Here is a 71,185-nt window from a genome sequence, read left to right on the forward strand (position 1 = left end):
GACCAGGCTGGCCTCGAACTCACAGAGATTCACCTGCCTCTGCCTCCCAAGTGCTGGGATTACAGGCATGAGCCACTGTGTCTGGCTTTACAGACAGATCTTATGGAGGCATTTTCTCAACTGAAGTTTCCACCTTTCAGATGACTCTAGCTTGTGCCGAGTTGACATAAGACTAGCCAGCACACCTATTTTGTCTCGGTACTTTCTTTACATCCAGACAATCTTCCTACAGGGTCTTGCAGGTCCCCAACCTTTCCCAGCACCATTTGCCTGCCTCTCATCTGGAAAATGTCTAGCTGCCCTTCAATACCCAGCTCAAATATTTCCTGAGAAGGTCATGGAAGTGAGTTCATAACCATAACCCTAAAACCTATACAGGGCCTCCTGACAAGGCAGGAGAAGGCATGAGCCATCCTGCCTATGGGCTAGCTCTGGAAGCCATATTTCTGCCAGGTCATGCCATCCTCCTGAAGGGTGACTATATTCTCTTTCCTACAGCAGGATAAAGGGTCTGAGAGAAGCCAGACTGGCCTGTGTATACTGAGCTACCATGATGGCAGCCTGTCAGTGTAGACTGTCTGTACCGAGAAAACATTAATTGAAAGGCTGGTTGTGGGTATGGTCTGGCTACCGCGTTACCAGGCCTCCAGGGCTCAACTGCTGCTGCTGGGGAACCTGGGCCCATCTGCTGCAGACTCTGACTGACTCCTGGCCCTTCCAGATGGCCCTTGCATCAATGGGTGGATTCTCAGATCCTCATTTCCACAGATTCCGTGAGGTACCTGGGAGGGAGCTCCTGCCTCAGGAAGAAAGACACAGAGTGTTCTGGCGACAGGAAGCTTTTCTTCTTCTCCTTCTCCTTCTCCCCCTCCCCCTCCTCCTTCTCCTTCTTTTTCTCTGAAGAGCTGCAGATGTGTGAGTTCGCCTTGGAGGAGCCTGCCTGTGGCCAGCCCTCCCCTTCACTACCCTAGCCTGTCTCCTGCAAAGGCAGCCACCTGGAGCTTCCCCAGGCCCATCCACATCCACCCGGAATGTGCCTATCCTGTCAGCACCTCCAGCCAAGCTGGCAGCAGCCTTTCCTCCTGGCTTCCGGTTCGCACCACAGCCCACCATCCTCACTGGACCCTCTTGGGCCCTTGCTCTGAAGCAACTTTAGAGCTGTGTCTATCTCATGTGGGAAGGCTCCATCCATGTCTGCTCATCCACAGTTTGGCCAGTCCCCACACTGTACTGTGAGATGCAAAAACCACAGCTCTCATCTCAAAGGGAATAACGGATTTTATTCTGAGCCAAATGTGAGTGGCCGCAGCTCAGGAACACAGGTTCAGGTTCCCCCAAAACACCATAGTCCAAGGTAGAGACAGTTTCATGGAGTTTTTATGGTAACATAAAATTGAGAAACTATTAAAAGAAACCCACTGGTGGAAACATCAGGATGTGGGTTGCAGAGAAGTTACAACATCTACTATAGACAGACGCTGTCTGATGACGACATTCTTAGGCTTCCGGTTTGCAAAAGCTAAGGCTCTGTTTTGCGTTTTAAAAAGGACTTTACCTGATACAGGGCATCAAGTCACACACAGAGGTGGCCAATATATAGCTATTAAAGAAAGCTAAAGATAGCCCAAGAGAATTTGGCTCCAGATCTGCAACAATTACGGACATTCTGTTATTCAACCAGCCTTAGAGACTCTTTGACACAAGTGTTTCTTTCATGACTCTTTGACACAGTGTTTCTTCCTTTTGTGAATCTTTGACACAAGTGTTTCTTTCTTTTGTTTTTGGTTCCCTCTAGGAAATTTAGTGTTACACTGCACGGGAAGGTGTTACTATCCTCTTCTCACCTCCCTCATCACTAACCTCCTTGCACTTTCAGGGTGGGAGACCAACGGGATATGAATCTGCAGCTAAAGCTAGAGGTCAGTAAGAGGCCAGAAGCACAAAACTAGCTACTACATAGTACATACTGCAGGTGCATGAGGGGGAGGGAAGGAGAGAGGGGGAGGGAGGGAGGGAGGAAGGGAGGAAAGGAGAGAGAGAGAGAAAAAGAGAGAGAGAGAGAGGGAGGGAGGACAAATTTGCCACCTGCTTGACTTACAACACAGTGTAGCATCTTGAGAGAGTGCCTTGCAGCTACTTGCTGGCGCCATCTGCTGCCCAGGTGAAGGTGGAGGCACCAGCATACTCCTTGAGAGCACACCCCTCCCCCCACCACACACACACACACACACACACACACACACACACACACACACACACAGAGTCAGCTGGGGAGGAGGATGTTACAGTTTTCAGAGCTGACAACAGCCCAATGACAAACCTGGAAACACTCAAACACTTGTTCAGTCTCCCAGTAAAAGCTCAAACACCAAGAGCCCTCCACAGCAGGCAGGTCAAGGGCGGAGCAGTATGCCTGAGTTGGCATACAGTGCAGAGGTACTCGGATGTAAGGCGCGCCCGCACCCAGTAATGGCGACAGCGGCAACCATAACTCCCGCACAAGCGCGGACATAAGCTCTCCCAATTTGCCCCTCCCGAACAGGGGTATGCAAATGAAGTATTCTGGAGCTGCCCTCTCAGCCACAGGCATACTAATGAGGCATGCTAATGAGGCATCCAGACACGACCTATGAGATATTGACACGTCACATACACAGAGCTATTTAAGTGATGCGCTCGCGGGCATTCGGGGTCTTTCGCTTCAGCTTCAAGGGTGCTCCCAATAAAGCGCGATTGAGAAGAATCCTGGTGTCTGCAACACTCGGACATGCTCACATTCAGAGGCTAGCAGAATGGATTCAGCTTGGCATGCCTCAAACGTAAATGCATGGGCCCACCCACAGACACAGGGCCCAGACAGACACATAGCTGTGGGCCTCCCATCTAACCAAGCCATCAGGACAACCAAGCCATCGTTCTTGCTGCAGCAAATTTCTCTGAGTTGAAACATTGGACCCAGGAGGGAAGCTCCTGAGACTTAGGAGCCTCTAACAGGAGAATATTAAAACTCAGGAACTAAACAACCTGTGTTTCTTAGGAAGTCCCTGAAACTGACCCGATGCAGAGGCCACTTCCTCTACAAGTTTATATAAACCAGTAAGGCTTCCTGAGGTGACTTCCTGACCTGTAGAGCTGCCTGTAAGGCACACAGAGTTCTAAGGTTCCATTTTGTGAGTTGTCACTCATACTGGAGTTAGCTTCAGTCATTCATCTGCCTTGAGTCAACATTTTCCTGAATTAACCTTTCACTCATACACACCCATAACCCCAATAAGCCCATTGGTTCAAAGTTGGACTTTGGTGGTATCATAACTTTGGTCAGTTGTTGCTTCCCGTCTGGGGTTTGTGGATGTTTGTTCATATCTCCACAGGAGAAGTGTCACACATTTCTTCAGTTGAAAGGAAGAGAGCTCAACTGGTTTGACATGGTGACAAATTTTCCACAACAATACTACTTCACTTCCTTTGTTATCACCCAACGTTCCTTGAGACCATCTGGATGGACCAGCCTAGCTCTCTCTCTCCCTTGGGCTCTTTGTCTGGGACTAGGGGTCTTGGGAGATGGTTCAAGGTTAAAAGTCAGCTCTCCATGACATGCTGGAGCTCAGAGCCCTTGACAACAGAAGGTGGTGGGTAGGGAAAGCCTCGGCTGAGACAGCCTACCTTGTGTCCCTTCCACCAATGGGTACTACGCATCTCAGTCCCAAGGGCATCCTTGCCTCTGGCCACCAGGCAGCTTCAAGGCCAGCCTTAGGCTGGGGTTCCAAGCTCACATCAGGGTTTGAAGGCTCTGATTCATTTCCCTGGGCACCCATGGGTGCCAAGTGCACAGAGCCGGCTTTGTATACCTGAGCATACCCATCACAGACAACCCCAGGTGCTGTCTGTGTAAGAAGAGAGGGCCCTGTGTACCCAGCGGTGTGTGTGGTTAGGCTGAGGGAAAGGGCCAAATCTGGACCCCAGATTAGGGCTGGGAAAGTAGGGTCAGCTTCCTGTCACTCCAGCTATATTTCCCAATCTTTCCATTCCCATCTGCCTCCTCTCACCCTGGCCCCGTTTACTGCCCTGCCTGGCACTCTCCTCCTCCTCCAAATTATCTGGGTGCCACATCTCTTCCTCAGAAAGGCCCAACCCAGAGGACAGCAGCTAAGGAGCAAGCTGTACCCTGTTTCCAGATCTGCCTTTTCTCATAGGCTCTATTACTATAGAACACAGCCGAGGCCTATACATTTTCCACCTGTCCCGCTGGACTTCCAGCTTCTTGAGTCCAGGGACTGTAGACCGCTAAACCCTAGGCCTCCAGGTGTGCACAGCAGGCACACACTAGATGTGCTTAACTAGACGCACAAAGACATGCCCAGGCCATGGCCACAAACCCTGAATGACGAGCATGGGCACAAACACACACGCGACAACATGCCTACACATGCATTTGGGAGTGGAGGCATGCCTGTTCATAGATCTTCCTGGCTTGCTCCCCACCCCCACCCCTCAGACCCTCCCCACTCCACCCCCCACCCCTCAGTCCCAGCGTCCAGTGGGAGTGTTATCACCCATGGCTCTCCATCCAGGCAGCTGGCCTCCACTCAGTGTCCTGGTGCTAACTCGGCCTGACATTCTAGCTGCACATGGGGGCCTCCTGTGGAAACTGTGGCAAGCCCACTACTGTGGTGGTGACTGCTAATTGGCTCTGTGTTGGGCCCTGGGTCACAGCTCGGTCAGCCATGGCTGATACTTTCTTCCCACTTGTCCCAGGAAAGGCACTGCTGTCCCTTCTGCTTAGGCCTCAGCCAGCCACTGAACCGCACATGCCTGGCCGCGTGGGACAGACTGGGCAATCCAGTCTTTGATGGTTGTGCCCCCACCCTCTGCCCCCACCACAAACACTCCATCTTGAGAGGCAAAAGAGAAAACTCAGCACACAGTACTGGCTCTGGATGGGCACTGCCAGAATGGGCACTGCCAGGATGGCACTGCCATCACACTGGGAAGGGCCCTGCCATCACACTGGGAAGGGCCCAAACCCAGGTACCTGTGCATACGCTGACCCAGGGCCTGGAAAACCACCATTAGAAGGACAATTCTCATGAGTTCTGGCTTCTCTTCTGTGTTTTTCTAAAGAGTACATCCTGTCCAGGGAGAGGGAAGAGAGGGCAGGGACCTGGAATATCAGAAGAGGAAACGTAAGTGCATCTATGCTTAGATTCAGTGACCAGGTCTCTAAACCTGATGCTGTGATCCCTCTGTCCTGTGTCCCGGGACTTTCAGTGGACCGACTTCAGAGGAGAAACAGCTGTGTCCCATCTCCTCCCCTCTCTGAGATCTCAATGCCCCTGGGAAAGGAAGTGGCTTCTCCTCAGCCAGCTGGGATCCTCTGTGGGTGCCGACTAAGTGACTTCCAGGTGGACACTGCCTAAGCCACAGAAGATAGCAAGGTCCGAGAGTGTGTGGTGTGAGGCTCCCTATGCCCACTTTTCAAACCCCAAGAGCCCAATGTGTACCCTTTCAAGGCTTGTCAGAGCCAAGTCTTGTTTTCTTTTTCTTTTTTACGGCTTTGTTTTGTGGGGTGTCTTTACGGTTATTGGTATTTGTCTTTTGTATTGGGGCAGGACCTCATTATGTAGTCCTGGCTGGTCTGCCCCACTCTGCCTCTTTAGTGTTGGGACTAACACATGTGCTAACAAGGCTGGCTTCTCTACGGGTGTTTTGAAACCAGGTCTCACTATGTAGCCCAGGTTAGCCTCAGACTCTCCATACTTCTGCCTCTCTCCCTGGAAGGCTCGGATTACAGACAACCATGGCCATCAGAGTCCAGACCTTTTAAGTGTATGAATCGCTTTCTAGTTTGGGATTTGAATAAACAACAATCAGTCTTTGAGACAGTCTCAAAGCCTGCCTCCTCTAGGAAGCCTTCAGTCTTGCAGCCCATACTGTTCCTGCCACATCTGCTCTCACAAGGAGCCTACAGAGTCAGGGCAGATGTGGGCTACAGCCTCTCCTGTCTTTCTTTCCCTAGTATCCTAGCCAGGAATATGGGTAAGTGGGTCTTAAGAACAAGCATCCACATCCACATCAACAACAACAACAAATCACGCTGGGCCAAGCCCAAGTGACTTCCCTTTATATTTTCTGGGAACGTATACAAGAGGCAGACCAAGGCTGGGGGTGTGGCTCAATTGTCAGAATGCTTGCCTCCAGTGCATGAATCTGTGGGTTCCTAGCCCCATGTGAACAAGGTATAGTGACGGACCTTGTAATCCCAGCACTTGGGGAGATAGGAGAGTCAGGAGTCAGAGGCCAGTCTCAGCTATATGGCCAGCCTAGACCCTGTCCCCCTCCCCCCAAAAAAAGTTCAGGTAATGCCTCTCTGGGTCTGGTCTGGCCCATCCTCGGGGTCTGGAGAGCTGAAAGCTACTGTGGGGACTACAATAGGCTGAGGCAGGCTAGAGTCTTTCCTAAACAGAATCTAGAGGCAGGCATGGAAGGAAGGGTGCTATCCATTTTCCTCAGGTCTTGGGTCGCCATCAACAATCATTGTCTCCACAGCTCCCTTGGCAGCTGATGGTTCAGCCAAAATCAAACAGAAAGAAGAAAACAAAATGGTCCTGACCTGGGGCCTCAGGGTGAGGTATCTGGGTGGTTGGAAATGCACTGCCTTCTGGCTCTTCTTTACAATAGCGATGAAATGTGATCGGCTACCTCACACTCCAGCCCACGCCATGAGGCACCACACTCTTGAACTGTGAGCCAAGCTAGGCCTGTCCTTCCTTATGTGTGCCTGTCTGTCCTGTCCACCAGGGGTCAGCACTACCTTCCCTTATTGTCCAGTTCCCAGCTATGCCCCTCCCGCCAGGGCTCCCCACCTCTTTGACTATGGTCATGGAAGGCCTGCCCTCCGGGCCTTCTTTCCCATAGTCCCAACAGCAAAGAGATAGCACGGGCCTGACCTGGAGCTCTTCCTGTAGCTCCTGTTCTCAGCTCCTCCTCATAATTTCCCTTACTTATCTTTTGCCTTCTAAGCGGCTCCCCGCTTCACGCTCCTCCCTCCCATTTGCCCTGCGGTCTGGAACCTGAGAGACTTTTCTAAAGTACAGAGCTAGGCTCCCACTCATACTGGAACCCTTGGCAGTGAAACTCTAATGAGACCTCCTGGGCCCCGTGTCCAGCTCTGCTTCCTCGGCTCACAGTTTTGCCTCTTGTTCCCCCCCCCCCCAGCCCCCGCTCACATCTTTCATTAGTCTGTGTTAAACCCATCTTTGCTGTGGAACTCGCTTGCTCCCTCTTTTAGCATTTACTGTGGCTCTTGTCACGGTACTATCTCACAGTCTCTTGGCACTTTCAAAGCAATTACAGTGTCCAGTGGCGAGGTCAACACTGAGAACAGCGCTGCCTAATAACAGATAGGACTGTAATCTGCTAAGGAAGGACCTTGGGCAACGGGTCCCTCTGCTGCTCTCCCGTTGTGAGTGATTTTGGCCTGGAAGGTATTTTCCATTGTCCCTCTTCCCTCCCTCATCCTGCCTCTTCTGCAGCAAAGGCCTCCCTGGCGTACCAGGGACAGCAGAGAGAAGACAACAGCTGTGGCTTGTAGTTTCGTTCCAGAACATTACCAATCTTGTGAGCATCACGGGAACAGCTGCTGGGATGTTGCAAGCTGAGGGCAGAAGGGCACAGACCTTTACGGAGCCACTTAAAGAGCAAGCAAACCCCATGCGCTGCAGCATCTTTATTGCCTCAGCCTTGCAACCGCTCACATCTGTGGCAAGCATCGTTTTGTGTGAGCTGAGGCTGGTTGTCTAGCTTTCACAGCTCCAGTTCCCCCTTGTAATATGGTTAGAGTCTCTCGTAATTTCCTGTAGGGTTTTTGTTTGTTTGTTTTCTATAGCAGGATAAACAAAGGGACAAAAGGGGCATTAAAGAATTGTGAACATGGGCTGGGGATGTAGCTTAGTGGTACAGCATTTGCCTAGCATATGTAAAGTCATAGGTTCAAATCCCAGTACCATCAACCAAAACAAAGCAAAACCACAAAAAGAATTATGTGCAATGGCCAATGTTCTTATCAATCTCTTATTCAATGTACTGTTTTGAGTTGATACGGCTAGCATATGTTTCATAAAAATGGGTAACTCAGTGACTTTGAAATAATCTAGTCAGGATGGACTGAAGACAAAACCCAGAGGAGGTACTGGTAGGAACAATGTAAACCACAAACACGAGCCACGCGTTTGAGTTAGATTTTTCTAATTTAAAAGACTGGCAAAATCAATGTGAATGATACAAAAAAAATTAACTCACCACCTCCCAAATGTTATCCTTCCAATCTGGAATTCATATAAAAGTTAATATTTAATTTATGTTTTTATTACTAAGCCTGTGTGTGTCGTCAAGTGCTGAAAAGTGCATGTGGATATAAATAAAATTAGTTACTGGGCTGGGGATGTAGTTCAGTTGGTAGATAGGTTATCTACAGTACACAAAGCCCTGGGATCAATTATGAGCACTACATCAACCAGGCGTGATGGTGGTTCCCTGCAATCTCAGCATGTGGGAAGCTGAGGCAGGATAGTATGACAGTGGTTCTTGTCTATGGAGGGAGTTTGAGGTGAGCCTGGGCTACAGGAGAGCTATTTGACTGGCTCTCTGGAAGTTTGTAAGCTTTTTTTGTTTGTTTGTTTGGTTGGTTTTGGATTTTTTGTTTTGTTTTGTTTCTTGAGACAGGATTTCTCCGCATAGCCTTGGCCATTCTGGAACTCACTCTGTAGACCAGGCTGGCCTTGAATTTACAGAGATCCACCTGCCTCTGCCTCCCAAATGGCTGGGAATAAAGGTGTGTATCACCACCACCCAGCTGTGATCTTTTTTAATATTTAATATTTTATTTCGTGCAGTACCCAAGGAGCCCAAAGGACAGAGTTGAATACTTTGGGGATGGAGTTACAGGGTGTTTGAGCCCACCTGGTGTAGGTGCTGGGAACTCACTTCCAGTCCTCTGCAGGGGCAGCAAATGCTATTAACTTCTGAGCCATCTCTCTGGCCCTGAGGTTTATCATTCTCACTCTAGAAGTGAGAACTGGCAGCGATTATATGCCACTCTCATGCAATATCAAATTTAGAATTCAATCTTATCTTCAAACTAAACTTTCTCTCTTGTATTCCTTTCTAAACAAGCAATACAGAGCTGGGAGGACAGTGTAGTCTTTTAATCCTAGCATTTGGGAAGCAGGAAGATTGAGGTTACTTCAAGAGTCTAGGACCAGCCTTGGTGATTTGAGACTTCATTTGAATAAAAACCCAAACAATACTACAAAAGCACACTTGAGTGCTGTCAAAAACAGGTCCTAGGACTCAATACATTAGCGCAAAAAAGGAAAGGTTCCTTCAAAATTCACCTGCAACTTCACATTTCTGCCAAAACTTGGACTTGCCTCGGCAGGCGTCTGCGCATGCGCACCCCACAACTAACGGCGCAGCTGCTAGCTGTTTCCGGCGCAGACCCTCTCACAGCCTCCCAGAGTCCTCAGCTGGGTTCGGCCTCCGCGTGGAAGCACAGCGCCGAAGAGCGGGCTGGAAGGAGCTGGAGAAGACGGCCAGGCACCTCGGCCTGGGCGAGAGCGGACCGCCCTCCCGCACCCTGCGCACGCGCGCTGCGATCACATGATGTGGGGCGGTGCCGCGGCGCGGGCTGGAGCGAAGCCACGGCAGCGGGCAAAGTAGCTACAGCGGGACCTGCGGTCGCGACGGTAGCATGGCGGCGCTTTACGGCGGTGTGGAAGGGTGAGCGCTGGACCGGCCTCAAGCTGTCTGTCCGGGAGCCGCTGGTCAGGGGGCGGTGGGCCATCATCCCACGCCTGGTGCCTTAGTGCTGCTCGGCGCGGCCACGCCCCTCCGGACCACTACCTTCGCGCCCCAGGGCACTTGTGTCAACACGAAGAGAGTTTTGCAGAGCTGGGGTCAAGTGGGAAGTTGCGGGACGCGGGTGGACATGGGAAAGTGGCGGAAGCCCAGACTGAGATTTATGCCCAAGGGAACCCTGGAGTTGAGCAGCTGTCACCAGAGCACTGTCTTGCCCTGGTGCCAGGGACCCTTCACTGCTATTGGCCTTTGGTTTCCACATTCTCCTCAGAAGCTAGTCTGTTGGACTTTGGGAAGTAGCTCTGCTGAGCATGGCTTTGGATGAGACATCTGCCTTCTCTGGGCTTCAATTGCCATATGTATAGCGCTAGGACAAGGGTGAGCAAGACGGTGGTTTACCCTGTCCCCTACGCATGACAAACATTTTGTGGATCAGGGTGTGTCAAATCAGGGCATGATAGGGGGATGTGGAATCATAGCAGCTTACTGCTGACTTACCCAGAAGTCTCTTCCCATGAATTGCTAACCTGGATGTTCAGGCTTTATTTATTTGTGACACTTTAAAAACAAAGAAAAGCCTTCAGCACAGTGTAGAAGTTTGCACTTAGTCTCATTATATTTATATGGAAGCTAGAAGTTATTTCCCCCAGTTGGTCAAGAAGTTATTTTGGATCTGTAGTCTGCTGTCTCATGAGTCAGTGTCCCCTCTGAATTTGATGCCCTCTTTGAGTTGGCTCATGACGTTTTCATTGTCTTTCTATTGCATTCCAGGAAGTACTAGTCAGTAGGATATTACTTCCTTGCACATTACTCTTCCTTTAAACCACGCCTTACCCCAGGGATTTAACTCAGGAGGGTTTAGTTGCCTAAGTCTGTAAATTCCTCCTTGTCTGGTGGTCATTTCTCACAGGTGTCCTGAAGACCTTGGTGGCGGGAGACAGGGTCTTGAAAGTGGCCCTTAGCTGTGGCGAGAAGAATATGGTGGTCTGCTTTTTCTCCTCTGGTGTATTTACCATAAGTTGCCTGGGCCAGGCTCTGGGCAGGTTAGGGGGCTAGGTAGTTAATTGCTCTGGAGCTTCACCCAGTGAGCTCACAGAGGCAAACAGGAAACAACTGGCTGCACTCCCGATTCAGAGCAGTCTCTGCTAACTAGGGGCTTACTGCTGTGCGGAGAAGCCCTCCAGCGCACACATTGTAAGGCCCAGGTGGTGAGTAAGTGGGATCTTGTAGAAATGGGACCTACCAGGGAAGAATGAGCAAGGCTGCCCACTCATTTCCCTTTCCAGAGTGTAGCAGACACTACACAGGCAGGTTTGGGAGTATGTGTTGGGCTTGCTGAAGCTTCTCCACCCTAGACTCTAGTAAGGGGCTACTATGCAAGCTTGGCTCCCCTGCCTGCAGTCTTACCAGGGCTGGGTGCCCTCTTGTGTTTTGTAGGGGAGGCACACAGTCCAAAGTCCTTTTACTTTCTGAGGATGGGCAGATCCTGGCAGAAGCTGATGGACTGAGCACAAACCACTGGGTAAAAAAGCCATCCTGAGGGGACCCGAGGGTTGGCTCTCATGTAATGTGCTGTGACTCCCCTTGAGGTGGTGGCCGGGCCTCTTGGCAGCTGGTAGGGGCAGCACAGATCTTGAAGCCTTTTTAAAAACTCCTCCTTCCCTGTTGGGGCCAGCTGATCGGCACAGACAAGTGTGTGGAAAGGATCAACGAGATGGTGAACAGGGCCAAGCTGAAGGCTGGAGCGGATCCTCTGGTACCCCTTCGTAGCCTGGTGAGTCAGCTGGAGCCTGGGCCATCAGCAGGCCTGAGGCAGGTGGCCAGTGGGACTAGACAAGCCTGGAAGAAGAGGTCTCTAGGGCCAGGGCCCTCCATCTTGCCCATTTTTGTGGTTTCAGTGATCATCTTTAGGCGAGAAAGCATTGTAAGAGCATGGTGCTCCAGAGACCCGTTTGTACCTTGATTTGATTCTCAGCTTTGCCACTCAACAGAAGGGCCTTTAAGTCAGTTGCCTTCTCTAAGCCTCAGTTTCCTTGTTTTGCAAATATAGATACTAAGAGTTGTTGGGAAAGTGAGGTGATGTGATACAGTCCGAAATGGTCAGCAGCCTCTAGCCTGGAGAGCTCTTAAAATGTTAGCTCTTCTTCTTCCAAGGTTGCTGTGCCTCTGGCTGCTTCCCAGATATGCGAGGGAGATAGATAGGCAGGCACAGGCAGACTGTCAAGCCAAGCTGCTTTCTCCATATTCCCTCACCTTGCTCCTTTACCTGTACCTTTCTTTCCTAAGCCAGGCTGTCCCTGCAGGCTTGATGGGTGTCAGGAGGGGAAGGATTAGGAAAGGAGCTGGTCCGGGACTGTACCTTCTCTTCCGTTGCTTAGCTTATTCCTCTCCCTTGTGCCTAGGGCCTGTCCCTGAGTGGTGGGGAGCAGGAGGATGCGGTGAGGCTCCTGATGGAGGAGTTGAGGGACCGATTTCCTTACCTGAGTGAAAGTTACCTAATCACCACTGATGCAGCCGGTTCCATCGCCACAGCTACACCGCATGGTAAGGATGTGAAAGGAGAAGTGGGGTTGAGAAGGAGCTTTCTTATGAGGAAAGCCTATAACCTATAAAAAAAAGATAGCTGGCAAAGTTTGTCTTATAAATATCTGGAAGGCAGCTATCATTATTCTCTCCCAGCTGTCCTTTCCTGGGCAAAATAATACCCTTGCTAGAGCAGGGATGAGGGGCAGAGGAGGAGGGAGGGCAGGAAAAGTGTCTGTGTGGGAAGTGAGGGATGGAATCTAACGGGGCAGAATGTAGGGCTACTGAGTGGAAAGAGTGGGGCTCTGTGACATCCTGTGTGCTGGCATATAACGGAGTCTCAACAGGCATGTCAGTGCACACCTTTAGCTTTCAGGAGACAGAGGCAGGCAGATTGCAGCAAGTTCAAGGCCAGCCAGGGCTACCTTATGAGACCATCTCAAAAATGAAACCGGCTTAGACTCTGGTTTGGCAGCTCTCCTCTCTTTGAGAAGTTGTGGGTTTTGCTTCCCTCGTGTAGAAGTGAGGGTCGCTATCTGTATGACTCAGTGGTGCTGATGGTCACAGGGTCTGTCAGTGTCTGGTATTAGGTACTCAATAAAGCTAAGATCATTTGAAGTCAGCCTGGCAGGGAGCCGTGTTCCCTTGAATTGATGCAGATTTGGGGTTTCCTCCATCCCCTGGGCAGGAAGCAAGTGGGCTATTTGTCCTGGGAGGTTGGGTGACAATCCCTCTGCTGTGAGGCTGAAACTGCTGCTCTCTGGGCCCTAGGCCACACCTAGCCCCCATGCCCTCTCCCCAGGTGGGATTGTGCTCATCTCTGGAACAGGCTCCAACTGTAGGCTTATCAACCCTGATGGCTCGGAGAGTGGCTGCGGTGGCTGGGGCCACATGATGGGGGATGAAGGCTCAGGTGAGCACACATAGGGCCGTGACATATCCTTTCCTATGGCTCCTCTCTGTTTTCCTGCCCTCTCGGTTCCTAAACCTAAACAGGGGTCCCTAAACAGCTCCTAAATCTGTTTTGGAGTACAGGGTAGTATTGGGAGAATCACAGTCACCATCTTGCTCCTTAGTAGCCAGGACCCGCTTCATGGTAGGGTGGTGTAGCCTCCCTCTGTTGACCTGGAGACCCAAGGGAAGGATTGAGACTGAAGGGTAAGGCCAGAGACTTCCTGCCAGTAGGAAAGGGGTCTGGAAACACTTCCCACTGACACTGCTTTTGAGACAGTATGTGTATGTGTGTGTGTGTGTGTGTGTGTGTGTGTGTGTGTGTGTGTGTGTGTGTGTGTGTGTGTGTGTGTATAGATGTCTTTTGGGTCCAACTCGTGCTGTGACTGCAGCTGTGTGACACAGCTCGCCTTCCTTGTCTTTGAATGGGAGCTGGTGTGACAAGTTCACTTACTCTTCCCACCAGCCTTCCCTTGTCTGGGTCTGTCAGATAGTTTGGTTAAAAGCTTCCCTCCTCTACTGGAAATGTGACTGACTGATCATTGACTTCTAACTGGTCTTGAGCTGAGAGCCCTTCTGCGTGAGGAGAGTGTCTCTGCGATTGGCTGTCTTTGCCCTCTGCTCTTGGCAGCCTACTGGATTGCACACCAAGCTGTGAAAATCGTGTTTGACTCCATCGACAACCTGGAGGCAGCTCCTCATGATATCAGCCATGTCAAGCAGGCCATGTTCAGCTATTTCCAGGTACTGCCTATCCCATAGTCATGAGCACCTAGTGTAGAACACTGGGGATTCTGATGGAGAGGCTGCAGAGAGGAGGATGCAGGTCTCTCCGGGTGGTCAGAACAGGATTCAGAGTAGTGTGCGCAGTGTGACTGCCACTTCCTCTTAGGAATTTTAGTCATTTTTTCCAAATATTTAAGCAAAGCCAAATGAGACAAGTATAAAAAAGCTACTGTTTCTGTAGATAATCACATTTACCCTACCCCCATTAAAATGTACTCAGGAGAATCTCTGTTTTCTTGGGACTCATATAGGTTGTATGTGTTAGACTGTTGGAGGAAAACAATTTGGGAGATAAATCTTTTAGTTATAGCACTTTTCAGAGCCTTTGCCATTGTGCGCAGGGACTGTAGGGGAGTGCTGCTCTTTAACTGAAGCAGTCTTTTCAAGAGTGATCTCAAGGAAAATGAGAAAGGTTTCTCTTTGTAGCCTTTGGCTGTCCCAGGACTCATTCAAACTCAAAGCGATCTGCCTGCCTCCGCCTCCCCAAGTGCTGAGATTACAGATGTGTGCCACCACCTCTGGTAAATTCCCATAATTTTTAAAGCTTAAAACCAGACAAACAGCTGGGTGTGGTGGTGCACGCCTTTAATCCCAGCACTCAGGAGGCAGAGGCATGTGGATCTCTGTGAGTTCGAGGCCATCCTGGTCTACAAAATGAGTCCAGGACAGCCAAGGCAACACAGAGAAACCTTGTCTCGAAAAACTAAAAAACAAAACAAAAAACCAGAAAAGGCCTAGTGGTGGTCACACACGCCAGGACTCGGGAGGCAGGGGCAGGGGATCTCTGTGAGTTTGAGGACAGCCTGGTCTACAGAGCAAGTTCTGGGACAGCCAAGGCTACACAGAGAAACCTTGTGAAAACAAAAACAAACAAAACCCCAAATACTTTGGTCATCCAATAGATACACTATGAAGGCCACTGTGAGTTACAGACCAGGGATTTCTGTATCAATTGACTGCTTGTGTCTCTGTGTTCCTCAGGTGCCAGATCGGCTAGGAATCCTCACCCACTTGTATAGGGAGTTTGATAAATCCAAGTTTGCTGGGTTTTGCCAGAAAATTGCAGAAGGTACTGTAGGTGCTGGTTTATATAGCTTGGTTCCACAAAAGCATGTCTTATGGGAGGGTGGTGAGTGGTTGAAGGCTAGCCTCTGTGCTGGTGCCTGTCTCACTAAGTAGCCTGGAGTCTGTAGCTCAACCTGGTGTGGTGACTAGGGTGAAGGTGGGACCAGACAACACTGGGTTGCCTGCTCCTCTCCCTGGTTGCCATATGGCTGGTACAGACTGTATGCCTGGTTTTGAGAACTTGAAGTAGTGTCCTTTGGACAAGTTCACAGAAGCCAGGGGTTGGAAAGCTCAGTCAGCTTGTGTTGGCTTTTTGAGGAGCCTGCATGTCTACATCTTTTTTCAGTAAGGCTTGCTCCTTTTTAACTTGGATTCCTTAGCCCCAGGGAGGTCTACATGTTTCTCTCGAGTCTGAGGCTCAGAACACTTGTCCTGCTGAGGCTGACACTAACAGGAAAATCAACAGTCTTCTTAGCAGGGCTGATAGATTCATGGGGACAGACACAGTAATGTGATTTAGTAGTTCATCAGTCTAGTCCTACTGCTCTAGTGAGCATCATGAGCTACTTCCAGTAGGGCACTGGAAAAGGAGGTGCCTGAAATGGTGGGAGGAGGCTTGTTTACCAATATGGGCATCCATCCTAACATTAACATGGCCTGAGCTTGCTGCTTTACCTCAGGGAGAGTGCCTAGAGTAGTGTAGGCTGCTTTCTGTATTCTCTAGCCCCCTTCTCCTCCGCCAGGTGCACAGCAGGGAGACCCTCTTTCCCGGCACATCTTCAAGAAGGCTGGGGAGATGCTGGGCAGACATGTCGTGGCAGTGTTGCCAGAGATTGACCCGGTAAGTTGAGGCAGTATACAAAGGTGGGTGAAGTCTGGGTCTTGGCCTAGGGTAGTGAGACTGTCCCATCAAACTCTATGCAATTCGATGCCTCTGTATCTGTAGACTGGGTTCATGTGGTGTTGTCTCCTTCCTCCTGTTTGACCATTCCTTTCTTCTCTGCCTCGCTTTTATGACTCCCATTTTCCTCCTTGCCTCCCCCCCACCCCCTTGAGTCCACCTTGTTTCTCACTAGCAAGGGCTAGGGTTAAGGTCAGCCTGCAGTGTCCCATTTTCTGCCCTTCTGCCAGGTTTTGTTCCAAGGGGAGCGTGGCCTCCCCATTCTGTGTGTGGGCTCAGTGTGGAAGAGCTGGGAGCTGCTGAAGGAAGGTGAGTCTTGGTGGCAGATGTGGGTGAAGACAAGAACACAGCAGGAAAGGAGGGTGAAGTGTGGGCCTTTATTCTAGCCCCTGTGACCTGCTGGAACATGTGCCTTGTTAAAAGCCTGTGTAAGCCTCTTGAGCTCCTGAAAGGACGGTCTATTCCAAATGACATATTAATCACTTTTTAAGATGTATTTACTTTTAAGCTGGGTGTGGTAGTACACACCTTTAATCCCAGCTCTCAAAGGGAGGCAGAGACTGGCAGATCTCTGTAAAAAATTCAAGGCCAGTCTGGTTTACAAAAGCTTGTCCAGGACAGCCAGGGTTCTGTTGTTTGGGTGTTTTTTGCCAGCATGTATGTCTGTGCATATGGGCATGGAGTGCCCAAGGACGCCAGAAAAGGGTGTCAGATCCTCTGGAACTGGCGTTTGTGTGCCATTGTGTCGGTGCTGAGTACTGAACCCAGGTCCTCTGAAGAACAGCAAATGCCCTTAACCACAGAGCCATCTCTCTAGCCCCTTAGAGCTCAGACCAGTGTGATAACTTGTGGTGGCACCCTTAGTCACCGTTCTGGTCAGAAGGAATTAGCCAGCTGTAGTATTTCCATTAGAATCTCTGAAACAGCTCAAAGGCCCCCCACTAGATTCTGGCACCAAAACATTGTGATTACATGCCCTGGAGCTGAAAAGCACTGGTTTTTTGGGGCTGCTGGTTCCAGGACCCACAGTACACTGGTGCCTCTGTGCTGGATGGTTGGCATATGGCCTCTAGCATCTGCGCTGAAGCTGCAGCTGCTGGTCTCCTCTCTGCATTCTTCCCTCCAGGCTTTCTCCTGGCGCTGACCCAGGGCCGAGAGCTGCAGGCACAGAACTCCTTCTCCAGCTTCACCCTGATGAAGCTGCGACACTCTTCTGCACTGGGGGGTGCCAGCCTGGGTGCCAGGCACATTGGACACCATCTTCCCATGGACTACACCATCAACGCCATTGCCTTCTATTCCCATACCTTCTAGGGTCTGCCCACCTCCCCATCCAGCTGACACTGAGTGTTAGAAGGGAGATTTAAAAAGGAAAAAAAAAAAAAAAAATATATATATATATATATATATATGGAAGAAAATAAATGCACTTTACTCCCTCCCCAGCAGGAGGTATCCTCAACATATTGCTGTGTATGTCCTCAGCACCTCCAGGTGCTTACTGTGGTTTGCATGCACTCACCAGGCTTTTAGGCACATAACCAAAGTTTTCTCTTAGCAGACTTACGGTTGCTCATGATGAAACTCGCCCCAACTCCTGGGGAATAACCCAAAATCTATCACACCCTCTCCTAAGGTTCCCAGTAGGACTCGGGGACAGTATAACCCTAGTCTCAATTTTGATTTAACTGGATTTGGTAGCTGTAGATACACAGGACATTTTATAGTTTCTTGTGTGAATGAATTCCAGAGGGCCAAGCAGACACTGTTTAACTCTTCTGACTGCTGCTCACCTGGCTCTGGTTACTCTTCTCTCTCTTAGACCTTTTTATCTGGGCTGCTGCCAGCCCTGGGGGAAGGGTCTTTCCTCTGGAGCTAAGGAAATACTCTCTTCTTGCCCGAAGGCAGGTTTCTTGTCATTCCCAGACCCAGATTAACCAGGTGTGGATATGCATCAATGCTAGTGTTTTAACCTCTGTGTTCTGTTTTCCCTGTCTCCATCTCCTGCACAGCACATGTGTCCATAAGGCTTAGCCAGGAAGGTGCCACCTCAGCAAGTGCATTATTTTCATTTACTGAATTTTTCACACAACTGCTATTTGATTGGTAGAGCAAAAATTTTAAGTAATCTTTTTTCCAGTTTACATGTTTTTAGGAAAACTATTTTTAGGTTTTTTTCTTTGTTCTTTTAAATTTTATTTGGGTGTTTTGCCTGCATGTATGTACAGTGTATGTGCATTGTCTGCAGGAACCAGGAAAAAAAAAATAGATCCTCTGTCTGGGACTGGAGTTTCAGATGGTTGTGAACCTAGATGGAGGTACTGGGAATTGAACTGGAAACCTATAGAAGAGCAGCCAGTTTAATTGCTGAGCCCTCTCTCCAAACTTTTAAAACTTAAAAAAAAAAAAAAAAAGGCAATTAAGAGCATTGGCTTTTAAATACTTACAACAGGGACAAGGGTCCAGAGTCTGGACTTAGGTTTACTGGAGGTGCTAGGCAGCTGCTGGGCTCCACTGGTGCCTACATCTTCCCTTTGGCCCTCCTTCCTCCTGTGTACACTTCTGCCATCAGCCCTCCTTCCTTCATGTATCTAGCAGTCTACAACTCTCGTACCCATGGGCATGACTGGAAAGTTCAGAAGTCTCGGCACTGATTCTGGATAGAACAGCAGTGCAGTTTCATACCCTGTCCAGTTATGCTCATTATTAAATGGGCCTCAGGTACTTTAGAAGTCCTGGCCTGTAGGAGATAGCACAAAGGTTCTTGAGAAGTTGAGGATCATAGGAATCTGCAGTGCCTGAGGCCTCTAAGAGGCACAGCAGCTCCCAAGTCCTGTGTGCAGACAACTTGCCAAAGTGGAGGTGGAGAGCCAAGCCTAAGGGGCTGACAAAATGCAGCATACTCATCAACAGGTAACTGGTCAGTAGTGGAAGAATGACTCAGAAAAACAAGACAGATTATGAGACCATGGCATGTTTAGCTCCATTGACATGAAACATCCAGGAAAAATGCATTAGCCACACCAGGGCCTGGGACCTGCATATGAAAGAGCTTTCTGGAGAGAAATAGGGTGGTTGTTACTCCAGCACTAAAAAAGGCCCTAAACTCTGACTTGGACACTTAAGTCCAGAATATGAACTATCCCAGCTGAAAGCTGTGGGTTTTTTTTTTTTGGGGGGGGGGGGTGTCTCCACTTTTAAAGTATTAGTTTATTTTATTAACTTATTATTTATAGACAGGGTCTTACTATGTAGACCTGGCCAGTCTGAACTCTATGTTGGCCTCAAAGTAGTGATCTGCTTATCTTTGTGTCTCTGCTTCCCAAGTCCTGGGATTAAGGGTGTATACTACCAATATCTGTCAGATATTTTTGAAGATTCACAATGGGCAGGATGGGATTTCTACATACACAACCCCAGACAGGGCTTCCCTGGGCAGCCTTGGCTGTCTTGGACTGGCTTTGTAGACCAGGCTGGCCTTGAACTCACAGAGATCCACCTGCCTCTGCCTCTTGAGTGCTGGGATCACAGGCATGCACTGCCTGGCTTGACAGAATTAAATGTATTTACAGAATGAGACATTTACTACTTTATGGGAAATACATTTTATAGTCAAGGGATGTAGTTTGCTTTTGGAATACTTTCTTGGCCATGCATGAAATCTTCCATTTAGCTCCCAGCACTAAAAAACAATCTAGTAACAGTACGGTATTAAAATATTCAGAACAAGCTGGGTGTGGTAGCACATGCCTTTAATCCCAGCGCTTGGGAGGCAGAGGCAGGTGGATCTTTTTGAGTTCGAAGCCAGCCTGGTCTACAAGTGAGTCCAGGACAGCCAAGGCTACACAGAGAAACCCTGTCTCAAAAACCCAAAAAATAAAAAATAAATAAAATAAAATATTCAGAATAACCTGGTGGTCTACATCTACAATGTAGAGGCTGAGGCAGGAGGTCTAGTCTGAACCACGGAGCAAGACTATGAATCAAAAAAACCATTTTGCTACCCTTACCCAGGGGTAGGGGTAGCTCTGTGGTAGAATACTTGCCTAGGTGTGAGGTCCTGCATTTGATCCTAAGAACTACCAGGGTTTTTTCTTGTTACCATTAAGTAACTTAGAATGTTTACTCATTTTAAAGGAAAAGTAGTAAGGTAAATTTGGGCTCAGTAAATCTTCCATTTAAATTAGAAGCAACAAAATGTAGAAAATGTTTTTACATTTAAAAAAAAAAAAAAAAGGTACGCCTGTCCATTGAATTCCCTCCTGTTCCCCAAGAACAGGAAGTCTGGCTCCTAAGGTTGACACCCTTAAGAAAGCAGTCCCCAAGTCCCCTAACTCCCAGGAAGTGGACTTCTGAGGTCCAGCAGTGGGTCAGGTATGAGGACAGAGTCCAGGTAGTATTCAGTCAACTATATTGTTCCCTGCTCTGTTCCTATCACCACCAGCAGCTTCTGCATGGGAGATTAAACAGGAAAAAGAAAGGTCCTCAAGTGCACAACAGGACTCACCTTCTTTCAGATTGTGACTATCTAGTCTGGTGACATCCTCTGCAGCATGATGGGATTTGGTAGGTGCTCACGTCCACTGCACTGAGTCATCCTAGGACTGACCGTCCCTGGGGCCAATGAGTCTCCTGGCAGTGGAGTCCCTGTTTCACATGTCAGCATCATTTCTATTTTCTCTACTTGGCAAACAGGAAGTGTGATGCCCCCTTACCCCTGTCCTCCCAGAGGAGAGTGGCTGGGATAAGCTTTTCCACCAGGTGGGTGGGCACTTTGTTAGACCTATTGGTGGCATCCTGTAAACAAAGACTAGTAGCAATACAGGACCTTTACTGAATAGGCCTGTCCCCTCTAGCAGTAGAGGACAAACTCAGGAAGTCAGGCAGTCACATGCTCATTTACCACACCCAAATCAAGAAGTATCCTCTGGCTGTCCCCCTTTCCTAGCTCCTCACAGAGGGTGCTAATTCACAGTGCTGTTTGCCTACATCTCAAATCTCTCTAAAGTAAAAAAATGAACCCTTGACATAACAATACCCTGGAAAATGCTTAGAGTTCACTAAAAACATTTATTTTTAAGCCATGGTTAACCTTACAATCTTAATGAAGCAATCATAGATCCTGTGACTTTGGAAATAGGGGTACTACCAAGACCTAACCTTTCACATGACTGGAATACCGCTTGGTATAGTGCTTGCATGGTACATGTGAGGTCCTGGGTTCAAGAAAAAAGACTCAGTCTTCTCATTAGAACATTTTCTAACTTGCTTATATGGCCAAAAGTCAACACATTACAGCTAGAAACTGGTCCCTGACCTTGAGCTATAGTGCCCAGGCTTTGGCTACCTCCTCAGATTTCTGATGCAGTCCAAAATGCCTACAGAGGCATTCCTTCACCACCACCACCCAAAGTTATAGGGACAAATAATCATAATTAGAGCTCAGCCATGAATAAATGAATACTGGGACTAGCCAGACAGCAACCATTAAGAACATTTCCAAAAAAGAAGAAAATTTTCTATTGCTGTATAAATTCTCAAAGGGGGAAAAAAACTAAAGTCTTAGCAGAACAGTTTTGCTAAGTTGCCAAACTAACTAAGGCCAAGTCTGCAGTCTGGAGGACAGTTGTGCTACCTCACCACATTGGGTGGTACAAGAGTTGGGCCACAGGAGTAAGTCATCCCACACGTTACCTAGGACCACCTCACTGGCTGCATCTCCCAAGCCTGGAGTCAGCACCCTGCCTCTAAGGTGAACCCAACACACCAGCCCTTGGTTTCCAGGTACACCCAACAGTAGTCTAGTAGTAGTAACCAAATGTACTCCCTGAAACCAGGCCAGAGACTGACATCCAAATAAAATGAACCAGTGATGGGCCTGTTGGACCGCTCCTAGCAGCTTGGCTTCCAAAGAGCAAAACCTCTCAGGCTTAAACACCATTCCCAGCTATTAACTCAGAGAAGGTTGCACTCTATGTTGATATGCTGATGGGATTCTCCAGGATCTTCCTGCAATCCTGATATGTTCTGAACTCCAACAGCCTTGAGACTGCAGCAGAGAGAATCTTTTTATACCCTCCCCGTACCCTCCCTCTCCTCATTAGAGGTGGCAAGCCAAGCTAAAAGGGGAAGCAGGAGTAAAATCCTCTCAGAAGGAGTTCCTAGTTTCATTCTCTTGAGGGAGAAGCTTTGGGAATTGGTGTGTGTCTGGCATACAAGTTCCCTGAGCTACTCTCTATGATGTGACCTGAGGGGGAAGGCCATTTTCACAAGATGCCACCATCCTATGGGACTCAAGGAAAAAGAGGGAAGTTTGTGTTTGACTGTTGGGCCTGTCTACAAGTGTTGAGAACAGCTCAAGGGTAGGGCTAACCTGACACCAAGACAAAATGAAAAGTCAGCAAACCAGCTCATATGAAAAAGGAAAAAAGTTCAATTTTCCAGATCCTAGTCCTTTCTTTCTAGTCTCTGCCCACATCCACATACTAAACTGACAACTACTGGAAGCTGCAAGATCTTTCCAGACCTACTACACAGCACAGTGACAGCTGTACAGAAGCCACAGCACTCTCGGGCCTTCTAAGTCTCTTGTCCTGGTAATATGCTCAGGACAGGACACTCACTCTTTGACCCATCAGACTGTACCACCTTCACCTCTACTTACAACAGCAGCTCCAGCAAGGAGTCAGTTCCACAGAGTATCAACAAAACACTAATAAGTTGCATGTAGAACTAGGAGTGCATCTAGACAGGGCCATGTGGAAACTAAAAAAAACTGGTTTGTGGGAGCGCAGTAACACCTGGTAAACAGCTTCATGTATACAGAAAGCCAAAAGCTCTGTTGTGCACTTGAGCAAGACCCCCTCAGGAGCTTAGTTTCTGGAAATCACTCTGTAAGGCAGAAGAAACACCCAAGCTGACCCAAGCAGCTTAAGGAAAGAAAATGTATTTCCTTTAAAAAACACAGAAATCTTTGAGGGAATTAAGATACCATAAGGGCCAAATATTCATGGGACTTAGGAAAAGAAAACTGTCTAAAAAGATTCAAGATGTAACTAACACAACTAAAGGCCTGTCTCAGACTTTGGCTAACAGTGTCTTTTAGACTGTGGGGGAAAGAAGCCTGGAGGAGCCCCCTCAAGATCATGACAGAGAGCCCTATGTAACCTTTCACTTGTAAATGATGAGTGAGAGCAGCTACACAGTGATGTTGGGACAACACTAACTAAATGACAGTCACCATCGAGCCCTGTTCTTCTGATATACAACTTACATCCATCCGAAGTTACATTCATCCAAGAACTTGCAGATCTGTTTTCTTGAGTAGAGTTCAGGACAGGAGACAAAAGCTTTGTGGGCCACTGGCACCCTAGTTCATCATGGAAATGCCAGGGGATGGGGAGCTGAGTGTTGCATCTGGTTTGTATCTCTTACCACCCAGCAGCTATCCAGGTGCCCTGTTCCTCATAGGTACACAGCAGGGAAAGTTATCTCTTAAATACTGTTTTCCTTGGTCTGCTTATTTTGCTTAAATGCAAACAACATTCTTTACAAGGGGAAAACAACTGCAGTTGCTTAACTCCGAAGAGTTCATCTAAAATAAAATAAAATAAAGTGGGAAAACTGCTCTGAAAAAGTTGGCAGAACAGAAGAGCCATTCTCAGAGGCTTGGAGAGTAGTACCTCACACATTAGTTACTCAGTCACAGTATCCAGTTAAACAACCTTCCCGACCCAACCCGCCTTGGCTGCACACCCTTACCACCCCCCTTCAGCTCTGCCTTTTTGTGCATTGCTGGCCCCAGGTACGGGGACAAAACAAGTCCTTCTGGAAGCTTCCAACAGCTCAGTACTTCACTCCTGGAATAAACTCCTTGGCATCTGGATTCAGGTTACTTTTGCTCTGAAATAAGAACCAAGAGAAAACATCTCAAAGCAAGCTGCATTTTTTTTTCATGATTAAAAATTTAATTTAGGCTGGGCATGGTGGCGCATGCCCTTAATCCCAGCACTTCTGAGGCAGAGGCAGGCAGATCACTGTGAGCCTGGTCTACAAAGTGGATCCAGGACAGCCAAAAAAATAAAATAAAATAAAATAAAATAAATAAAAATTAGCATACAAACCAATGTTTCATTTTAACATTTCTTTCTTTCTTTCTTTTTTTTTTTTTTTTGGTGTCCCCCACCCCCACCCCAAACGGTTTCTCTGTGTAGCCTTGGCTGTCCTGGACTCTTTTTGTGGACCAGGCTGGACTTGAACTCAGAGATCTGCCTGTCTCTGCCTCTTTTGAGCGCTGATATTAAAGGTGTGTGCCAGCCTCACTTCATTATAACGTTTTATACATAGGCATTACACTGACATTGCTGATATATGCCTCTTATCCCTCCCCATATCAATGGTCATCTTTCTGCTTTCATGTCCTATTGCACTTTAAAACTTACTCCAGGCTAGGGATGTAGCTCACTGGTAGTACTTTGGCTAGTGTACACAAGGCTCAAATCACCAGCCCTGCAGAGAGATGGAGGCACAGGGAGAAAGAGAGGAAGGAGGAGGACAGGGAGAAAACCCCAAATCATTTAAACTTTGTTTTTGCAGTGCTGACGATTGAACCCAGTGTCTGATATATGCTAAGCATGTCTTCCACAACGAAGCCACACCACAGCACCTTTCTGGGTAGCCCCAGGGAAAGAAGGATGATTCTTAACTCCCTAGGCTGTAACTGAATTGTTCTCAGAGGCTCTTCCCTTCCTGTTTCCATTCCATTCCAGGATATTCCCCAATGTAAAAAGATACTCATTCCAAACAGCATTTCAAGCTACTGAACAGATTAACATGGTGAGAAACAATATTCCTCAAAGCTAGCTTGCATATCAGAGCCTCTATTTTTCTCATCATTCTGTGCCCCTTGGTGCTCTTGTGAATAGCCCAAGTCTTGGCTCACTGAAGGCCATAGCCACCTACAAGCTATGAATCACTCAGAGAATTCCAGCCACATCAAAACAGAAAGCAAGGAACTCACTTTCTAGATTTAACTGAAGTGCAAAGTGGCCTGTTGAGTGTGTGTTCCTTCTAATAGGAACAGTTTTCCTAGCACATGAGAGAACATTAGATACAGAGAGTGAAAGAGAAAGGCACTATCAAGTGGTCTACCAAAGCCCTTTATCCCAGTGTGGAACATCAGAGTAAAGGAAGGCTGACGACTATAATTTCAGAGATGGGGGCCATTTAAGAGGTGAAGACATGGCAGCGCAGAGGCTCCAGAGACTTGACGTAGGGTGTAGGGCCACACAGAGCACCTGTGACTCCAAACGCCATATTCTGTTCAGGCTGTCAAATGCAGAGCTAGTGACGGCTCTTACCAGAATGTCTTCAGATTCCTGACTGTCGCTGACTGATAGTCCATTTAACTGTTGCTGTAAGTGTCCCACACCCTGAGGCAGGTCTCGTGATGGTATGAACCAGTCCTGGTCCTCTTCATCCAGCATCTCCTGAAAGCAGCGGTCCAAGAAGTCTTGCTCCTGCAGCTCTTCCTCTACCTGCCAACAAAGGTGTAAAGCTCAGCAGTATCCCAAATGAGCCCTCCAGGGTCCCCAGCCCTTCCCTTTAGGGGTCCTCAGCCTGCAACTCAGAACCACAGGCAGGAGAGCTAATGATGCTCCTGACTATTGTGGGTTAAATGAGAAATGTTCCCAATTGGCTCATGTTTCTGAATACTTGCTCCCTAGCTGGTAATGCTGTTTAGTTTGGGACATCACAGAACCTTTATGAGGTGGAGCCTTGATAGAGAAAGTGTGTCACTGGTGGAAGGCTCTGAGATTTATAGCCCTGCCCTATTTCTTTCTCTCCGCTTCCAATTTGCAGATAACATGTGATCAGCCAGCTCCTTGCTCCTGCTGCCAATGCTTGTCTGTTGCCATGCCTTCCAAGACATGATGGACTGACTATATCCTCCCAAACTATAAGCTAAAACAGTTGTTTTTGTTCTTGGTATTTTAACACAGAAACAGCAAAGTAACTAATAACCATAGAGAAAACATGGTTTTAGTTTTTCAAAATGGCAGGCCTTCACAGATCTTTCTTGGATACTTTTTATTATTATTCTGATTTTGAAGAGGAGGGGGGCGTGAGGATGGGACTGAGTGGAGAGGAGGGAATAAGCTGTGTACCATCATATACCATTATTTGCTGAGATCTAAAACAAATGGCATTTCCTTATTTAGAACATAAGTCTTTCTCTCCTCAAGATGGCATTTCAATCTGCTTCTAAAAGCCTCATATTGTTCACCATTTTTTTTTTTTTTTTTTTTTTTTTTTGAGACAGAGCCTTAAACTCCGGATCCCCCTTGCTTCTACCTTGCAAGTGCTGGGATTATAGGCATGCACCACCTTGACCATCTTTCAGAGATCATTTCCCCACAAAAAATCAATAGGGCTGGGGAAACGGCTCAGCAGGTAAAGTGCTTGTTGCACAAACATGAGGACCTGCATCTCACAGGCTCCATGAAATGTTTGATATATCATACATCATGAATTGAATCTTATGGTAATTAAACTGTGGCTTACTTGAAAACTTTATCAAAGTATCTTCTTGTCATCAATTTTAATATGATTTTCCAGAATGATAATACGCAAAAGCAGCAAGCACATGTCCTTAAAATGTTGTAGTAGACACCACCACCACTGACAATGGTAGCAGCAATGCCAGTGGAGGCAAGAGGGCAGGGAAGAACTCCACACAACCAGCAAAGACAATGAAGGCTGGTGGGGTGTAAGTACATGGAAGACAAGAGACCCACAGAGGGCAGAAGGGAAGAGGGAGGGATAGACTACAGACCCTTGAGGATTTAGGACCATTTAGACGGTCAGGCCTTTGGCTCAGAACCCAGAGCTATCAGCTAACTTGAGCTATAGGCAGGCCTCTGGCTACTAAGGCCTGGAACCCCTGATTCTCTGAGTATGTAGAGCCTTTATCAACATTAGAAAAGCCGTCTTGTTCCTACAAGTACAGAAACAGATTCCAACAGTTCACTGAGATAGAGACTGCCTTCTACCTTTGCCTACCTGTCTGTTAAAATCCTCTTCATTCTCCATCCACATGTATTCTGCAAATGGGTTTTCCTTTTCCTCGTGTCCATTTAGCCCTTGGTCCTCTTTGCATTTTACACTGGGTGGTGTACTTGCCACACTGGATCCATTCATTATGGGGATTCTAAATAGATAAAAGGAAGCAAAAAGTAAAGGACTGAGGAAATATGAATCTAAGATCCAGACCCTTCCAAGTTGTTGGCCAATGACTTCAATGAAAATGAACACAACTCTTTTGTTCGTAACTGCTATGACATCAATCCCAGATGTATAGTTCTTTAAGAACTGAGAGGAGTGGGGCATGGTGGCTCACAATTATCATCTCAGCACTCATAGAGGTCAAAGCAGGAAGACTGCCTCAAGTTTCAGGCTAGCCTAGGCCATTGTGAAACCTGTCCCAAACAAACAAAAAACAGTTGGGGCTGGAGAGGTGGCTTAGTGGTTAAGAGCACTGACTGTTCTTCCAAAGATCCTGAGTTCAGTTCCCAGCAACCACATGGTGGATTACAATCATCTAAAATGAGATCTGGTGCCTTCTTCTGATGTGCAGGTGTACATGCAGGTAGAACACTGTAAACACAGTAAATAAATAAAAACAAAACAAAGAAAAAAACCACTGGCTGTTCTTCCAGAGGACCTGAGTTCAATTCAAGGCAGCTCACAACTGTTTGTAACTCCAGTTCCAAGTGCCTAACATCCTCATACAGACATACATGCAGTCAAAACAACAATGCACATGAAATTAAAAAGAAAGAAACAGTCTAAGCTTACTCTTTCTAAACAAAAGCCAAAGGACATAGTAGGAGTAGAAACTTTATTATGCCAAATTCCTAAAGTCCTAGAACCTACTGCAGATCAGCTTCTTTACCATTTGGACAGGAAGAAGTGCATTCTTTAAAAAAAAATTATTCATGCCTATTTTCATTTATGCATGTGTGTCTATGAGTGTATGCTATGCATGAGGGTCACCTGGAGCTGGAGTTATACATAGTTGTAAACTGCCTGACATCTATGCTGGGAACTGAACTAAACTAGGGTCCTCTGCAAGAGCAAGTGCTCCTAACAGCTAAGCCATCTTTCCAGCCCCCTAGAAATACACTGTTAATGAATAGTATAAGCCCCTGTTCTTATTCTGAGCACTGAGTTCTCTCCTTCTCTCTCCCCCCTCCTTTTTTTTTTTTTTTTTTTAAATTGAGACAGGGTTTCTCTGTGTAGCCTTGACTGTTCTGGACTCTTTGTAGACCAGGCTGGCCTTGAATGCATAGGGATCAGCCTGCCTCTGCCTCCCGAGTGCTGGGATTAAAGGAGTGTGCAGCACCAGGCCCAACTCCAAGTTCCGTTTCTCTTTTAAAATGTATTTCAAAAGTAGCACAGTTCATGGGAAGTGAGGTTGGAGGGATTACCAAAAAGCAAAAACAAAAACAAACAAAACCCTCCACTGTATTGCTAAGCAAAAAAAATTTAAAAAAATAAAAAGTTGGCCAGCTGTCCAGTCATCTACAGTTAAGAACAATAAGCAGCAGAGTGCACACAGCCTTCCTACCCCTAAACTCCATACATACATTCCCAGTATCCCTCCTCACTAGCAGGATGACAGGACCATCTGACATGTCAGCATGCAACCCTGCCTTGGGAACTGCGTCCAGTGTTTCTATATGACACAGTCTGGAAGAGCCTCTGTCCATCTTACTGATTTCCTCTGACTATCTCTCAGAAACACAGCCACTGCATTACTGGCTATATTCACCTTTTAAAAAAATATTTACTTATTACTATGTATACAGTGCTCTGCCTGTATGTATACCTGCAGGCCAGAAGAGGGCACCAGATCACATTATAGATGGTTGTGAGCCACCATGTGGTTGCTGGGAATTGAACTCAGGACCTCTGGAAGAGTAGTCAGTGCTCTTAACCACTGAACCATCTCTCCAGCCCTATATTTACTTTTTTGAAGTTCTTGATTTGTTGCCACTCTGGTAAGATGGTTTAGAGCGTAAAAGCACTTGCTGCCAAGCCTGAGGACTGAGTTGTATTCCTGAGTCCCACATTGTAGAAAGAAGAGGAATGATTTTACATAGTTGTTCTCTGAACACACATGCATGCACACAACACACACACAGTGAAAAAAATTAAATTCTCACCAGCAGTGCCTATTTCCTTACTTTCATGAGCTTTTTTTTGTTTTGTTTTTTTGGGTTTTTTTTGTTTTTTGTTTTTCAAGACAGGGTTTCTCTGTGTAGCCTTGGCCATCCTGGACTCACTTTGTAGACCAGGCTGGCCTCGAACTCACAGAGATCCGCCTGCCTCTGCCTCCCGAGTGCTGGGATTAAAGGCATGCGCCACCACGCCCGGCTCTTCATGAACATTTTTAAAAAGTATTCCTATTCTCATACCTTAGTTATTTACAGCTTTTTGTTTACACTTGTATTTTGTTGAGGACATTGGCCATTTTTCTACAGACACACATAACTTGTCCCTGTCTTTCATAATTTCTAAAGTTATTTTGCGTAGCTTTTGGTGGCACTTTTACTATCCTTAATTTTGTCTGTCTTGTGTATGATTTTTTAAATAAAAATATTTGACATTTTTATACCTGTATAGATTATTTTTTGCTGGTGTTTTGCTTGCATGTTTATCTGTGTGAGGGTCTTGGATCCCTAGAACTGAAGTTACAGACAGTAACTGACATGTGGGTGCTGGGAATTGAACCCAGGTCCTCTGGAAGAACAGCCAATGCTCTTACCTGCTGAACCATCTCTCCTGCCCAATTTTTTAAAATTTCCCCCCTAGACAGGGTTTCTCTGTGTAGCCTTGGCTGTCCTGAACTAACAGAGATCCTCCTGCCTCTGCCTCCCGAGTGCTGGGATTAAAGGTATGTACCACCATGCCTAGCCTCCTGATTTTTAAACTTTTTGTGTGTATGCACGTATATATACACATACTATGGTGCACAAATGAATGCCAAAGGCAATCTGTAGAAGTCAGTTCTCTTCTACTACGTGGGTCTTGGGGATGAGACCTAGGTCATCAGGGGTGGTAGTAGGTGCTTTACCCATAAGCCATCTCACCAGCTCTTGCCTATAGCTTTTAAAGGCATACATGGGCTGAGTTTATAGTGCAGTGGTTCATCTCTAGCATAGCAAATTAACAAGTGAACTAAGGCACCTGTCTGTAATTCTTTTCTTTGGCTTCTATATTAATTACTTTATCTACTACTGGGACCAAATACTTGACAAAGGCAGCTTAAGGAAGGGTTTGTTCTGGCTCACAGAACCAGACAAGTATGTGAGGAGCTATCACATTGCACTACAGTCAGGAAACAGACAGTAAAGAATGCTGATGCTCACCTTTCTTTCCTCCTTTTTATTATTCAGTCCTGAATCCTAGGCCACGGATGGTGCCGTATACTTCTCATCTGGCAACTGCCTCACTGGCATGCACAGAGGTTGGGCTCGTTGATGATTCTAGTTAGATCTCACCAAATTGGCAATCAATATGAACTGTCACAGTTCTTAAATTCAATTTGGTATTTTTGATATCATTTATATGCCTTTTTTCTATAGTCATTACTTCTCCCTTCCTCCTCTAAGCTGCTGTGCCTGAGGAACACAGTTAATGGCATTTCTTGTTCCAGTTCAAGTGCATAAATTTTTCTTCCAATTAGACTCTCCACTTTTGAGAAACAAGGCTATTGGGGCTGGAGAGATGGCTCAGCAGTTAGAAGCACTTGCTGCTTTTTCAGAAGACCTAGGTTCAATTCCCAGCACCCATACAGTGGCTTACAACCATCTGTTAACTCAAGTCCTAAGGGATCTGGCATCTTCTTTTGGTCTCTGTTGGCACCAGCTACACTTGTAGTGCAGACGTAGATGCAAGGCAAAACACCCATACACATAAAAATAAATATTAAAAAAAAGAAGCAAAGCAAAGGTCTATTCATGCTGCCATTCATTCATATGCCAAGTTGCTTAGTTGAGTTTAGCCCTGCTTTCTCATCTCCACCCTCATCTCCACTCGACACCTCTGGCTACTGGGATTTAAGTTTCCTTTATTTTTCTATTGTTGCCATCTAGCAACACAGCTGAAAGTTGTCTAGGCTTTGAGTACACACGCACGCACGCACGCACGAAAAGAAAAGCTTGCTTAATCGACCCAATGTACCTGCAATTTCCTAAAATTTGTTATTAACATTTTTAAAATGCAATTTTGTAAAATAAACATGGTAGAATGTTGAAGAGTAAATAAACGGAAAAACCAAGAGTAGTAACAAAGGACTTTAATCTTACAACTTGGGAGGTGGGGACAGGAGGACCAGCAGTTCAAGGTCAGCTTCAGATACATAGCAAGCTAGAGGGCATTCAGGGATAATCTCTTACAAACAAATATGCTGGAAATTTATCTCAATGTATATCAGGTCTTGGATACAACCTCTAGTACTGTAAGAATAGTTAGAAAAACAGCTCAAGAGTTCTAAGAGAATTTCATTTTAGGGCAGCATGGTGTCTCATGTCTGGAATGCCAGCACTCCAGAAGCTGAGGCAAGAGGATTATCATGAGCTCCTGGTCAGACTGTGCTAGAGTGAGACACTGCCCACCCAATAATTTTATTTTAAACAGACCTTTAAGTAGGGTACCAAGTAAGCAATATATCTGTTTAGCATACTATAGAGGGAGACAGAAGAAATCAAAGTTTATTCCCAATACAGGCTCAGAGGGAAGGTACCTCCCTTTCCCCAGGAGGAGGAATTCAGGTCGCTACTGCTGCCTTCCATATGCACTGTGAGGATAGAAGCCTGCTTTGAGTGCTAAAGCATCTGTAAAATAAAATCTCTGTGCATTCCTAAACACAGAGAACCCACAGGGACTAAGCCTAGCTGTGCAGTAGGTTGTGCTGGGCTGGCCTTCCCAAGGCCTTAGCTGGGAGCTGTTTACAACAGGCAGTTACTTCTGCCCACTAATCTGGAAACCATCCATAGAAACACAGTTCAGTTTTCTAAAACTCTACCTTCGTCCAAATCAAACAAACAAACAAACAAACAAAGCCTGCATGCATAATTGCAAAGGTCAAAAAGAAAGCAGCAAAAGAACTCTGATGTAGAACAAGACAGAGCACAGTAAACTGCAGGACACACTTGCTCATGACAGTGGGAATAGAAGCCAGGCACAACATGTGTGTGTTGGCTTTTGATTTTTATACAGGCCCATCCTGGGTTTCATCCATGGTTTCTGGCTCACAGAACCTCAGCCTTTTGGTTCAGTTTGGCTTCAGATCAATAAGGGTGGAAAATAGTCCTTTATCCTTCTTTCTCCAGAGTTCCTTGCACATGTAGATAAGCACTTAGCTACTGAGCTCCACCCCAGCCCTCGACAGTCTCTTGTAATGCTTTAGGTCTCAAGAACAAAATTTCTTTTCCCCTAGACAAGTAATCGAAACAAAAATATTTCTGAGCTTCCCCTATCTTTCTGTCTCAGGCTGGCCATAAACAAATTCTCTGGTCTTATGGATTGACCATAAAAAGCCCATTTCAATAGAGGCCCTACCCATAGCTGGGAGGACAGATTGCTGCAGAGGCCAAGAAGAATCTGGATAGACAGGCCCTGCTGGATTTCCCTATGCAGTCTTGTAGCATCAGACCACACCCTGTCTGGCCACACTGTTACAGGGTCATCCTGTTCAATCTTGCTTTTATAATGAAGCCTTCATAAAGAACCCAAAGAGGTGGGGTTCAAGGCGTTTCTATACAGCTGAACACATGGAAGCTTGCAGAAAGTGAGTAAGAACTTATTCACAAGCTGGAAGGGGGTGACTCCAGCTCCACAGGGATGGGAATTCCTGAGCCCAAGATATTTCTAAACCTCACCCTACCAATCTCTATCCGGCTATCTGTTCTTTTGTTGTTGTCTTCTTTCTTTATATTTGTAATAGTGGTCTCATTATGTATCCCTGGTTGGTCTGAACTGGTTATGTAGCCAGCCTGACCTTTAACTCACTGTAATTCTTTGCCTCTGTCTCTCAGATGCTAGGATTACAGGCATGTAGCACTAACCCCAGTGGTCTGTGTCTTCTACAAAATATCCTTTAAACTGACCAGCAGGCTAACCCAAGGGTGGGGGAATAGGAGGCACAATTAACAGCCAGGTGCTCCTAAGTTTCAGAGGTCTACAAATTTCAACTGGTTGTCTGAACTGAGGAGGCTGTATGTTGGGGCTGAGTTCTCCATCTGTGGGACATGATGCTACCTCTAGATAGGCAGTGTCAGAATTAAAGTGCCCAGCTAGTTCCTGTTCCAAAACAGACTGCTTTCCAGAGGGAGACAGGCACACACACTTTGAGATCATAGAAATAATCTGAGCTGTAAACACATAGTAGTAGAAGCTGGATTCATTTTCCTTTAGTATCATCAGGTTATAGAACTGAATATAAAAAAAGGAAAACACAGAAACAAAACAATTCTTGGAGTTCTCAGTGGTCACATACAACTGATCTATACTTTACATTCAAACTGCAGCTTCCATTAAGTGAAAAGTTGGGCCCGGCATGGTGGCGCACGTCTGTAATCCCAGCACTCGAGAGGCAGAGGCAGGCGTTTCTTTGTGAGTTCAAGGCCAGCCTGGTTTACAAAGTGAGTCCAGGACAGCCAAGGCCACACAGAGAAACCCTGTCTCGAAAAACAAAACAAAACAAAAAAGAAAAGTTGGTTTTTCAAAACAGCAACAATCTATATAGCTGTGTAACACAGCCATAACTGTACAGAGTTTAAAAACAAATGAAGTACTATCACATCTATATTCTGACCGCATAATCCATCCAACCATATTTAGTTTTCCCCTCAGAGCTGGAGACTGAACCCAAGGCCTTTTATATGGGGTATGTTCCTTCCCACAGAGCTACCACTCCAGCCCTCAACTGCAATTGAAGAGGTTTCACATGGTGAAATGACCTCCAGAGAGGGCACCAGACGAATAGTTAAGACACCTTTCTGTGTTACAGGTTAGCTTAAGACTCACACAACTGGGTGAGTGTGCACTGGTACCTGAATATGTCTGTAACGTGGTTTAGTAGCTAGCTGGGAACAGGAGATTCTGCTAGAGATTGCAGCTCCTCTGGCTGCACATAGATGTTGCAATGTGAGGATGTGGGATCACTGCCCTTAATATCACTGAATTCTGAGCTCCCAGTTTCATGCAGCATTCTGTTCACAGCTCTTCCCTAGCTTACCACGCAAATGCTTCAATGGTGAGCTGCTTCTGGTCAGTCCTCTTCGTCAGTTTGCATTATTTAACATGACCCTTTCTCAAAGCCAGGCACATTTGTATCAAAGTCTAATGTAGTGGGGATGACAAAGAAAATGTCAAGTTTCATAAACCGGATTAAGAATAAGATGACGCTGCCCTGGGTGACAGGGAGTGAGTCGCTAATGTGTGAACTTGGAAGAACATCTTCCCACAATCAAGCTTTGCCAAGCACAGCCTCAGCTGACAGCCTGCCTGCAACTTCATGACAGACTCTCAAACACAGACACAGGGCTAGGCTACTCCCAGATTCCTTACCCTCAGAGTAAATATCTGCTGTTTTAATTCCTAAGTAGCTATGTGGAAACATGTAAGTGTGAAACAGGACAGTGCTTAAGGAGTGCTTCAAGATCAGACTCTATATGAGATAGATTTCAGGTCTAGCTTGGGTCTACACTGTACTACAGAAATACGAGAACAATATGAAAGTTATTCTTTCAGTTTTTGATGTAACAACAAAATATTTGACAAATATCTTAGAAGAGGAAAGATTTATTTTGGCTCATGATTTCAACCCATTCCCAGTTGGCTCCAGTAGAAACATCATGGCAGAAGAGCACGGGGGAAGAAAGCTGTTCACCTCATGGCATCCGGGAAACAAGAGAGAAGCGGAGTGGGGAATACATGGGTTAAGACAACCCCTTCAAAGGCATACTTCTAGTGACTGACGTCCTCTAAGTCCTCCTTGCCAGTGATCAATGAACTCAACAACAGACTAACTCACTGATGAAGTTAGTATCCTAGTGACCTAATTACCTCAATAATGGCACCAGTTGGAGACCAATTCTTCAACACAGGAACTTTTGGAAGACACTTTACATTTAAGCCATCAACAAGAAACATGCTGAACACGGCAAATGTCATTATGGCTAAAACTGGGAAAGATACTAAATGCAATGTGTGCAACCCTGTAGACATGTGGCAGGAGCATGGGAGGCTGCACAAGACCTGAATGACCACAGTCAAGAGTTTAGAATAGGAGTCTCGGTTCCCAGCCATAATGTGCTTCAGGACTCTTAATGTGACAGTTTAAAAACACATGCTTTGTCAGTTCAACACTCTGAACTGCCAAGGACCCAGGTGGATGGCAGTCATTCACTGGCTACAGAACTCTGAGAGGCACAAACCTTTCTTGGGTAGTGATGAGGGGATAGCTAAGAAATGTGATGAGCTCAGCTGTGGACATGTTAAATATGCAACGCCTCCAAACCACTCAAGTGCTGATGTTAAGTGGCTTGGCTGTACTTAACAAGAATAGAAGTCTGGCTAAACACAGACAGGTGGAATGATTATTTATATAAATTAAAGACACTATCTAAAGAGAAAGAGCAAAGTAGATGGAAAGAGGACCCAGCACCTGAAGGAATCAGACAGGGGAAGACAACATGAAAATGAGGCTGAGAAGCAGCTGAGAGACGAGACTGTACAATTCCAGTGCACTTGCTTAAGTGAAAGGCTCCTGCCAAAGATAAGCCCACAGACTAATCTAGATCAGTAAATACTATCTTATTTGGGAAAAGGAACTTTGTAGATGTAATTACATGAAGGTCCCTGACACAAAGAGACCATCCAAGTGAACACTAATAAGTGTTCCTATAAAAGAAACACAAGGAGCCAGTGTTTGCAGACGGGAGAAGAGAGGTAATGTGACCAGGGAGGCTGAGGCCAAAGTGATATCCCCTCTAAAGAGGGCCGATACACAACAGAAGCTGAAAAAGAAGAAGAGAGCTTTCCCTGGAGCCACTGAGGAATTGTGGGCCTCAGATACATTGGTTTCCAGGATTACAGCCCTCCAGAACTGTGATTCAGTTTTAAGCCACCAGTTTATAGTAAGACACTAATACATGCCTAATCTATGGATGTTGAAGACTTTTGAAAGTTCGAACAAGAAGCAGCTGAATGTGTGATGGTGGCAAATGCCTTTAATCCCAGCACTTGAGAGGCAGAGGTAGGCAGATCTCTGTCAATCTGAGGCCAGCCTGGTCTACAGAGCTAGACAGCCAGGGCTACACAGTAAAACCCTGTCTCAAAAAACAAACAAACGGCTGAGGAGTGTCTACAGAAGGCAAGAAAATAGAGGCTGCTTAAAACTTGAATGAGAGCTGCCTCCGTGAAGAGAAAGGAGGGGGAAGGTTACACAGTGGTGGAACAAACTGCAGGTGACACTGAGAGACAGCTTCCAAAGGAAGTAGCAGGACTTGGTGGGATCTAGCGGGGCAGAGGTCAGCAGAAAGTGCTCTCTTGTTGTTGTTTGAGATGGGGGTTTTTCTGTGTAGCCCTGGCTGTCATGGACTCACTTTGTAGACCAGGCTGGCCTTGGCTGAACTCAGAGATCCACCTGCCTCTGCTTCCCCAAGTGCTGGGATTACAGGTATGCACCACCATGCCCGGCCTAAAATTAAAAACAAAAACAGAAACCATAAAAGTTCTATCTTTACGATAGTAAGGTCAGTATTAAGTGACTGTAAGAGGCTCTAGTGGAGAAAGAAGAAATAAAGGATAGTTTAGGTCCTGGGAAGGCAGAAGGATATGTTGTTGCTATTGTATTGTTGTTGTTAACTGTAGTTATTATTCAGGGTCTGTGGCTTTCACTGGCTAGGAACTCATCATGTAGACCAGGCTGGCCTTGAACTCACAGAGATATATCTGGCTATGCTAGGATTAAAGGTGTGTGTGTGTGTGTGTGTGTGTGTGTGCGCGCGCGCGCGCGCTACTATGCTTGGCCCAACAGTTATTCTTGAATACCTAAGATACTCTCATGATCAAAGGTGCAAATGCCTGGGATTCATCTGATAACAGATGGTGGCATGGTGAGCATGGAATCAGACAAGAGCAAGAGCATGTACAGGGAGATGACCTATGTCAGAGCCACACAAACACTGCCATCTGCGGCAGGACTGCTGCCACACAGCTGCCAGACTCCCCTATCAAACTGCAGCTTCCTGTTCCCTTTTGGTTTCTAATTATTTGCAGGGTCATTTCCATACACATGCTTGCATGGACACACCACACACATTTCTTTTAAGTCAGGGTCTTACTATGTAGCTCAAGCTGGCCTTGAACTTGAAATTCACCTGCTTCATCCTCTCAGGTGCTGGAATCAGACACATACTACTTAAGGTTCAATCTGTAGTACTAAAAGAAAGAAAGAAAGAAAAAAACAAATTTATAGCCTGGTGTGATGGCTTACACAGTTATCTCAGCACTGTGGAGGCAGGAGGATCATGAGTTTGAAGGTAGTGTGTGCTACCAAATGAGCACTGTGTAAAATAAACAACAAAAACATACACATACATTAAGCCTTTTATGTAGAACTTGTTTTATATGCCATATTTTACTTCATACTATGTGTATTTCTCTTTCCATATTTCACAGTCCTTTCTTATGAAGTGTACAAACTCATCATTTGATGGGGGGCCCAGGCAAGACGAGAGCAGAGTCGCTCATTTTCTGTAGGGTGAGGAGGATCAACAGGACATATGTACAGATGCTGAATACCAAGCCCACGATACCCTCTAATTAGAATGATCTTATCATCTTCCACATTTCCATTTTTATGAGTGGTTACGTAGGCTTTAGCTTTCCTATTCTGACCACAAGTCACAAATACCCCACTGGTTACCCTTCCCCAATGCAAAAACATCGCTTACAACACACTGTTAATGTGCTTGTCAAAAACACAGGAAATTTAACTGTCTTGTAATTACAAATTGACAAAGCCAGGCCTGTGGTACTGGCCTGTAAATCCCAGCTACTCAAGAGGCTGAGGCAGAGGGGCTGAAAAGTCACTTCCTGCCCGGACTACACTAACATCAAGATCAGACTGAGTAACTGAGTGAGATATTATCTCAAAAACACACAAACAAAAAACTATAAAGAGGCCTGGGAATATAGTTTAGTGACAGACCCTTGTCTATCATTTGAAAGGCCCTGGGTTCAATCTGTAGTATGAAAGAGAAAAAAACAAAAAACAAAAAACCTTTCAAAAACTTACTACTTAAGACATCTGTGGTGGTACATGAATGCAACCCCAGCACCAGAGAGGATGAGGTGAAAGGATGGTCAACTTCAGGTTACCTTGATCTATACAGCAATACCTTGCCTGCGCCTCCAAAACCAAATCAGAACAAAACCACAACATCTCCAAATAACAAAAGAATTACTAGTGGGTGAGAAAGTCAAGAAACTAAGAAAGGTCACTTATGTGATTCCTAAGAGCTAAAATACAACAAAAAACAAAGACAAATTACAGAGGCAACTTTTAAATTAAAGTGAAGACTCCCAAATTAGAAAGACAATGAAAGCAAATTAAACTGAACCTCTTTGCTGATGTTGCAGTCCATCCTATTACAGATCTGTAAAGAGCCCTGCATTGACAGATTGATGTAGACCCTCTGGGAAAAACCAATATCCTAAGCTTAAGGTAGGCCCCTGGACCAGAGCCAAGAACACAATCATGTGACAAGCATCCAGAAAACATTTTCTAATCCAGGATTCCTAGTTAGAAACATCACTTATAAGCATTTACACACACACACACACACACAATCACAGAGCACTCAACTCCTCACTTTTTTTTTTTTTTTTTTTTTTTTTTTGCTTGTTAATTTGCTACACATCCTTCTGATAGGTTACAGAGGACTATAGGCCATTCCTTTAATACAGTGGCAAAACTCTATGAAGAATAGAAATTTTAGTTATTCTAATTCTACAATAGCAGTTCCCAAATTGGCATTCTTCAAGTACTAGTCTAAGAAAAGCTTTAAAACAAACAAACCCCATGGCTCAGTGGGTACAATACCTGTTGTGTAAGAATAAAGAACCTGAATTTGATCCCTACCACCTATGTAAAAAAGCCAGATGTGGTGGTATGCCCTACAATCCCAAGGCTAGAGCAGTGGAAGAAAGAGGATCCCTGGGGCTTGATGGCACGCCAGACTTGCAAAATAAAGATGCTCCAGGTTCAGTGAGAGAAGCTGTGTTAAAAAAAATTTTTTTAAATGATATAAGGTGAATAAATTATAATAAATAAAACATTTTTTAAAAATAAGGAGAGGAGGGAGTAGGGGGAGGGGAGGTGTAAGGATGGGACCCAGAGAAGGGAAGGGGCTGGGATCAGGCTGCAAAGTGATTAGTGATTTATTTAGTGATTAAATAAATAAGGTGGAGAGCAATAGAGAAACATACCTAATGCTGGCCTCTGCATGTGCACATGAAGGCTTGTATAAGCCTACATGTGCACACACACAGTTATAGGAATTCATAGCTAAGAAGTCTTGTCTAATTTACCAAATCCTTCCTAATTTTATTAATTTGGTCATTTATTTTATTTTATTTATTTACTTTAAATTTGTTTTATTTATTTAGTTTGGTTTTTCGAGACGAGTTTTTCTGTGTAGCCTTGGCTGTCCTGGACTCGCTTTGTAGACCAGGCTGCCCTTGAACTCACAACAATCCGCCTGCCTCTGCCTCCTGAGTACTGGGATTACAAGCAGGGTAAATTCCAGGACAACCAGGGCTACACAGAGAAACCCTGTTTGGGTGGAGAGGGAGGATAGAGACATGGATCAGAGGTTAAGAGCACTGTTTGCTCTTCCAGAGGTCCTGAGTTCAATTCCCAGCAACCACATGGTGGCTCAGAACGCTCTATACCCATAATGCCCTCTTCTGGCATGCAGATGTACATGTAGATAGAGCACTCATATACATAAAATAAAATCTTTTTTTTAAGTGGGATCAAACGATTTCACATAGTATCTGGCTCTCTCACTCTTCTGCCTTCCACCTTGTCAGGACAGCAGAGAGGATAAATGTGCATCCTGCAAGAACAACCTCACCTTGATCCTAACATCCAGAGGTACAAGGAAATAAAATTTCTATTCTTTGTAAACATCCAGTCAAAGATATTTTATTATAATTGCGCAATCAGACTCACATACCTATTCATTCATTCATTCATTCATTCATTCATTTAAAATAGGGTCTCACTATATATAGCCCTGGCTGCCCTGGAACTCACCCGGTAGACCAGGCTGGCTTGGAACTCCCAGAGATCCCCCTGCCTCTGCCTCTAGAGTGTGGTATTAAAGGTATGTACCATCACAACTGGCTATTTTAATAACCTAATGCCTATTAACAGACCATAGGCTTCTGTAAACAATGCACCAATGTTCTATGAAATTATCCTATTGAACATGTAAAAAAAAAAAAAAATCACAATAAGCTCCCTAATGCACTTAAAAGTACTTCCAAAGGCAGAACCAACAGATTCACCAATATTTAATGACAAAATTGTACCCAGACCAGTCTTCACACAAACACCTGTTTGCTTAGAAGTATGAACAATGTCTAACAATGATACCCTAGAAGCTTCAGAGTATCACAAACCACAAAGAGCACATCTTTCTAGGCTGAGTCTCATCTGGCCTCACAGGCTTGAGGAGCCTCTACAGAGTCACCTTCCAAAGGACCTCATTTCTGAGAGTGAGTATTCTACAGTACCTCAGAAGTCATAAGCCAGTAACGTTTTGAAAAATCTTTAGGAAAACAGGATTACAAGTTTTTTTTTATTGCAAAATGTAAAAATCTCATCAATGTCATTTTATAAGGAATTATCTAGCATTGAAAAACTAGGGAAGCCTTAATTCAATGCAAAGGACAATCTGATAAACTACATGAATTTATTTTTATAAAAAACACTGTATGGTGCTCAATTTTCTTATTCTACAGGCTGATGAAAATTCACAAGAAAATTCACTAATCTGACCTAAGACATAGCCCCCAGATGTTTACATAAAAATTACTTAGGTCACTGGGTTGAAGAGATGGCTCTGTCAGCAAAGTGCTTGAGAATTAAGACCTGAGTCTGAGCCCCAGAACTCCTGTAAACATCAGTAACCCCAAGACTGGGGAAGCAGAAACAGGAAGATCCCTGGGGCTCACTACCCAGGAAGTCTAGTGGAATCAGTGACCTACAGGTGTAGCGAGTCACCTGTCTCAAAAAGTAAAAGGGAAAAGGGGATCTCTGTGAAATCCAGGCCAGCATGATCTACACAAGTTCAAGGATGACCAGGGCTACATAGAGAGACCCTAGCTCAATAAATATATAAGTGAATAAATAAAGTGGAGAGTGTGAGACATTCAACATTAACCTCTGGCCTACACACACATACACGCACACGCATACATACAATTACTGAGGTTTCTAAACAGTGAATAAATAAAGTGGAGAGTGTGAGACATTCAACATTAACCTCTGGCCTACACACACATACACGCACACGCATACATACAATTACTGAGGTTTCTAAACATGTCAGCTCTGCAACTTAAACAGTTTAGAGGGAAGCCCCTGAAACACACACACACACACACACACACACACACACATATATATATATATATATATATATATATATATTTTTTTTTTTTTTTTTAAAGAAAATGCCTGGGTTGTTTCTGATGTGCTGCCAGACTTCAGAACAATGGCTACCTTACAATTTAATTTACCCAAACTTTTCTCTGATGGCTCAGTTCAGATAGTACCATCTTCTCTAGCAAACAGTAAAAATCTAAAAATTATCTGTAGCTGGGTGGGCTGGAACACACCTGTAATCCTAGCATGCTGGCTATGAGAGTCCCAAGCCCACCTACATCAGACTCTATCTTAAGACAGTTTATATGTTTGTGTACACACAGCCGGGCGTGGTGGCACACGCCTTTAATCCTAGCACTCAGGAGGCAGAGGCAGGCGGATCGCTGTGAGTTCGAGGCCAGCCTGGTCTACAAAGTGAGTCCAGGATGGCCAAGGCTACACAGAGAAACCCTGTCTCGAAAAACCAAAAATAAATAAATAAATGTATGTGTGTACACACACACACACACACACACACACACACACACACACACACACACACACACACACACGTTCCTTAATCACTGTCTCCAGTTTTCAGCTTCCATGTCAGGTAGGCACAGGCATGAAAAGATAATGAAGTTTCCTGAGCATGCATGACTGAAAAAAAAAAGAATCACAGTAAGAAAAAAAGTAAATAATGAAAAATTACTAAAGGGGGGTGGGGTGACCTGCAAATGGCTTGGCCAAAAGGCACGGAATACATGAATTAATCATGACTGCAGAAACTTACAACAAGTGCAAGTTTTAGGGGGAAATGTAAAACTCTGGTTGGTGCCCAGGTATAACAGTTCACTAATGCCTGTATTACATTCTTCAGTCTGTAACTCAGTGAAGTCATTTACTCACTCAGCACCCATGACTCTCTCATGCATCATACACTGTTTAAGTGCTGAAACTACAAAGAAACTCACTCCCATAGAGCTCACACATCAGAGACAGAGACAACTGATTTACCATGTAATGTGGAATAAAAGAGGAGTGAAGTTCAGTCTAACTTAGGAAAGGAGCGGCTAGTGACATATGGACCGCCATGGGGAATTTCTAAGATGTGCTCTTTGAGACTGTACAGACATTCTAGTTCTTACTGAGCTCTGGGCTGGCTGGTTCAACTCAGCTGTTCTGGCTCAAACTCCTCTTCCAGCTAGCTTTCTTTCTTCGTTCCTGAGATGGGGTTTTTTTGTGTATCCCTGGCTGTCCTGACACTCTGTAGATCAGGCTAGCCTCAAATTCAGAGATCCATCTGCCTCTCCTCTCAAGTGCTGGGATTAAAGGTGTACACCACCATGGCCTGGTTTTGAATTGGTATTTTCAATGAAAATTTTATAGTTCAGAAATAGCACATACTGTTGTAAAAATTGGAAAGCACAAAAAATAGAATAGACAAAATAATGGGAACACAGAGACACTTTCCTCAGACAGTAATTATTATTTTATACCTGCTATGTATGTTCATGTGTATACATACAGATGTATACATTTCAAAAATAGAAATGGACTAATGGTGTTGTTTAGTCATTCTAATCAGATACATACATATCCCTTAAGGGTATACTGGCTTTGTCCAAAGAAGTCTTGCTTCATGTTACTGTATATAATAAGAATTAAGAATGGGGCTGACTTTTAGCCTAGTAAACATGTGACCAGTTGGGATCTAATCTGAACTATTCCAGAGGCTTTATCAAGCCTGTATAAGCTTGAACTGGACATGTGACTGTGCTCATCACTATAGTTTGTAATAGTACAATGTTATCCACCAAAGAGAACTGGCTAAGGACACAGCTGTCCTCTGTGAGGGAGAAATCTACTTACAGTAACACCTCTGGAAAGCCTTTCAGGAGTTGAGAAGTTCCCAGATCAGATACATGTGCAACAGCTGCCATGTATCAGGTTCCCAACCAAGCGTCAAAGGTAGAAGGATGCAACGGTGGAGTCTGCTGTCACGGAGCTCAGTGTAGGAAAGAAGACAGCCATATGAACAAGTAGTTCTACCACAATACATGTAGATGCAGCGCCAGGAGGATGATGTATTGAATATTTGACAGGTGCCAACCATTTTGCTAGATGCTTTATCTGATAGCACCTATTATCATGTAAGATAGGTGACCAAAGAGAAACCCACAAACCCTAGGACTCCTCAGCTATCCTTTAAAGAAAAGTAACTGTCTCCAGAATCCTATTCAAATATACTACTATATGAGACAGATAACACAAGAAATCGACCTTTTTTCTTTGTCCATGAGAGATCAGACCAGGACTCAGTATCTTGTAAAATGAAATTTTATTTTCCTGTTTCAATTGTTGTCTGAGAGGATAACTGCCGTCATCTGCTAACCTAGGCTTAGAATGTTTTCAGCCTCGGACATTTACTGCTTAATAAGCTCACCCTTTCTTGTTCTTACTGAGCTCTGGGCTGGCTGGTTCAACTCAGCTGTTCTGGCTCAAATTCCTCTTCCAGCTAATTTACTCAATCTGGCTTTTCTTTCAGCCTCTGAATTGCTCTGCTTGGCCTCAAACTAAGTCCAGCAAAGTGCTCTAATCTTTTGGCTCCTTCTCATTCTCTGGCTTGTTCTGTGTTCACCTGTCTCTAACTTGTTTTCTCATCCAACCTCTCACTGTAAAACTTTCCCAGTAAAACTGCCTCCACCTGGTAAAACTGTTCTAGCTCGATCTCACTCTGTCTGTCTGAGTCTCCCTCCCTTTTTGTATTGCCCCTTAAGTAGCTTCCCTTTCCCCTGTCTTCCCGTGAGAGTTGGGGATATCCTACTCTGTCAAATCTTTCTCTGATTCATCACTTTTTCTGCCACTCAATTTCAAACATGGGTGCTTCCTTCTACAAACTTTACCTTCATTGTTTGGGATTAAAGGCGCGTACCACCACACCTGGACCTAAGCTTTTCTTTACCTGAAACTTACTCTATACCAGGCTGGCCTTGAACTCAGATCTGCTTGCCTCTCTCCCTTGTATTCCAGCTGTATCACAGAGACATAGAAGGTCTTTGGATGTGATGTCTTGCTAGAGCAGCCATGTTCTGAAATAAAATTCCTCTACAGTATATCTTAGCTAAAGACAACATAAAAGTTAAACTTGGAGATCAGGAACCAAGAACATGGCTTGGCTCAAAGCACTCCCCAGCAGGAATCTTTCGTTTTAGAATATTAAAGGTCTGGTAGTCTTAGTCTCCTTTGGAAAATATAAATATTAGGTGGACAAAGCATGAGAAGGTACTAAAATCATATCTTAAATATTGCTCTGTATCTGTGGTTCTCAACCACATGATCCCTTTGGATGTCAAACATGCTTTTACAGGGGTCTCATCACATATTTACATTACAATCCATAAAAGTAGCAAAGTAACAGTTATGAAATAGCAACAAAATATTTTTATGGTTGGGGGTCACCACAGCATGAGGAACTGTATTAAAGGGTCACAGCATTAGGAAGGTTGAGAACTGCTGCTCTATATGGCTTTGAAAGCACTAAGGTCTAAACAATATGGATGAAGAAACGATTTCCCATTTTCCTTTACATTCATTCCCCCATCCCCACAGGTAACGTGTGTATGCCTCTTCCCTGAAACACAAAAATGTTTACTACACATCACCAATCTTGAAATTAGGACACAGGTTCAAAAGTCTAAAGCTGGACCACAGTTGTTCACTTAGTAGATGGCAGACCTAGATTTCAAAAAGGTGGCCAGGTCCTAAGAAACACCTGAGGTTGACCTCTGGTCTCCATATTCACATGCACACAAACATACCTGCGGTGTGTGTGAGTGCACACACGCACACAGACAGAGTGGGTAAGAGAAGATGAAAGAGTATAGAAATGGTCTGGAAGTTCTCTTAGGCCTTGCTGCAGGAAAGAGTATGCTTGGTATCAACCCAGATGAAATAAATTTCTAATTTCAATACACTCAAGCCCTAGCTGTCTTTCTGACTCAACTACAAAGCTCAGAGCACAGGACCTTAATCTCTAGCTCATTTGCTACCATCTAGAGTACAGCTTATAGTAAGTGCTTAATAAATATTTGTTGAATGAATGAATAGTGAGCACATTACCTAATACACTATTCTACTGGACCATTCTAGATGGATTTGGAATAAAGGAGTGCCATGAAATGAGGACTAGAGACCATTCACAAGGATACTTCTTATGTGCAAATCTTTTTACTTGCTAAAATTTGCATGTAAATCTCCAAATTGATACTGGTGGTGCTTCTGAAGTCATTCATGCTGTGATGGTTAATCTTCACTGTTATCTGACTAGATTTAGAATCACCATGGAAACATACCTTTGGGTATGGAAAAAAGATTAACTGAGGAGGAAAGCCCACCCTGAATGTGAGCAGCAGCATTCCAAACTAGGGGTGTGTGGGGGAATCGAGGTGAGAGCATTCATCTGTTTCCTGGCTGTGAATGCGATAGGACCAGCTCCTTCCAACTCCTGCTGCTGTGACGGACTGTGCCCCTCAACCTGTGAGCCAGAACAAATGCTCCTTTCCTTAAGCTGTTTTTGTCAGGTACCTAAGCCATGCACATGCATATGTAGATGGCAGCGTACTTGCTCTTTGCACTTGTTCTAAGCTAAGGTGGGGTGAGGCAAGGTTGGACCTTCTCAGTTACCTGTTCACACCACAGAGATGCCAGAGCACAGAGGCAGCAGAGCTAGTTCTGTGCCACAAGTTCTAGTTTTGGGGTTAAATGGACAGAGTTTCAGTTGTAACTCTGGCACCTGTTTCACACTTCTGAAAATCATTTTCTGTTGTGTAAAATATAGGGAACAATATCTAGCAGGATAAATGGTTTTCAGAATTTAAGATTATAATCCACATGAGACAGGTAGGTTAAGAAAATGCACTTCAGGAAGTCTAGAGCAAGGAGAGGGAAGGCGGGGACATGGGCAAAGAGGACTTCTCCCCTTCACACACCCTGAACTGCAGAGCCCTCTGTGCATTAAATCCTTGGCTTATAGGTCTCTCCTCTGCTAAACTCTAAGATCAAGATCTTCGGGAAGGAAGCACAAGCTACCGTCTTCTAAATTTCCAAACAAGTAACCGCTAAGCGCAGATTTATCGAAGACACAAAATGTATATTTGGTTTTCAAATGCAGACAATTTAGTGACCAACTCAGAGATCTGCGATTTGCCCATGACTCTGACAACCGCTATAACTGACATAAATTACAACAGTTTTAAGATCCTGCTCTTTCCAGTGTGAGTCACTAATAAGGCTCAAACATATGGTCAACAAGACAATGTTGTCACCTACGAGTAAAGACTGCTTTTAGTTCACTCTAATAGACTCCTTTTTCCATTAAAAGACAAAAATCTTACCACAGCAAAGCACAAGGAACGATACTGTTATGTGCTCCAAGTCGGTTAAGAAAAACAGTAAGGCTTTCCCACAAAAGCTTACAAACTTCAAAAACAGTGAATCTGATGCCTACTGATGCCACAGCTTACTGTTCTCTTTCGAGAACTAAGAAAAACAATTCCAGATATAAAGTCATGAAAATGACAACATAAGAACAATGCAGTTGCTCACACACACATAGTTTCATTCTCCCTCCCTCTCTACCGAGAGTACTGGGCTCTTATTCTAATATTCAGTTTCCTCCAGCTTCCAAAATATGCCCCCTTCCAATGTCCAGTGTTCTTCCACTTCTAAATTTTCAGTTAAAGCCACGAATGATGATGAGCTAATTTCTTCCAAGGAAACGTCTGGCATGTTTTTATTTGGGTATGAGACAGTGTAAAAAGACCATCTAGAAACATATGGCTAGAACCACTACTGGAAGCCAAACACTGCCATACTATCAAAGTGCAAACAAATCTTCTGTGAAGACAATGCTGAAGGTCGTCTCTGGGCTGTTGTAATTCACCCAGAGGCTGTGTGTGATATAATCCCATATGTCCCGTATCTTATGGACGTCCGGGATGACCAGGCCCTTCCTTACAGTGTAAATGAACGCTCTGACTGGGATCGGCCAAATAGAATCCCGTTCCAGCCGCTTAACAGATTTCAAACTGGTTTGCTGCTAACAAGCCTCTTCACCTGCATTTTCAGCAGTTTCGAGCAATAGCCCTTTATGGGGACAAAGATTCTAGAAAGGGAGAGTGATCAAACGGGCATGTCAGGGAGGCAGAAATAGTTTAAACAAGCCCCATTCCAGTTCCGAACCTTGCAGAGCCTGTGTTCAGCGTCGTCATCTGCCTCTCTCGCCTTCACCCTCCCAGGTGCCTACAAGAAGCAAAGTGAGGGACGTTAGTTTTCAGGGAAAATGAGGCTAAAACCCTGAGGTTGAGGGTGGACCTTGTGGAAGGCAGAAGACAGGAGAAGCGGCCCGGGAGTCGGCAGGCAGGTCACGGCAAGGATGGTGGAAAAGGATAAGGTGAGGGGAGCTGGCCAGCGAGCGCCGGAGCGTCGGACGGCCTGGGCCCGGGCCGCGCCGGGAAGGGGGCTCTGCGCGCTCTCGGACAGCCCGCGGGCAGAGGGGCTTTGCGCGCTCCCGGGCGCTCCCGAAAAGAGTGGGGGCCGTGCGCGCCCCCGGATGGCCCTAGGAACCCAGCCCCGACGCCTGGACCCACCTGGCCGCGCGGACAACGCCGCCCCGAGGTCCCGACCACAGCACAGCGCCGCCCCCTCAGAGTGCGAGCCGCCGCGCACAAACGCTCGAGGTACCTCGGCCTCACACGCGCCTCTTGCCCCGCCCCCCAGCGCCAGTCATTGGCTGCCCGGCACCCCCCCGTCCAGCTATTGGACATTAGAGAATGCCGCTCACTTCCCTGATCTTGATTGGTCTACATGTGAAACAATGCCCGCCCACCTCTTTCAGAAGTTCCAGCTTGCGATTGGTCTTAACGTCTGTCCGTTCGCTCCGCCCTCGTTGGAGAATCCCATCCCTGATTGGTTGGGAAATAATTGCTCACGCCCAGATTCCTGCTTAAGGATGAATCACCCCCTGCGTGGGGGAGGAGCCTGAGCACGACGACTTCGGGTTTGTTTACAACGGCTTCTGCTCTTGCTTCTTCCTTTGGCTAAGCTGGCGGCCATTCTTAGCTGTTTTGGTCACTCACAGAGATGGCGTCCGGACTCCGAAGAATTACCTCGGTAGTTCACTATCTAGAGATGAGTTTTGAGAGCTACAGAACAGGGATTTGCGTCTGTGTTAGGTCGCGAGGTTAAGAAGTGGGACTACTTGAGAGATTGGAAGAACAGAGAGGGACGCTTCCTCGTTTTTTAGAAACAAACGTGAGCTTCTTCAGTGCCCGCAGGCTCGAGGCTGAGGCAGGAGGATGGCAAATTCCTGGGAAAGCTAGAGCTAATTGCACGACCAAGTCTGAGAAAAACAGGGCAACGCACGCACGCACGCACGCACACACCGCTAGTTGTTCTGTCCTTTGGATTTAAAATATCCAAACCTTGAGTCGTGTTCATAAAAAGAAAATAAGATATTGGTGGGTCAGCGGTTAAAAGCTACTCGAGCAGAAGAAATGGGTTCGATTTCCAGCACCCACATGGTGGATCAACACCTCCTGTAACTCCAGCTCCGGGGATTAGACGCCCTCTTCTGGCGTCCTGTAGTACTGCATGCACATACATACTTGCAGGTAAAGCACTCATGAACATAAATCTTTTTATTAAAGTGAATTTTTTTTTAAAAATGGAACTCCTCATACATCTCTATCTCCTCCCCTAATTACAGCCACAAGACAAAATACAGGTTTAGCAAAGGAGTGGGTAAATATAATAAAGGGAATTAGATAAATTCATTTTCTAACATTTAGCTTTTCTCTCTGCTCCCTCTTCAGGGAATCTCCTCCTATGATTGGCCCGGCTAGGTACTCTAGGTCTATCACTCACGCTTTTACTCACCTTTGGAGGACCAAATCTACTAAGGCACAGGTTTTTTTTTTTTTAATTGTACATATTATTTATTTCTGTTTGTGGGCATATGTGGAAGTCAGAAAACAACTCCTGGGGATCCAACTCAAGTGGCTAAGCTTGGTGGCAGATTCCTTTACTCTTTAAACATCTTGAAGGCCCAGAATCTGATTCTTTAAAAAATATTTTGTTACTGAATAAATTAATAAAAAATATTTTTTAAATTTGTGTATATGTGTGTGTACCTGTGTGTGTGTCGGGGGAGTAGGTACACATGAGTACAGGTGCCCACAGAGGCAAAGGCATTGGATTATCTATCTGGAGCTGCTGTTATAGGGAGCTGTGAGCTGCCTAATGTGCTGGCATAGAACTCAGGGCCTCTGCAAGAGCAGCAAGTACTTTTAATTGCTGATACATCTCCAACCCACAGGACATGATTGTTTTTCTGTTCTTTTTTTTTTTTTTTAAGGAGCCAATTTTTTTTTTAAGTATTCTCAATTATGTATAGGTGTGTCTGTGCAAGTGTCTGTGCAAGTTTCTGCAAGGGCAGAAAGAGACTCTGGAGTCTCTAGAGCTGGAGTTATAGGCAATTGTGAGCTGCCAAATGTGGGTGCTGGGAACTGAATGCAGGTCCTCTGTAGGAGCAGTATGCTCTCTGAATGGCTGAGCCATTTCTCCAGCCCCTAGCAGCCCGCCCAGAATCACGTTTACAACTGCCTAGTAAAAAAGTTAAACTTGGCAGCCTGGAAGACAGGATGAATGAAAAATGATCTGACCCAAAAGGCTTGCTCTTCTTCTGCCCCAACCTTGGTTTCCTGTCTATATAAATTGTACCACTGTTCAAACCTACTGCCCAAGGAGCTGGAGAGATGGCCCAGAGGTTAGCAGCGCTTGTTGCTCCTGCACAGGGCCAGGTTTGGCTCCCGTATGGTCGTTTACAACTGTCTAGAACTCTAGTTCTAGGGGATCAGATGCCCTCTTCTGACCTTGCCACCACACGCACATATGGTATACATATATTTGTGCAGTAAATACTTACACGTATAAAGAGAAATTTGGAAGCCGGGCGTGGTGGCGCACACCTTTAATCCCAGTACTTGGGAGGCAGAAGCAGGTGGATCACTGTGTGTTCGAGGCCAGCCTGGTCTATAAAGTGAGTCCAGGACAGCTAAGGCTACACAGAGAAACCCTGTCTCGAAAAAAACAAAAACAAAAACAAAAAACAAGAAATTGGGAAAATACCAAAACCCCAAAATGAATGAAAACTCTAAATGAATGAATTGGCTATATACTTAATGTATTAAATACACACTTAATAATAATAATAAGTACATACTTAGGAAACCCAATGACTGAGCAAATGTTACTGAACACCTGCAGCATTCCAGGCTCTGTGCCAATGACGTGGCTGAGAGAATGAGGATGTGTGCTGGAGCTCCGACTGGCAGCAAAGAGAACCCAGGAGTGCTCAAGTGTCATGAGTGCTAATAAAGAAAAGGCAGTTACTGAACCGCCGGGGGGAAAATAGCTATTTTGAGTAGATTGGTTGGTTGAATAGCTCTGTGAAGACAACATTGAAGAGAGAGACACAAGTGCAGAAACGAAGACTGGGAAAGGACCAGGAAGAGGCACATCTCCAGAGCCTCTCCTCTGTGGCCTCATTCGTGCTGAAGCTGTGCAGCAGGGTAGGTTTGCATGCCGTCGAAGATTGCCTACGCAGGTGTAAAGCTTCATGTGGTGGTTTCTGAGACTCCCTGCCTGTAGATAAACAAACCCATACACGGTCCTGTGCTAGTTAGCTTGAACTCTCAACTTGGCATGGCCTAAAGTCACTTGAGAATTGAGGGATTGCCAAAAAAACAAACAGACTCAGCATATATGTGAGGGGCTGTCTTATAGTTAATTGACATAGGAGGGCCCAGCCTACCGTGGGCAGCACCATTCCCCAGGCAGGTGGTTCTCGGCTGTATTTAAAAAAAAAAAAAAAAAAAAAAAAAAGCCAGCTCAGCGTGAACCTGTAAGTTGAATAGTAAGCAGTTTTTATTCCTCTATAGTTTGTGCTTAAGTTCCTGTTTGAGTTCCTGCCCCAACTTCCCTCAGTGATGGACTTTGATCTGGAAGTGTAAACCAAATAAATCTTTTCCTTCTATAAGTTGATTTGGGTCACTGTATCTTATCACAGCAACAGGAAGCAAACTAGAACAAGTCCCCTAGTTTGGCCCTCTCTTCATGGGTCCATGGAACCTACAATCTTAACTCCCCTTTTAAAGATTTAGTTTTAATAATGTATGTGTGTGAGTGTGTTTATGTACATGTGGCTGTGGTGTCTAAAGAGGCTAGAAGACGGCATCAAAGTCTCTGCAGCTGGAGTAAAACGCTTTTCTTAGCCTCCAGATACAGATCCTGGGAACTGAACTCTTGTCTTCTACAAGAGCTGTATTTGATTTTAATTGGAGAGCCATCTCTCCAGCTCCCACTAACTTTTTTTTTTTTCTTTTTTCTTAAAGACAGGATCTCTCGCTGTAGCCCTGGCTGTTCTGGAAGTCACTATGTAGACTAGGCTGGCCTGGAACTCACAGAGATCTGCCTCCCCGTTGCTGGGACTAAGGACGTGTGCTGTCATGCCTGGTTCCTGTTCAGTGAGATTCAGTGATCATGTCCTCATGCACCAACCACCACAAACTGACCAAATTTCTGGGTCCGTTAAATAGTAATTTCTCACAGAATTGCAAAAGGATACTGTCCCATCCTGCAGGACAAGTCGAACAAGGTCCCTGAAAGAGGGAGTGGGGATTGAGGGGACAGACACATGAAGAATGGAGCCAAGACAAGTGTCCTGATCAAGGCTCAACTTTATTCAAGCTAGCAAGGCTTATATAGCAAAACGCCACAAGCTCTTCCACCTGTGTTTGGAATGTTGCTGGTTTTGTGAAAAACAACTCAAAGGTCACAGCATGGAAAAACGCAGCTTCGGCTCAGCTGTCAGCCACAGCTGTAAACACAGTGATTTCTACTAGCATGGCTCTCCATGGCATATGTACATTGTAAAGAGTCAAGGATACTTTACTAGAGACACAAAGAGACTGTACAGATCAGATATAGTGCAAGTGAGCAGTGAGCTCCTTGAGTGAGGGTACACAAGAACCCCAGGATGTTGTCTCCTTCCTTCCTTTATGGGGTCCAGAAGGAGAAAGTGCTGGTTGCTCAAGCATATAGACTGTCTAGGTCTCTGTTTTGACTGGGAGGCTTGGATTATATATGCATTTGCTTATTGCACATGTTCTTTGCCAAAAGGCATCAGATTTTAATCACACGCATGCCTAGCTGTGCATAAGCATAAGAAGGTAAATAGGGGCTGGGCGTGGTGGCGCATACTAATCCCAGCACTTGGGAGGCAGAGGCTGGTGGATCTCTGTGAGTTCGAGGCCAGCCTGGTCTACAAAGTGAGTCTAGGACAGCCAGGGCTACACAGAGAGACCCTGTCTCAAAAAAAAAAAAGAGGGTAAATAGGCGTGTATTAGGATTCTCTAAAGGAAAAGAACTGATAGAATGAATACATGGGGGGGGGGGGCTGGGGGATGCGCGCATGCACGAAGATATTCATTAGACTGGGTTATACGATGTGGTCCAGGAGAGGCCAAGAGACCAGTAGTTGTTCAATCCACAGGCTGGGCGTCCTGGAGGATTCCTGGCGAGCAGACGGTCATCATTCTGTGTTGGAATCCCAGAGGAGCTGTTTCTGATGCTGGTGAAGGGGAGGACTGAAGACCAGGATAAATAGAGTGTCACTAAGAGTGAGGGCGAGCAAACAGAAGTTTCCTTATTCCGTATCCTCTTGATCTGGGCTTCCACTAGAAGGTATGGCCCAGACATAGGGTAAGTAAGGCTTTCTGATTCAAATACTTAATTAAGAAAATCCCTCATGTAGCTGGGTGTTGGTGGCGCGCGCCTTTGATCCCAGCACTTGGGAGGCAGAGGCAAGCGGATTGCATCGCTGTGAGTTCGAGGCCAGCCTGGTCTTCTACAAAGCGAATCCAGGACAGTCGAGGCTACATAGAGAGACCCTGTCTTGAAAAACCAAAAAAAAAAAAAAAAAAAAAAAAAAAAAGAAAGAAAGAAAAGAAAATCCCTCATGTGGCTGCAGAGATGGCTCAGTGGTTAAGAGCACTGGCTGCTTTTCCAGAGGCAACAGGTTCAATTCCCAGCAACCACATAGCAACCCACAACTCTCTGTAATTCCAGGTCTAGGGAATCCAAAACCCTCACACGGATATAAATGCACTAAAAACACCAATGTACGAGAAATAAAAATGAAGAATTCATTTTTTTAAAAAATGAAAAGAAAAAGAAAATCCCTCATACCTGGGCAGTGGTGGCACAGGTCTTTAATCCTAGAACTCAAGAGGCAAAGGCAGGTTGGTCTTTGAGTTCCAGGCCAGCCTGGTCTACAAAGCAAGTTCCAGGAAAGCAAGGGCGACACAGAGAGACCCTGTCTTGAATTAAAAACAAAACAAAACAAAAAACAGAAAATCATCAACAACAACAACAAAAAGAGAAAACCCGGGTCTGGAGAGATGGCTGAAAGGTTAAGAGCACTGGCTGTTCTTCCAAAGGTCCTGAGTTCAATTCCCAGAAACCAAATGGTGGCTTACAACCATCTATAATGAGATCTGATGCCCTCTTCTGGTGGGCAGGCATATATGCAGGCAGAGCACTGTATACATAATAAATAAATACATCTTTTTTTAAAAAAAGAGAGAAAATCCTGCACAGGGGTGCCCAGCAGTTTGGATTTTAGTTGATTACAGATGCAGTCAAGTTGACAGCCAAGATGAGCTATCACAAGGGTTTTCCCTTAAAAGTTCACTCACAGTACACAGTTTGCCTGATTTCAAACATACCCCAAACTAATTCAGGCTGCATTAGCCCCTGTCTCCTGTACTACCGAATGTCCTGAAATAGGTTAGAATGGAAACCAACCTAAAAGCGGGGCACTTTCAAGGGTTGCTAGGGAGGAGCTGCTTATTCATGATTTAGTTCGTTGCTTGAGCAAGAGTGTACCTGCTGCTGATGCAAGTGAAGATGCTAGGCTGCTGGGTGCTTTGTTAGAGGAGGCATGTGCACATATATACACACACACACACACACACACATCCTCTCAGAGTCTCTACTAGGATGTTTTCAGCTGGCAACATCCAAGCTCCCCCACAAAGTGGTTCCACTTCTAAGGGGATAAACATGCTGCTCTCTCATTAGTCTGTTCCCCATCCCACACGTGAGATCAACACACAAACATGTTTCTGTCCTCTTCCTCTCCCCCTTTCTATTAAATATAATAAACTATATACAATAAAAATATTTATTCAGTACAGGTCACATCTACAAGTACCAGTCCGTTTGTATTTGACAATCTTGGCGAAATTATTTCACTATCTATCCTATCCTACTGAGTTTTATCCTAGTATCCAGAGATTTTCAAAAATAGTAACACTGTGGCTATCTAGTCTTCAACCCCAGCAGAGACCCCAGAAGGAAATACTATCTAATATGAAGGAAGTGCAGGCAAGCAACTTCCAAAACTATAGACAGAGCAGTGAGAGCTGACTCCCTGGACAGTCACAGGTTCCGCTCCATCACTGGGACATCCAGTCTTCAGCCCGCTGGCCCAAAACATCTGACAGGCTGCTTTCGGACTGTCACAAGTCCAGCCTTTTGCTTGCTGCCTCAATCCAACTTTTTGTGTCTGTAAACATAAGTGCTATAGGCGATCACCCATAAGTGACACCACACGGTGTTTGTCCCTTTGTTCTGTTTGTAATTCATTGTCTTCCAAGTTCATGTATTAGTCTTTTACTCTTTTTAAGACTTAGTGCTAAGGCCGGGCTGTGGTGGCAGCGCACACTTTTAATCCCAGCACTCGGGAGGCAGAGGCAGGTGGATCACTGTGAGTTTGAGGCCAGCCTGGTCTACAAAGTGAGTCCAGGACAGCCAAGGCTACACAGAGAAACCCTGTCTCAAACAAACAAACAAAAAAAAAAAATATAACAACAAAAAAACAGAAAAGAAAGAAAGAAAGAAAACAAATACTTAGTGCTGATGCATTGCTTACATCCATGATAGGCATTCTTGCTCCAAATCCATTTTTGTTTGCTTTAGAACCAGGTTATTCTGACTCATAGAAATTTGTTTTGTTATGTTTTTCTTTCTTTTTAAAAAAATATTTACTTATTTATTATCTATACAGTGTTCTTGGTATAGATCTTGTTACAGTGTTCAACTATAGATGGTTGTGAGCCACCACGTGTTTGCTGGGAATTGAACTCAGGACCTCTGGAAGAACAACCAGTCCTCTTAACCGCTGAGCCATCTCTCCAGCCCTTGTTATGTTTTTCAAAACAGGATTTTTTTTTTTCCTGTAGCCCTGGCTGACCTGGAACTCATTCTGTAGACCAGGCTGGCCTTGAACTCAGATCTGCCTGCCTCTGCCTCATGAGTGCTGGAATTAACGATTTGTGTCACTATACCCAGCTAGGAATTTTTTATGTATTCTAAATATTGTTCCTTTTTAAGATACATGATTTGCACACATTTTATTCTGTGGGTAACCCTGATCTTCTCTTCTCTTCCTTCCTTTCTTTTTTCCTCTTTTCCACTTCTGAGGCAGAGTCTAACTATATATCCCCAGGTTGTCCTCAATCTCACAATTCTCCTGCCTTAGTCCTGAGTGCTCTAATTAAAAACTAGTAGCATCATTCCTAGCTGGGTTGTTTTTCCTGTTTTTCTGTTCAGAGTGCCTTTAATGTTTAAGAAGCATTTCTGATTGTGTGGACCCCAGGGGCCTGAGATTACCTAAGCCCCTCCTTTCTTAGCAGTCCCTACAAGCACCCCAGGAGGAAGCTGCAGGACACAGGGGAAGCCTCCTGTGGAGACAGAGTTGAGCATTTCTTGTAGGTCTATTTGACAGCCTGATGAAAATTAAAACTTTTTCACTATATACATTCATTGTGCATAATACTGTGTTATACAAGTGTGTATTGTATGTCCAGCCTAGTCTCCCCTCTCCAGATTGTCCCGTTTCCTCTAGACATTTTGCACTTATTTTCATGTCATGCATACTTATGTGACTTTATGTATTTATATCAAAATTTAGGAACCACGTATTACAGGAAGCATATGGTATTTGCCTTCCTGTAACTGACATAATTTGTTTAATATGATGATCTCCCATTTCAGACACTTTCCTACAAATGACACAATTTCATCCTCTTTTACAGCAGAGAAAAATCCATTGTGTATAAATACTACATTTGCTTTACCATTTCAATGGGCATCTAGACTGTTTCCATCTCTCAGCTATGGTGAATAGTGCTGCAGAGAGCATTGATGTGGCGAGTGCCTCTGGGATGGGATGAATTGGAGGTCTCAGGGTCAGTACCCAGGAGCAGTACAGCTGAGCCAGATGAAGATTCAAGCTATAATGGAGAACCCAGAATCCCTCTGGATTATGGGAATATGAACACACACACACACACACACACACACACACACACACACACACACACACACACACACCCCTGGGGAGGAGGTGCTCCAAGGTTCCAGGGAGAAAAGCAGATCAACTCAGGAAGACATGAACAGATGCCCACTAGATGAGAGCAAGTACAGCAACATTGGAGCCCTGCATTGCATCTTCAGGAATATGTGGCTCCCAGCACTCGGAGGCAGGCAGATCGCTGTGAGTTCGAGGCCAGCCTGGTCTACAAAGTGAGTCCAGGTCAGCCAAGGCTACACAGAGAGACCCTGTCTCAAAAAAAACAAAACAAAACAAAAACAAAAAATAAAAAAAAGAAAAGAAAAGAATATATGGCTCTGTAGTGGATTCCTAGGGAGAGGCCTTTTACTTTTTTTCTATACATGCATGCTCAAAACAGAAGGACTACCACATACATACAAACTCAGGTTGCTAACCATGGGGGGAATTTTAAATGCACTCTTCTTTAATTTTTTTGGGGGGAGGTGTTTGTTTGTTTTGAGACAGGGTTTCTCTGTGTAGCCTTGGCTGTCCTGGACTCACTTTGTAGACCAGGCTGGTCTCGAACTCACAGCGATTCCCCTACCTCAGCTTCCCAAGTACTGGGATTAAAGGCATGCGTGGGCCACCACACCTGGGCCTTTCTTTTTTTAATAAGATTCATTTTATCTTAAACATGTGTATGCTTGTGTAAGGAACTGAGCATATACATGTGTCCCACATGCATGCAGGTGTCCTTAAAGCCACAAAAAGGCATCCAATTCCCTAGAACTAGAGTTACACATGTTTGTGAGCCATAGGATGTTTGTGTGTGTGTGTGTGTGTGTGTGTGTGTGTGTGTGTGTGTGTGTGTGTGAAACCAAACCTGGCCCCTCTGAAGAGCAGCAAGCATTCTTAGCCACTAAACCATCTCTCCAAGCCCCTACATTTCTTTCTGATATCCCATAATCCATTGCCTGCTGTGTCTAGGCATCATGATTCCACTCCCAGAACCTTCCCACAAAGGCACTAACTAACCCAACATAAAAGACCTGGAGATGCTGGTATTTGGAGATTTCCAGTAAATGTATGGGTGCTCCCTTACTCCCCACTGGGAGATCAGTGGGTCAGAGACCCTCTTTATGGAGACTTACTTTTATAATGCCTGTTTTTGTTTTTGTTTTTCAGTGTTAGAGATTGAAACCCTGGTTTCATGTATACTGAGTAGGTGCTCTGCTAATGAACCGCGCCCAGCCCTAATTACCTCATTCTTTATATACATAGTTAATGACAACCAGATAATTAAGGAAAGCCAATCAATCACCAAAAAGACAAAGGCAAGCATAGCTAAGCAGACAAAACACTGAGCTCAGTGGAAACAGAGACAATGTAACCAACAGAGGAGGATGGAACTAAATGGTAACAACCTAGTCACGGTAGCCCACGCCTGCAATGCCAGTACTGGAGAGGGTGAAGGAGGAGGATTCCAAGTTCGAAGCCAGCCTAGTTTGCACAGCAAGATGAGGCACTGCCTCTGACAGGAACAATGAAAAAGTAGCCGGGCGGTGGTGGCACACGCCTTTGATCCCAGCACTTGGGAGGCAGAGGCAGACAGATTGTGAGTTCGAGGCCAGCCTAGTCTGCAGAGTGAGTTCCAGAACAGCCAAGGCTACACAGAGAAACCTTGTCTCAAAAAAACAAAAAGAGAAAAGAAAAAAGAAAAAAAAAAAAAAAGACAAACTTTTATACAACAAACTATGTTTTAAATGAGAAGTGTTTAGAAAATACCAAATAGTTCTTAGAAGTTGAGGATCGCCTCAGAATCTCAAGCATTATTGTATCTCACACTTGGAAAGGAGAGAGCAGGCTCCCACTTTCTACACACCAGCAGGGACAAGAAGACTGTGCCCCCTCTTACTCCGTAGCCTTGGCCTGGAACTCGCTCTGTGGACCAGGGTGCCCTGAACTCACAGAGATCCACTTGCCTCTGCTTTTGGAGTGCTGGGATTAAAGGCCTGTGCTACCACTTCTGGCTCTGTCCTTTTGAGAGACTTGGGCCTGGAAATGCATCTCAGTCAGTAGAGTGCTTGCCTAGCCCATGTGACATCCTGGGTTCTGCCTCTAGCACTGCACGTCTGTAATCCTAGCAGCTGTAAGGTAAAGATGGGAAGATCAGAACTTCAAAGTCATCCTAGGCTGAATAGTGAGTTCAAGGCTGGGAAGAATGAGATCCTGTCTCAAAAGAAGAAAAAGAAAAAGAAGGAGAAGGAGAAGGAGGAGAAGAAGAAGAAGAAGAAGAAGAAGAAGAAGAAGAAGAAGAAGAAGAAGAAGAAGAAAAAGAAGAAGAAGAAGAAAAAGAAGAAGAAGAAAAAGAAGAAAAAGAAGAAGAAGAAGAAAAAGAAGAAGAAGAAAAAGAAGAAGAAGAAGAAAAGAAGAAGAAGAAGAAAAAGAAGAAGAAGAAGAAGAAGAAGAAGAAGAAGAAGAAGAAGAAAGGCGTGTGTATGACTTCAAGGATTTGCATTTCCACTGGCCACCAAGAACTTAGTCAAAGAAATCTATAAAATATTTTTGAACAAGTGGTTAAGTAAAACGAGGAAAATGGATATAGAAGACCATAAAAGATCTGGAAACCCAAAGATAAAGTTGAGTAAAGGTCTCAGGGAGCAAAATAAAAACAAACGTAGCCGGGCGTGGTGACGCACGCCTTTAATCCCAGCACTCGGGAGGCAGAGGCAGACGAATCGCTATGAGTTCGAGGCCAGCCTGGTCTACAAAGTGAGTCCAGGACAGCCAAGGCTACACAGAGAAACCCTGTGTCGAAAAACCAACCAACCAACCAAACAAACAAAAACCCAAAAAAACCCCAAAAATACACACAAGATATGAGTGACATTATGAGAAGTGTTCTGGGAGAAAGAGGTTTCCAGTGGGGAAAGTAGAGTCCAATGGTCCAGGGAGAGAGAGAGAGAAAGAAAGAGAGAGAGAGAGAGAGAGAGAGAGAGAGAGAGAGAGAGAGACGTATCTCATAGTTGAAATAACTCAAGTCTTTTATCAAAGTGAATCCATCATGAAGCCCAGTGTGGTGACACACAATTATAAACCCAGCCCTCAGGAGAAAGGAGGTTCTTGAGTTCAAGGCCACACTCGGCTACCTAGTGAGACTGTCTCAAGAGCGAAACTACAAAACCCACACGTGTGAGCGGAGCAGGTCTATATTGGTAATGATTACTACTCAGTCAGTTTTAACTTGGAGCCAGACACGACTCTAAGCACCAAATCTGTACTGTCGGTGCTATGTCTTCAAAGCAACGCGGCATGAGGGCTGCATGATCTGCACTTTAGAAACAGCCAGGCCCAGACAGATCCTGCAGCTGGAGGCACTCGGTGTTCCCACAGAGGAGGAATGGATTCAGATGTCATACTGATGAAATTACACACATACCAAGAGGCACAGAGAGATGCGCTCTAAACCCAGTGATAGCTCCTGTGTCAAAGGCTCCCAAGCTGATCACGAGTGAGAGGGCAGAACCTGTGACTACCTTCAGGTTTAATTGTGCATAGCTGGAAACTGGGTGAGCATTTTTTCCCCCCATAGGTATGCTGGGGCTTGCAAGATTAGAATCTCTAAAAGATGGAGTGATGGGGCTGGAGGGGAGCACTTCCTGTTTGTTTGGGGGGCAAGAGGAGTCAGCGTCAAAGCTTCACAAAACCAGCAGAGAAACAAAAACCCTGCAAGCCCCCCGGGAAACCGTCACACGAAGATCAGTCAGGTAGGCTGGGGAGACGGTTCCTCTCATCAAGTGCTTGCTCAACAGGCACTGAGGACGCGAGTCCAGATCCCTAGCACACGTGGAAAAGGCCAGGCGTGGCAGTGTGCACTTCTAATCCCAGCCCTGAGGAGGCAGGAACAGGAGGACCCCTGAAACTGGCTGGCCAGCCTGTCAGTGAACTCCAGGTTTGATAATAGGCATCGTCGCAAAGCAAAACAAAACCAAAAACAACAAAGGCAAACAAAACCCTGTTACAGTTATTTTTACAAAACTGTGTTTCTCAGTTTCTCTCTTAACCCAGCTATCACACATATAGTTGAGACTCTTATTATATTATTTTTAACAATAAGCTTCATAACATAATAACAGCAGTTATTACTTTATTCTTTATTTTCTTTCTTTTTTCCTTCTGAGAGAGGGTTTCTCTGTGTAGCCTTGGCTGTCCTGGACTCCCTTTGTAGACCAGGCTGGCCTCGAACTCACAACAATCCACCTGCCTCTGCCTACTGAGTGCTGGGATTAAAGGCATGTGCCCCCATGTCCGGTTTATTCTTTTTTTTTTTTTTTTTTTTTTTTTTTTAAGTTTTTCTGAGACAGGGTTGTAGCCTTGGCTGTCCTAGACTCCTTTTGTAGTCCAGGCCAGCCTCAAGCTCACATTGATCCACCTGCCTCTGTCTCTCCAGTGCTGGGATTAAAAGCGTGGGCCTTAATCCTCTAAACTTTCCTGAGAGCTATGTGACTCTTCTTCCTCAGATACATGCCATAGATCTCTGCATTTTGTAGCTTTCCTGCTCCAGCTCCTTTTCTCGATGTCTCTTGGACCTCTCCCACCGCTGGATCCTCCTTCCCCCTCTGACTCCTCCTCCTTGGATGTCAGGAAGCCCCGCCCTATTCTCTCCCCTGCTCAGTGATTGGCTATAAACTGCGTTATTGGCCTATCGGGGACAATTGGGCAACAGTGTTCACACAGCACTGAGGGAGGAGATTCTCAGAACAAGGATTGCAACCAGATTGGGGCTGTAGTGTACAGAAATCAGCATTTGAATTACACAATAACCTTATGCCTAGAAAACTCTAAGATGGTGAGTTCGAGGCCAGCCTGGTCTACAAAGCGAGTCCAGGACAGCCAAGGTTACACAGAGAGACGCTGTCTCGAAAAACAAAACAAAACAAACAAACAAAGATTGGAGCGGTTGGGAGCACTGATTGTTCTTCCAGATGACCCGGGTTCAATTCCCAGCACCCACATGACAGCTCACAACTGTCTGTAACTCCAAAATCTGACACCCGTAGACATACAATGCACGTAAAATAAAAATTTAAAAACCTGTAAGATGGAGAAAGACTGAGAAAGGAAACTGATGTCAATCTACAGCCTCCATAGCACAATATATACCTGCACACACCCACACAAATACACATACAATATTCATCAAGCTGGGCACAACAGCACATGACTTTAATCTCTGTGGCAAGTTTGAGGCCAATATCATTATTTACCAAGTTCCAAGCCAGCCAGGAACTCTTCTTAAGACATCAAAAAATTAAAACAACAACAACAACAATTTAGGAATCAGAAGAAAACCACATTTTCTTTTTCTTTTCTTTCTTTTTTTTTTTGTTGTTTTTTTTTGTTTGTTTTTTGTTTGTTTGTTTGTTTTTGTTTTGTTTTGTTTTTTGTTTTTGTTTTCCGAGACAGGGTCTCTCTGTGTAGCCTTGGTTGTCTTGGATTCCCATTGTAGAACAAACAGGCTGGCCTCGAATTCACAGGGATCCACCTGCCTGTGCCTCCCAAGTACTAGGATTAAAGGCGTGTACCACCACCGCCCGGCTGAAAACCACATTTTCTAAAGCCAAAACATGAAGACAGAATCTAGTGGGGGAATACTTTTAAAACTCTGAAAGTTGATTCTTCTGAGCTACAAATCTATATCTAGCTACTTAACCAGTCAGTGTGGGAGAGGAATAAAGACATTTATAGACAAGAGTCTTGAGGAATTTACCTGTCAGGGACTGTGGGCCCTGCTGGGAGGTCAAAGTCAGGCATTTCAGTACAAGAAGAAGACAGGTCTATTGCTGTGAAATCTGTGCTGCCCACCAGGGAAGCACCCACCGGGCCTGGTTCTCACCGGACCTACCTTCTGGCCGGTTTCAGGGGCCCACTGACATTCTTTGCCATGGCAGCTTAACACAGGGCTGTGACGCTTTGGGTACCAGCACAGGCTTTTGAACTTCCGAGTTTCCACTGCCTTCTGATACGGAGAGGATCAGATTTACTTAAAAGGCCTGTGGCTGGAGTGACATAGGCACCAGCCAATCCCAGCCGGAGTCACATAACTTCCACTGGGACCGGCCAATCCCAGTTACAGATAATATTCCCATAGAAACCTCTAAAAGAGCTCCCCCCCGCCGGGTTGCCGCCATTTTGTATAGATGGTTGACTCCTGCAAATTGGTTGTTTCTGCGAAATAAACACTCTTTGTTTTTACATACTATTTGAGTCGGGGGCGGGGGGGCTCTTCCTTCGGCAATTCACGGACCCTTAACGATACCAGCGATCTCATTTTGAAAATGCTAACTGTAACACCCAGTGGAAAACTCATTTCTGCCTCACCCAGTGCACCGCCTTGCCCTTAGCGCTCTAAGACAGCTTTGAGCAAGAAACAGGACATTTGATCTTGAGGTTCCTGTTCCTAATCTGAACTAAGCAGTACCTGGATTGACCTGCCAGGTGCGGATCCCGCTGGACGATGAACGGCAGGGACCCTTTATGTATACTATTATGTTGACTATATTTTTAATTCTTTGTATAGTGGGATGTGTGACACTGAAAAGACTCTGGGCAGAATAAAACTACCTTTCTTTTAAAATTATTTATTTGTTTGTTTTGGAGACAGGGTTTCTCTGTGTAGCCTTGGCTGTCCTGAACTTGCTTTGTAGACCAGACTGGCCCCAAACTCATAAAGATCTGCCTGCCTCTGCCTTGCTGAGTGCTGGGACTACAAGGCATGCATCACCGTGCCTGGCTAGAAATATTTAACCATTTTAATTTTATGTGTGTGAGTGTTTTGTATGCATGCATGTATATGCAATGTGTGTACCCATGGATGCCAGAAGAGGGTGTTAGATTCCTCAGAATTGGAGTTACCGAAGGTTGTGAGCTGCCATACAGGTGGGCGTGGGGAATCAAACCCAGGTCCTCTACAAGAGCAGCAAGTGCTTTTAACCACTGAGTGAGCTCTCAAGTGCCAAGTATTTTGCTTTATCTTTCAGATAGGGTTTCTGTATGTGGCCTTGGCTGGTTGGAACTCATTGTATATATAGGGTTGGCTTTCAACCTATTCCTACCCTCCCGCCTGAGTGCTGACTATAGGTATGTGCCCCTCACCTGCCCTGCTGTTCTATGTGTTGAATTTATTGACACATTTACTGCTCATATCAACTTAGTTTTCACGAAAGGAACCTTCAGCAGAGCGGCTAAAGGCGTGCACCTGCCAGAGAGCCCATTGTGCACCAGTTCCTTCCTGCTACATTGAATGGCTTAAAACAACACACACGTTCAAGTCTAAGAGGCAGAAATTCACAATAAGTTTGGGGATTTGTTGTTTGGTTTAGTGATGGGACTCAATGCTTCATACATGCTCGGCAGGTGCTCCACCGCTGCTCTATAGCTCCTGCCTATGGAACGTTCTAAGCGTTAAAGGGAAGGCACTGGCAGGTCTGAGCACCTTCTAGAAGCTCTTGGGGGGAAAACTCAGTCCTTTCCTCTAGAGCAATGGCTCTCAACCTTCCTGGTGCTGCATCCCTCATGTTGTGAGGATCCTAAACATCAAATTATTTCATTGCGACTTCATAACTATAATTTTGCTATGATTATGAATTATATGTAAATATCTGTGCTTTCCAATGGTCTTAGGCAACCCCCACGAAAGGGTTGTTCAACCTCCAAGGGGGTCACGACCCACAGGTTGAGAACTGCTGCTCTCAAGGTTGCCTTCTATTCCTTGGCTTGTGCTCTCTTCCTGCATCTGTAAAGTCAGAAATGCAGGGATTTCTCTCCCTCTGATATCTGCTCTGTCCTCATATCTGTTGGCTGAGTCTTCCCCCTTCCTCTGGAAAGGACCCTTGTGAATCTCCTGCCCCTCCCTTCACAACTCAGGATAATCTCTCCGGCTCAGAATCTCAAACTTAACCACTCACCTTGGATGGTTAAACCTCCATAGCTTCTGGCGACTAGTATGTAGACACCTCTGCATGGACAGCCTTCAAAATGTAACAATGTGACAATGTTTACATGCCGTGATCTTGTGCATACTGAACACAACAAAATTTGGGAGTAACTACATGGAGAGGTTAGAGTAGGAAATTCTGTCGTGAATGGCATAAGAAAGCTGATTTTCCATAGTTCATTGCAGAAAGGCAATAGCTAAATTAGGTACCTTAAAACTAAAACAATTACAACAGTAAATATATAAGCATGGTATTAATATATGAAGAGATATATATATCATCTATTATCTATATATTTATCATTTATCTATATATTATCTATCTATCTTATCTATCTCTGTCTATTCTTCTATTTATCTATCACCTATCATCTAATAATCACATCTATTGATCTACCAATCATTTATGTGTCTATCTTTTATTTTTTTATATATCTACCTATCATCTACCTAAAGTCTATCACCTATATATTTTTATCTATCTACATATCTATCTACCTACCTACCTAGATACCTATCTACCCATCCATCACCAAAAGAAGCAGCCAAAAATCTTGAAAAAGTTGACTCAATGGAGAAGAGGTAGCGTGGTGAGAATTGTGGTTTCTTTAAAAACCTAGTTATGTTATATGAACATGTTTTTGTTTGAATCCCAGGTGTGGGATATGGGGTTGCTTCAGATAGATTGTCCACAGTCACTATGATTTGTCTCATTCTCTAGGAGAGAGTTTACATTTAGAATTCTGGGGACTCTTGAGAGGGATGAGAACCCCAAGAGGGCCTGTGGAGGCTGCTGCTTACCCTGCTGCTGCTTTGGCTATTGTTGGGTTGCTTGCTGTTTGCTGTTGTTCTGACGCCTTGCCCCAAGGAACTTGATACCCCTAATCAGCAGGAAGTAGTCTAAAGAGGCCTGTGCCCGCTTTCCCCTCTAACGTCTTTCTCACCTACCTAGTGTTGAAGGGTTGGAAGGGATTGGGATGGGAAAGGGTGGTAGCTATAGGAACCCAATAAAGGAGCCAGAAAGGCCTGTTGCAAAGTAAACTAGTGATTTTTCATTATGAGCCTTGGAAATCCAACTAATTTTTTACAAATTAGCCATAAGTATTACTTTGACCGAATGCAATTCCACAGAGAATCGCCAGGTATGACTCTGGGGATAGTTATGGAGTTTCTATCTGCAGTTTTCTCTGGTAGTATTGACTTTAATGTTTCCGGCTCCCTGACCTTGTTTTAGGATCTTGTTACTTGCCGCTGGCTCATTGCATGATTGATAGGTTTGGCAGGGTCACCTCAGCTTTCCCTACTCTTGGACAGAGCCTTGGAATCTGTCCTCTACTTACAAGTCTGGGACTCTGAGTTTCTAAGTGCCTACCATTACACAGGGGTTACAGAAGGCCTAGCTTGGCTTTGAAGAGCTCCGGGCCTGGCCTATAAAAAAGTACCTTTCCCTCCCATGCTTCCATGGACTGGTGGCAGAGGGCTGAGCTCAGCATCAAAGGCTAGAACAGAGGGAAGAGTGGTAGCCAGGCTGTAGAGGCGATCTGGAATGTGTGCCCAAGTATGGAGAACGGCATCTCCTTTTTTCCTACTTAGCTTTAATTGTCAACTTGGCATCGTGGAAAGTCATCTGAGAAGAAAGCCTTGATTGAGGAATTGGCTAAGTCACATTGTCCTGCAGGCATTCTTTTGATTGTTGGTTGATGTGAGAGGACCCAACCCACTGTGGGAAGCACTCTTCCCTAGGCAGGTGGTCCTAGGCTGTATAGGAAAGCTAGCTAAATCGGGTGGCTCACCCCCCTTTTAATCCCAACACTTGGGAGGCACAGGCTGGGGACTCTCTGTGAGTTTGAGGACAGCTTGGTCTACAGAGTGAGTTTGAGGCCCATCAGAGCTACACCGAGAAACCCTGTCTCAGAAAGAAAGAAAAAATCTAGATATTCTCTTTACTCATGAGCCAACAAGCAGCCTTCCTCCATGGTTTCTGCTTCTGCTCCTGCCCTGACTTCTCTAAAGGATGGATTGTGATCTGGAGGTGTAAACCTTTCCTCCTCTATGTTGCTTCTGGTCAGGGCGTTTATCACAGCAACAGAAAGGAAACTCAAGCACCTTCTAAGAACAGGGAGGGGCAGAGAGGACTAGCACGTTGCGAGAGAGGACTAGCACGTTGCGTGGGCTTTGATGTGGGTCACATAATGAGTCGTGCCCTACTGTGGTTACCATTCAGACTATTTGCAAACCTTCCGGTGGTTTTTCCATTCCTCGTAAGAGGTGCTTGTAGTGGATAAGGGTGAAGTGAAACCATTGAACTAAACTCCTCTGTGAGTAGACAGAAAGGGTTATTGGGGAAATCAAACTACTAGTTCTCTCAGGGGGCAGAGAGAACAGCAGACATGGGAGAGCCTGCCAGTTCTAAGGACAGCAGGTGGGGTCCAGGTCTCTCTGAAGGAGAGACAAACATGTTTTTTGTTTCAATCCCAAGTGTGGGATGAGGAACAGACTTGTGAGAGAGCAGGTGATATTTATACCCTTAGAAGTCGAACCACCTTGTGGGGGAGCTAGGATGTTGTCAGCTGAAAAACATCCTTAAGCAGATTCTGAGAGGAGATATAAATGTGAGCCAAAAACAGGAGTGGGGGTTGTCTTTGGAGACTTGGGATTGTTTGGCTGTTCATCACTCCACATTGAGAGAACCACTGGAGCGAACCACTTGAGAGATGGCTTGATGAGGCTCTGGGCTCCTGCTGAGGCTCCAGGTTCCAGCAGAAGAAATCCTGCTGAATACGCCAGAACCTTTCCTCCAAACTGATACCCAGAAGATTTCATTCTTGAGTTCTTTAATCTCCTCTTCGTCTTGTTTAGGTTAGTCGGGTTATAAGTGAGGTACACTCAGTTAATAAGTTAATAATAAAATATAGTTGTTAAAAAAATTGAGCCTCTCTCACACTGTGTGTGTGTGTGTGTGTGTGTGTGTGTGTGTCTCCCCATCCATCTGTCTGTCTGTTTGTCTGTCTGTCCGTATGCTGGAATAGCCTGGGGCTTTGATTTGTTACTGGCTTTAGCTAATCAGGGACTGGAGGTTGTTGTCCATAGGGGGCAGATGAGGGAAGTAATAGTTTTCCTAACAAACAGAAACCCATTTCACAAGGTTCCTGAGGAATGCTGAGTTTAGGTAGCAATCCTTCTCTTTACTCAGAGTCCAGCCTAAGCTGAGCCTAGACATTTAGGACATTGTCAACAGCACTGCCATTTGGTGCTAAGGCTACAAGAAAAATTTCCACCTCAGTTGAAGTTATTTTTACACAACAGTGTTTGTGTCTCTTAGCTTTCTTCTTACCCAGGCTATCACACAACTAACTGAGATTCTTTTATAATACAAGGCTTGACAACACAATCTGAGAATTTTAGGTTTCTTCTTAACCTTCTATGTAATTTTGTCTAACTCCCAGCAACCATCCCAGCGGTACTTGCGCTTCATACTTTTCCATGGCTCCAGCTCCTTCCTTCAGATCTCCCTTGGACCTCTACCTGTGGCTCTTTTCTGGCTTCTCTCCTAACTCCTCCTCCCCTGGCTGGCAGGAAGTTCCACCCTATTCTCTCTTCTGCTCATTGATTGGCTGTAAGCTGCTTTCTTGACCTATCAGGGGGATAATTGAGGAGCAGTTTTTACACACCATTTAGACAGGAAATCAGAATTTAAACTACACAATAACCTTATGCCTACACACCTCAGAAAAGGGAACACAGCTGCTTGACTAGTTTCAGGCACATTAGCACAGAGGTTCAAGCAGAAATTTGCACTAAGGGTGCCTGATAATCAAATGAGTTTACGTCTGGAGCCTCTGGGATTGACACAGCAGGAACTGGTGCTCTAGGCTGGAAGGTAGGGATACTTTGGGAGGTACTTTGGCCATTCGTCTTCTGTTGAAGTCAGAATGTCCAGACAATATGATCAGTACATGATTGGCAGCAACTGGCCCTGGACATACTGTTCCCACACACAGCTGGATGAAGCAGCCTTCTGGTGCACTGTCTTTTCTGTCTGCCCCAAGCCTTAGCAATGCTTGTTCCTTCCTAACTTTTACAAAAAGTGTAGATTCAGTTAATCACAGGCTTTCCTTTACTGGGTCAGGCAGATACAGGTGCAGGGACCTATAGTCCTCCTCCGTGCTTCTCCACATAGCACCCCTTCTCTGCTAAAGAAATGTCCACCAGAGCCAGGCGTGGTAGCATATGCCTTTGATCTCAGCACTCAGGGAGGCAGAGGCAGGTGGATCTCTATGAGTTCTAGTCCAGCCTGGTCTACAAAGGGAGTCCAGGACAGCCAGGGCACCTAGATGTAAATAGAGCATCACCAGCAACGCCAGCCTCAACCAATGGGAGATATTCAACCCCAAAGCCCTCCCCGCTGCCAAGGTTTGTAAAGTCCTTGCTCACATGGAATAAAAACACATCATCTATTTCCCCGAAGATGGTCTGAGACTGGTTGTTTCTATTGACCTATAACACTTGGGAAAGAAGGGAATCCCGTTCTCCCTGAAAAATTCATCACTGGCCCCCAGACTCTCCGTGGTCACCTTGGTAGATGCCTCCAAAGCGGCACCCTGTTTGCCTAAGTCAGGTTAGGCTCCTGTAGCCTGGCTCTGTTTTGGAGCCACTGGCTCTCGCTGTCACCTGGCCTGGTGCCAGCAGCCCAGCTAAAAGATCTGTGACACTACGCTGTATTGCAGAGAGGGTTTTCCTTTCCTGCATGCTTATCAAAGAGCTGTGACCCTTTGCTGTGGAGAGGATTTTCTTCTCACGTACACCCGGCTGGACCAGAAATCCCATAGCATGGGTTGTTACCCTGCTCAGCGTTCCTGTGCTCCATCCCTCTCAGCCTGGAGTCCAGCGATGCCTGGATGTTCCAGGGAAAAGCGTGCACTTCTTCCCTCCTGACTTGGTACCTCGTCGGGTCCAGGCACCCCAGGGAGAAGAGGACTAGATAGCCTAACTCCATCTTAGGCCTGTCCTCCATCTTAGCACACAGGCCTTCAGTTCATGGGGGGAAAAAAACCAACCAACCAAACAAACAATATAGAAACCACCAGAACAATGGGACCAAGTATTAGCCAAGGATAGATGGATGAGCCCAGTCCCAAGATGGATTACTGTTGCCTCTTATCCTGCTGTCTCCCTGGTTTTTATCACATCCTGTTGACTCCAGCCTTGGTAGCGCATGCCTTTAATCCCAGCGCTCAGGAAGCAGAGGCAGGCAGATCGCTGTGAGTTCAAGGCCAGCCTGGTCTACAAAGCAAGTCCAGGACAGCCCAGGCTAACACACAGAGACCCTGTCTCGAAAAACGAAAAGATAATGAGTCCATCTGAGACTGGCTAGTCTAGATAAGACTGCCCCTCTTCCTGCACATGCCTTCCTGCTTATGGTTTTTGTTTTGTTTTGTTTTTACTTTTAAAAGACTATAAAAATCTTGCACAAAGTCGCAGTTTCAACTCCCGAGCTTGGAGCTGCCATCTGGCTGCCAGATCCTTCTCTGTGGAGAATAAACTTTTTTGCTTCCCTCAAAGGAGTCCTTGGTGTTTCGTTTGTGTGACCCATACCCAACATTTCGGGGGTCTGTCTGGAATTGCACTTACAACCTCCAGGAGATCTTTTGAGGGGCTCAGCCTTTCCGGACCGACCGGTAAGTTTCTCGGTTTTCTTTTCTCCATGTCTAGACATCTGGGGACCACAAGTAATCAGGCGGATACACTATTTATCCCAGGGCCAGAGGATTCCAGGGGACACCCCGAGACCTCCTCTGGACATTGGGTCTTTTTTTTTTTTTTAATTTATTTTTATTGTATGTGCATTGGTGTTTTGCCTGCATGTATGTCTGTGTGAGGGTGTCAGATCTTGGAGTTAGAGGCCGTTGTGAGCTG

At 45.4% G+C, this 71,185-nt stretch overlaps 2 protein-coding genes across 5 annotated transcripts; one reads left to right on the forward strand and one right to left on the reverse strand.

The window, feature by feature from the left end:
* The first annotated feature begins 9,643 nt into the window (after positions 1-9,643).
* Nagk (N-acetylglucosamine kinase) lies at positions 9,644-26,936 on the forward strand. Of its 4 annotated transcripts, none has more exons than XM_051154815.1 (10): positions 9,644-9,777; positions 11,293-11,377; positions 11,531-11,629; positions 12,258-12,399; positions 13,181-13,291; positions 13,961-14,073; positions 15,097-15,184; positions 15,924-16,021; positions 16,312-16,390; positions 26,403-26,936. In XM_051154815.1, exons 1-10 carry the CDS (start codon positions 9,749-9,751, stop codon positions 26,408-26,410), a joined length of 852 nt encoding a protein of 283 aa, XP_051010772.1. In that variant the 5' UTR covers positions 9,644-9,748; the 3' UTR covers positions 26,411-26,936. The 4 variants fall into 4 exon arrangements, with proteins under 4 accessions (XP_051010772.1, XP_051010771.1, XP_051010769.1 ...); XM_051154814.1 differs by lacking the exon at positions 26,403-26,936 and adding an exon at positions 25,943-26,173; XM_051154812.1 differs by lacking the exon at positions 26,403-26,936 and adding an exon at positions 17,208-17,463.
* On the reverse strand, positions 23,017-48,571 carry Paip2b (poly(A) binding protein interacting protein 2B). The gene is made up of 5 exons (XM_051154816.1): positions 48,464-48,571; positions 48,057-48,116; positions 27,143-27,290; positions 25,441-25,617; positions 23,017-23,983 (listed from the first exon to the last, which is right to left on the reverse strand). Exons 2-5 carry the CDS (start codon positions 48,083-48,085, stop codon positions 23,927-23,929), a joined length of 411 nt encoding a protein of 136 aa, XP_051010773.1. The 5' UTR covers positions 48,086-48,116; positions 48,464-48,571; the 3' UTR covers positions 23,017-23,926.
* Positions 48,572-71,185: the final 22,614 nt, after the last annotated feature.

The sequence above is a fragment of the Acomys russatus genome, chromosome 13 (genome assembly GCF_903995435.1).
Source record: "Acomys russatus chromosome 13, mAcoRus1.1, whole genome shotgun sequence".
Classification (NCBI taxonomy): domain Eukaryota; kingdom Metazoa; phylum Chordata; class Mammalia; order Rodentia; family Muridae; genus Acomys; species Acomys russatus.

What these genes read in the sequence shown, in the direction of transcription:
- Nagk (XM_051154812.1), top strand. Translation starts at nt 9,749, where the DNA reads ATGGCGGCGCTTTACGGCGGTGTGGAAGG. An exon ending in GACTGAGCACAAACCACTGG is followed by an intron (nt 11,378 to 11,530) that starts GTAAAAAAGCCA and finishes TGTTGGGGCCAG; the next exon opens with CTGATCGGCACAGACAAGTG. An exon ending in TTGCCAGAAAATTGCAGAAG is followed by an intron (nt 15,185 to 15,923) that starts GTACTGTAGGTG and finishes CTCCTCCGCCAG; the next exon opens with GTGCACAGCAGGGAGACCCT.
- Paip2b (XM_051154816.1), bottom strand. Translation starts at nt 48,085, where the DNA reads ATGACGACGCTGAACACAGGCTCTGCAAG. An exon ending in CTGAACACAGGCTCTGCAAG is followed by an intron (nt 27,291 to 48,056) that starts GTTCGGAACTGG and finishes TTATCTATTTAG; the next exon opens with AATCCCCATAATGAATGGAT. An exon ending in AAGAGGATTTTAACAGACAG is followed by an intron (nt 25,618 to 27,142) that starts GTAGGCAAAGGT and finishes CTTTGTTGGCAG; the next exon opens with GTAGAGGAAGAGCTGCAGGA.